At 42.5% G+C, this 71646-nt stretch overlaps 2 protein-coding genes and 1 long non-coding RNA gene across 5 annotated transcripts; 1 reads left to right on the top strand and 2 right to left on the bottom strand.

The window, feature by feature from the left end:
* The first annotated feature begins 18532 nt into the window (after nt 1-18532).
* Nucleotides 18533-40005, top strand: LOC114227565 (uncharacterized). Its single transcript, XR_003613626.2, has 5 exons — nt 18533-18618; nt 25453-25563; nt 27168-27243; nt 39330-39453; nt 39919-40005. It is a non-coding gene; the product is annotated as an uncharacterized LOC114227565 (long non-coding RNA).
* ECI2 (enoyl-CoA delta isomerase 2) lies at nt 20514-52156 on the bottom strand. Of its 3 annotated transcripts, XM_054721528.1 has the most exons (11): nt 52060-52155; nt 51749-51963; nt 46114-46276; nt 40218-40316; nt 39806-39994; nt 38055-38124; nt 28603-28705; nt 27741-27861; nt 22925-23014; nt 21365-21508; nt 20514-20771 (listed from the first exon to the last, which is right to left on the bottom strand). In XM_054721528.1, exons 3-11 carry the CDS (start codon nt 46219-46221, stop codon nt 20616-20618), a joined length of 1080 nt encoding a protein of 359 aa, XP_054577503.1. In that variant the 5' UTR covers nt 46222-46276; nt 51749-51963; nt 52060-52155; the 3' UTR covers nt 20514-20615. The 3 variants fall into 3 exon arrangements, with proteins under 3 accessions (XP_054577503.1, XP_054577501.1, XP_054577502.1); XM_054721526.1 differs by lacking the exon at nt 51749-51963 and having other exon boundaries at nt 52060-52156; XM_054721527.1 differs by lacking the exons at nt 46114-46276; nt 52060-52155 and having other exon boundaries at nt 51749-51813.
* Nucleotides 52157-58561: 6405 nt separating this feature from the next.
* Nucleotides 58562-60985, bottom strand: LOC129150329 (endogenous retrovirus group K member 19 Env polyprotein-like). The gene is made up of 2 exons (XM_054721335.1): nt 59534-60985; nt 58562-58576 (listed from the first exon to the last, which is right to left on the bottom strand). Exons 1-2 carry the CDS (start codon nt 60983-60985, stop codon nt 58562-58564), a joined length of 1467 nt encoding a protein of 488 aa, XP_054577310.1.
* Between the last annotated feature and the right edge of the window lie 10661 nt (nt 60986-71646).

The following is a 71646-nucleotide window of genomic DNA, read 5'->3' as shown; positions in this document are numbered from 1 at the left end:
GGTCGTGAGAACCTCTAGCAGGGTCGCCTAAGACCATTGGAAAACACAGATATTTACAGTTATGAAGTATTAGAAAGGTTAAGAACCACTGCTCTAGTTCTTTCATTTGGGGGTTGTTTCTTTGTCTTCTCATTTTGGCTTTCTGTTTGGGGTTGTGACTATGTATTACGTAGATCTTCTACACCTCTCAATCTCTAGTGCAGGATGGTGTTTCTGACTAATTATATCAGGCAAAGACTTGAAGCCTCCAGAGACCACCTCTGCCTACAGACTGATAGGATTCCAACTTGAATTGCCCCTTCAGGCAATCATCCTTAGGTGTGACGAGTTTTTCTCAACAGTGTGGGGCAGTTGCTACTGCTTGGAGGCTAATTGTTATTTTTAATCTCTTAAATGGCCTCAGGGCAAGGTGTTTTCCAATAGGGTGTGTCAACTGTCTTCCCCCCAGGCAAGGTAGATGTCTATGTGGAAAACATGTCCTCCTCTACCTGAGGGAATAACTCAGCCCAGGAAACTTGGGGTGTCTGCCTTCTGAGCTCTATCCCCTGAATCCCCAGTCCTGGCTTCTGCCCTCACAGCTCCAGTTCACTTCAACCTTCCTCTGCCAGAGCACAAGGTGGGTGGCTCCACAGTCAACTTTGTGCATTGGCCCTTTAAGAGAGTGCCTGAATTTTCATCTGTTACTCTCTGGCTGTCAAAAGTGCCCCATTGCTTTTCACAGCCAGATGTTATGTGAGTACCTTCCTCAGTTTTGGTGCTCTCTACTGGGGGGCCCAGTTTGGGGATTAGATCCCAGAGTTCTCAGTGGCAACCCCCCATAGCTGAGATATCTCTCAGGGATTTCAGTTGCTGCCTGTGGGCGCTGGGCTAGTCCTTTTGCACCTCCACCCCTCCTACCAGTCTCTATGTGGTCTCCATTTTCGGTCCTCAGATGTCAGGTTACTCTCCTGTGAGTTTTCCATTGATTATTCAGGAAGTTTTTCTATATTTTAGTTGTAATACCAGTTTGTTACTGGGAGCATGTCTGTGCAGCTTTAATTTTATTTCTTAAGAAGGTCTGGAAGCTTTTTCTTGACTGAAATATCAGGTTGTCATATGTGCTCTCTGGGCTTTCAAAATCTGACCTTTTCTTTCCTGGTATTTGTGTGGGTTCTTTGGCGATTTCCCATTGCTGGAGGTCTCATTTGACAGCCTTCTGTTGACTTATTCCCCGATTCACCTCCAGCCCTCCGATCTTTGGTATGGTACACTTCCTTTCTATTTCAGCTGAGACAAAGCCCTCTTAGATGCTATATAAGGTAACTCAAAACCAGTTACTTTCCAGGGGAATTCATGTATAGTTCATAGAAAATTTGCAGCCCTGTCCTCCACATCTTTACCCAGTTGGTGAAAGTACACTGACTGATTTTCTCCATGGTCACAGACAGATGTGGTCCTGGCCATATACCAAGAGACTTTTCTAGGTGGTATTAGAGGTTGAGTAGAAGTCCTAATGCCCAGCTCTTCAGAATGTGACCTTATTTAAATAGGGTCTTTATAGAGTTGCAGATGTAATTAAGATGAGGTCATTCTGGAATAGGGTGAGTTCTTCATCCAAAATGAGTGGTCCTTACAAGGAGATAGAGACACACAGGGAGAAGCTGGCCATGTGATAGCAGAAGCAAAGATTGGAGTGATGTATCTGTCAGCAGAGGAACACAGAAGCTGGCCATGTCACAGCAGAGGCAGAGATTGGAGTTTGTGTCTGCCAGAAAACACTAGACACTAGGAGAGACAAGGGCAAATCTCTCCTGGAGTTTTCAGAGGGAACATATGCCTGATGACAACTTGGCTTTCTTGTACTTTAGCCTCCATAACTGTGAGTCAATAAATTTGTTGTTTTAAGCCATCTAGTTGGTGATACTATGTTATGGCAACTCTAGAAACTAATAAATTAGGTGTTAGAGGACACAGCCTAGTATCTTCATTCACCAGGGGAAGGGGAGATGCCACAGCACTATAGTTACTTTGCCTAAATAAATATTCACGTGCCTTAAAGAAGGCTTAGCCTTTTCTGATATATATGGGAATATTGTGAATAGGTAGGTATTGGCACCTACTGGATTTTTCTTAGACAGTGTGGCCTTAGGATAAAATAGAGATAAAAGAAAAACTAATAATTTATTATCTAATAGAGGCCCAGTGCACAAAATTCGTGCATGGGGGGTTGGGGTTTGTCACTCAGCCCAGCCTGCACCCTCTCCAATCTGGGACCCCTTGAGGGATGTCTGATTGCCTGTTTAGGCCCGATCTCACAATCCAGGACTGCTGGCTCTAAACCGCTTGCCCACCTGCCTGCCTGATTGCCCCTAACTGCTTCTGCCTGCCAGCCTGATCACCCCCTAATCACTCCCCTGCCAGCCTGATTGACACCTAACTGCCCTCCCCTGCTGGCCTGCTCACCCCTAACTGTCCTGGTCACCCATAACTGCTCTTCCCTGCTGGCCTGATTGCCCCAAACTGCCCTCCCCTGCTGGCCTGGTTGCCCCTAACTGCTCTCACCTTCAGACTTGGTTGCCCCCAACTGCCCTCCCCTACAGGCCTTGTTGCCCCCAACTGCCCTCCTTGCAGGCCTTGTCCCCTCAACTGCCCTCCTCTGCAGGCCTGGTCCCTCCCAACTGCTCTCCCCTGCTGGCCATCTTGTGGTGGCCATCTTTTGTTCACATGGGGGCAGCCATCTTTGATCACATGGGGTCGGTCATCTTGTGTGTTGGAGTGATGGTCAGTTTGCATATTACCTCTTTATTATATAGGATATATATATTAAAAGGCAGTGACTGTGATGACCGAAACGACCGTTCGACCAGTCACCATGTGGTGCTAGCATAGATGCATAGACACAGGTAAAGTCTATGAGTGAACTAAGAATGAACACGACAAATGCTTGCCTTCACGGAGCTCGCACTATAAGAAGGTTAGGTCAGGGATTAGAATTCAAAATTGCCACCAGCACAGACCTGAGGTGCTGCTTCTCAGAGCGATCAGAGATACACCCAGTAGCGGACTGGGGTGTGACTGAAGAGCTGGTGCCGATGTGAAGGCAGGGCCATTCTGGATTTCCCAGAGGAGCCAATGGCTGCCTAGGAGGTGAAGCTTTTGACACTTACTGGCATAGAAATTGGCCAATTAGAACCAATTCTGGGTGAACTGTGAGGAGCCAATGGCTGCCTAGGAGGTGGAGCTTTTGATGCTGACTGGCATAGAAACTGACCAATCAGAACCTAATCTGTGTGAACTGCGAAGGCAGAACCTAAGGTGGGGGCTGAGGAGGGGTTTTAAGAGCAACAGCTCTTTGGTGTAAGGTGTAAGAAAGCAGTTCAATTTTTTAATAACTGGTTTGGCAGTATAGTGCATATGGCTGACTATCAGTCCAGATATAGGGGTTATGTATTTTTTGTCTGCCAAGAGCATCTCCTGCTGAATCCCTCCATTTAAGTAATCCTATCCTATATAATATATCTATACTAATAAAAGGATAATATGCTAATTAGACCGGGTTGACCAGCCATCTTCTGGATGTCCGACTTCCTTCTGGACAAAGCCATGGAGGTGAGTGCAGAGGCAGAGACAGTTAGGGGTGATCAGGCCAGCAGGGGAGAGCAGTTAGGGAGGAGATCAGGCTGTCAGGGGGTTAGAGGCAGTCAGGCTGGCAGGAGAGGGCAGTTGGAAGTGAGCAGGTTGGCAGGGGAGGGCAATTGGGGGTGACCAGATTGGCAGGGGAGGGATATTGGGGGCATTAGGCAGGCAGGCAGGTGAGTAGTTAGGAGCCAGAGGTCCTAGATTGTGAGAGGGATGTCCGACTGCCAGTATAGGCACAATCCCAATAACTTGGCAGTCGGACATCCCCCAAGGGGTCCCGGATTAGAGAGAGTGCAGGCTAGGCTGAGGAACTACCCTCCCCTGCTGGCCTGATTGCCCCTAACTGCCTCTGCCTCGGCCCCCACCACCATGGCTTTGTCCAGAAGGAAGTTGGACATCCAGAAGATGGCTGGTCGACCCAGTCTAATTAGCATAGTACCCTTTTTTATTGCAAAAATACATGGAGAGATTTCCACTAAAGTAAATAAAATCAAACAACTTAAAGACATATACATAGTCAAAGGGAAAGTCCCCTTCCTCCAATCTCTATCCTTTGTCCAGAAAAAGCCACCAACCTAACGTGGATGTGTTTCTTCAGAACTCTTTTCTCTGCCTTGACACACACATTTGTATATATAGATATACCTTCTTCTTTTGGCATGAATGGAATCCTTGTTTGTTTTTATGCAGCTTATTAAAACTCTACAGTGTGTTTTTTTATCCTCACCTGAGGATATGTTTCTTTTATTGATTTAAAAGAGAGAAAGAGAGAGAGAAGAGAGAGTGAGAGAGAGAGAGAGAGAAAGGGAAATAAACATTTATGTGAGAGGGAAAAGATCAATCTGTTGCCTTCCACACTCACCCTGACTGGGGATCCAATCTAAGACCTAGGTATGTGCCCTGACTGGAATCAAACCCATCACCTTTCCTTTGGTGTACAGGATGGCAGTCCAACCAACTGAGCCACTTGACCCAGGGCTGTTTTATAGATTTTAAAAAATATATATTTTTATTGATTTCAGAGAGGAAGGGAGAGGAAGAGATAGAAATATCAATGATGAGAGAGAATCGTCTATCAGCTGCCTCCTGCACGCCCCTCACTGGGGATAGAGCCCACAACTCAGGCACATGTGCTGACGGGGGATCAGTGACCTCCTGGTTCATGGGTTTACATTCAACCACTGAGCCACGTGACTGGCTATTTGTAGATATTTTGATGTTAACTTTCTTTTTCATAGATTCCATAGTTAGAATGTATCAGAGTACTTACCCTTCCATTGAGTGATATTGGGCTGTTTATAGTTTTCAGCATTATAAACTGCTTTCACACACACCCTGGTCATGCATCTGTGTGCACAGGTGTATTTCTCTAGGAAACTAACTAGAAGTGGAATTGCTAAGTTGAAGGATATGCTTATATAAGGCTATGAATTCAATAATGGATACCAATGCCTCACAGTCTCTGTGCCCAAAGCCTTTCTACTAGTAGAAATTTCATCTGACCTTGAAAATCAGTTTTATCCCTCCCTGGCCACCTGCTTCTTCATCTGCAGGGAAGTGTTGCCTGTATTAGCCTGTATTTGTTACCCTGGGCCATCACAAAAAGAAAGAAAAAAAAAAAACACTAAAGATTTATTGCTAAAAACCCAGGTTTTTCTCCTATATTTTAAATAATAGTGAAGTTAAGTAAATAAGAACAACATGAAACTGAGAAATGAAGATCCATTACACTATATGGATTTAGATACACTGCTGTCCAGGTAATTGTCTCCAAACATCATAACACTCCTTCCCCTCAGTCCCAGTACCACAATGTGAGGGGTTATGTTGAGATTTTGTTAGCACTGGTTTTATGATGTTTAGGACATTTTCCATACCAGTTTCCTAAATGGCTGACTGGTACCAAACCAAAAAGTAGGAAGTGGGAGGAAATTTAAAAAGCTTTTGTGTATTGTTTTTAATGTTTAAGAAAGTAAGTCTCTTGGTTAATTCACTGCTTCCCGCCCCCAAAAATACTTTGGGAGGTTGCTTAACTGGCCTGTGGGATATGCAAGGAGAGGCAGGGCAGGCAGGAAGAATGGTTCCACAAAGTGAGTGGCTTGGAGAAGAAACCAATGGGGCAACTTTAGAAGTAGTGTGTGCTGCCTGCCTACCAAATCCATGACTTCTGTTCCCACATTGGAGATAATTAGGAGGTGCAAAAATAACAGATCACCTTAAAACCCGAAGTTTTAAGTTAACTATTTTTATTGTCTCAGGTAAATACACACGCTCATGCATGCACTCACACATGCATGCAGGCACGCTTGCAAGGGTGTGTGTACTGGTTTATAGACCTTATCTATGATGATTTGTATTGTGATTACTAATTCATCCATTCATTTGTTCATCCATCCATCAACCATGCATTATATGCCACACATTAAAATAAGAACTTTTAAAAAATCAAGTAGCTTATGGTTCAATATCTCCAAAACTTCATCTAAAATTGATATCATTTTACTTCTAAAGATACTAATTTTCTTGAGGCATTCGTATGCTTATCATACTTTCTTTCAAAACCAGGAAACTTGCTTATAATTTCAATTAAGTGGGCTGTAAGATCCAATTAAATATTCAAAATGAGTTCTGAATTTTTATCTAATTTTGGTATGTGTGCAGTACTAAATATGACTACTAAATAGAGAATATGAGAATTTGTAAATGTTATATTCTCTTTCTAATTTACCCCTAGTTGCTTACAAAGAGAATTAGAGGCAGTATACAATATTATATATTTTATTTCAGAGAGGAAGGGAGAGGGAGAGAGAAACATCAATAATCAGAGAGAATCATTGATTGGCTGCCTCCTACACACCTCCTACTGGGAATCCAATCTGCAACCTGGGCATGTGCCCTTGACCGGAATCAAACCTGGAACGCTTCTGTCCTCTATCCACTGAGCCAAACTGGCTAGGGTGAGGCAGTATACAATATTTAAATATGTCTATACAACAAAACAATAAAATAATTAGAGGCAAAAAAATATGTTAACTGGATGTCACCAAATGTCTGAATTTGGTTAATTTAGTTGAATATTAAATTTAGCTATGAAATTCTGACAACCAAAGCAAATCATATGCTCTGCCTATTGTTCAAGTGTGCTTGTGAGAGCTTCCAGGTGCCCCAGCTGTGTGATCACTAAGCTAATAAACTGCTAAGAGTAGTATGTGGGAGCTGTCTGGGCCAGGCCTTGAACACTAGGTAGGAGCCTCAGATTACAGACCTGTTCTTAACTCACTTAGCGTGATTTTTGGGCCTTTAAGGATCAAGCTATCTATCAAGTCAATATATTATTTAGTCAGATTGCCAAGTTATGTCCTTTGAACCAGTTCTGGTTCTTTGGGATCTCTTCCTATTGCCCTGCCTGGGAGGGATCATCAATGTATTAGAAAATAAAAGAGCTATCATAAACTTAATGCAGGAACAGAAACTGAGCCTTGGAGAGATTCAAGGTAACCCTGCATAGGAATTAGATCAGAACTCATCCAGCCCCTGTTATTTCTAAATAAATTTCTGAGCTACTCATAGTATAACCTGCAAACTGGCTTTGTTTCTCTAATTATTAACAGCAAAGAGATAAGAAGCTTGCACTCCAATACAAGTCAACTATATCACTAAACACATGATGCAGTTCCACTAACCCTGTTCTTTCCTGTTTCTCTCCCTCCTTGCTCGCCTCTCTCCGTCCCTCCCTCCCTCTCTTCCTCCTTCCTTTCTTTCTTTCTTTCTTCCTTTATTTATTTATTTATTTTTTTTAATAGCAAGGCTGTTCTGCCTAAGAAAGCAGTGTATTGAATTACATTCTGGCAAACTCTTTGTCCCATTGTAGATGAGAAATTTGGTTCGGGGTCAATTGAAGTCAATGTGAACCACTGGGTATTGTGTAAATGCAGAACGCTATTAATACGAATGGGCAGGAGCCCTTGATTCCAGTCTTGTTCTTAACTAACTTGGAGTGAGTCAAAATAATTGTGCAGTAACTTGCTATTAGTTTGATGATCATGCACAAGTTGTACAAATAACCTTTTGTATTTGTGGTGGTATAGAACATCTGTTAATTCATTCATTTGCTGTGTATTTATTAGATGTCTAAGAATAGGCTAATGTATAGATGTTACTCAATAATATTTTTGCAGTGATGGAGTGGAAGAACTAAATAGCAATTATTAAATGGCATAAATATTCTTTCTCAAATTAATGTTACGTTATTCTTGCTATGCAAAAATGGAGAGGAACACTGAATTGCAGTAATGCTTTTTCTATTACTAGGTGAGAATCTTGAACTCTCTGGCTTAGAAAGGATCTTAGCAAGACATCACTTTCCAAAAGAGATTCATATGACTCCAAAGCCAAGCAATGTACCCCTGTGGAAAAGGAAAATCATCAATAATGAAAATCATGGATGGAAAAAGTGCCACTTGTTGAACAAAAGCATAAAGGATCCCCCAATGTCAACTATAGTTGTCAGGTAGGTGTCTAACTTTGGTCATATGCAGATACATTTCGAAATATATGGGGTGATAACAAACTCTTTACATCTTAACTAAAAAATGACTTACTGTGGTCTTTGAGATATATGGTAAGGATAAAAACAAGCATTGCTCTGTATGAAATTGCGTGAGCCCCATTTTCAAACACCCTCATTGAAAAGCACACTCCTGGAGATAGGGACAGGTTTGGGGGTCCCCTGTGGGTCACTGCATTCTTGGTTATTGAGTGGAGACCTAGCAGGCCTAGGGTGGGATTCTTGGATGGGGATCCAACCCCTGAACTGTGGGGGCTTTTATGCTATTGAGTCAGGAAGCACCGACCTATCCCTAGCATGACCAGGGGCCCAGGATACAATACTATGAATGGTAGACCTTGACTTTATCCCTAGTCTGCCACATTTTACACTAACAGAAATGGGAGCCTATTGTAGGATCTTAAAAAGAGGCTGACACAATCTGTCTCGAACCCTCCCTGGCCTCTGGGGAAGCAAGAGTAGAGGCAGGAGAGGGACGGTGGGCCTTGGACCAGGTGGTAACAGTGGGGATGTGGAATGGTTGGAATTTAGCAATCAAAGTTAAACTTTGGTTTCTTGGCAGATTATCTTTGTTGGTAACATTCTTCTATGATTATGCCAGACAGATGGTGTTTCTATATTTCTTTAGTATTGCTGCACAGTGCATAATAAATGATTCCTATATTTTGACATAGTAAGTATTCAAAAAATGTTGTTGCCTGACAGAGAATTGCATAATTTGCTATAAAGACAGAGTCCTCTTTGCTTTGAAGGTAAGAGAGACAGAGAAAGAATTCCAGTTCATGAATTTGCCTGTACTGGGTGCTCTCGTTGTGATCACTGTCCTAATAAAATAATTTATCTACTTTTTTCAGTATTCTCAGTGGCTTAACTTGACAATTTGATTTAAAAATTCATATTCAAAGAAGGCTAATTAATACATGTTATAAAAGAGTTAGAACCATGGTATTTTCTTCTTGAACAATGCAAGGTATTGAATTTTTGTCCACATTAAGACTAGAAGTTAAGTAATGATCCTGACTACTTAAGATTATTTGATCATACTTTGCAGGCCTATAAAAAAAAAAAAAGGAGACATAGTTAAGGTTTCACAACCATAGGAAGTTTATACACCTCAATTTCAGGTGAATTAATATCTTACTTTATATCCTAGTTCAGCTTCTGAAAATACTGTTAAATTGTTAGAACCTAAGAAGTGACGCACTTATTCATATTTCCTTCTACAAACGTTTCTTTGCTTTCCTTAAAAACTGAAGTGATAAAAGCAGGCATCCGTGACTTATTCTCACTTTCAGGGAGTAGTAATTCAGTGCTATGTTGGTTGTAGGTTTTTGTGGATTGCTTTTGTATATTTGAAGAAATTCACTATTGCTGTTAGTTTGCTTCATTTTTTATCATGAATGGACACTAAATTTTTTCAAATGCTTTCTCTATGTTCATTGAGTTGATCATATTTAATTTTTACTATTGATATGGTGAATTGATTGCTTTTTAAAAATAGTTTTATTATGGTAAAATGTACATAACATAAAATTTTCCATTTTATCCATTTTTAAGTGTACAGTTCAGTGGCATTAAATACATTCACAATGTTGTGCTATCCATCACTACCATCCATCTCCAGAGCCTTTTCCTCGTCCCAAACTGAAACTCTACCTATTATACAAGAACACCCATTCCCTCATTTACCAGCACTTGGCAACTGCTATTCTACTTTCTGTCTCATAAGTTTGCCTATTCTAGGCACCTCAAATAAGTGAAATAACATAATATTTGTCCTTATGTGTCTGCCTTATTTCCCCTAACATACTGTCTTTAAGGTATATCCATTTGTAGCCTGTATACTTTCTAAGGCTGAATAATATTCCTTTGCATGTATATACCATATTTTATTTTGGTATATACATGCAAAGGAATATTGGATATTTGAGTTGCTTCCACTTTTGGTAATTGTGAATAATGCTGATATGAACATGGGTACACAAATATCTGTTTGAGTTTTTACTTAAAAAACCCCAACTAGCCGAAACCGGTTTGACTCAGTGGGTAGAGCGTCAGCCTGTGGACTGGAGGGTCCCGGGTTCGATTCCGGTCAAGGGCATGTGCCTTGGTTGTGGGCACATCCTCGGTGGGGGGTGTGCAGGAGGCGGCTGGTTGATGTTTCTCTCTCATCAATGTTTCTGGCTCTCTATCCCTCTCCCTTCCTCTCTGTGAAAAATCAATAAAATATATTTAAAAAAAATCCCAACTAATTTTAGAGATAGGAAGGGAGGGAGAGAAACATCAATATGAGAGAGAAACATAGATCAGTTGGTTCCCAAGTGCGCCCCGACCAGGGATCGAACCCACAACCTATGTATGTGCCCTCACCAGGGATCAAACACACAACCTATTGGTGTACAGGACAGTACTCCAATCAACTGAGCCACAATGGCGAGGGCCAAGTTTTTACTTTCAATTCTTTTGGGTATATACCCAGAAGAGGAATTGCTGGATCATAAGGTAATTCTATGTTTAATTTTTTGGGGGGTAACTGCCATACTGGTTATTTACAGTGGCTGCACTTTTACATCCCTACTATTATTGTATTACTGTTAATTTCCCCTTTATGTCTTTTAATTATTGCTGTATATATATTTTGAGTGGGTGCATACATTATTAACCTTTGTGTTTTATTGATGTATTTTCCCCTTTATCATAAAAAGTGTCCATCATTGTCTTTTGTTGTGTTTTTTTGTTGTCTTGAAATCGATTTTGTCTGATATAGTATGGCAACACCCACTTTTCTTCAGATACCATTTACCTGCAGTATAATCTTCCATCTCATTCACTGAGCCTATGTTTGGAGCTAAGATGTCTCTTGAAGGCAATGTCTAGTTGGGTCTTGTTTTTCAATCCAGCTATTTACTCTGTGCTTTTCGGTTGGTGAATTTAGTTTATTTTCATTTAGGGTGACTATTGATATCGGAGGATTTTCTACAACCATTTTATCTTTTGTTTCTGGTTGCTCTGTATCTCCACTGTTTCTTTCCATTATGTTTCTGCCTGACATTTTAATTTGTTGGTTTTCTATGTTGTTTTATCCATTTCTTCCTTATGTTTTGTGTCTCAACTCTGGATTTTTGTTTCATGGTTATCATGTAATTTATATAAAATGTCTCAGAGATAAAATATGAGAAAACTTACTCAAAATTTTATATACTTTTTTCTTTCTGGTTCAGGTAGAAGAGCTCCTTTCAACATTTCTTGTAATGCAGGTATTGTGGTGGTTAAGTTCCCTCAGCTTTTGTTTGTCTGGCAAAGCCTTTATTTCTCCTTCATATCTAAAGGATAGTTTGCTGGATATACTATTCTTGGTAGTGGTTTCACTCTTTCAATATTTTGAATATATCATTCCACCCTCTCTTGTCCTGTAGGATTTCTACTGATAAATCTGATGGTATTTGCTTTGCAGGATACTGTCTTTCTCTCCCCCCCCCCCCCCCCCCCCCGCCCCCCGGCTGCCTTGAGAATTCTTTCTTTACCATTAACTTTGGATTGTTTTAATATAATGTGTTTTTGCATTGAGAAGGTATTTTTGCATAGAGATAATTAGGTGGTCTGTTAGCTTCTTGCACTTAAATGACCAGCTCTTTCCCTAGGTTTGGGAAGTTCTCATCAATTATTTCTTCCAATATGCTCTCTGTTCCCATTTCCCTCTCTTCTTCTTGAGGATCTTATTATCCTTATGTTATTCTTTCTAACAGAGTCAGATAGAGTTCTTTCATTTTTTAAAAAAGATTAGTTCTCTCCTTTTACCTGAGTTAGTCCTAGATTTCTGCCTTCAAGGTTGTTAATTCTCTCTTCCATCTGGTCTTCTCTATTTCCAAAGTTTTTAATGCACTCTTCATCTAATTTATTGCATTTTTCAACTCAGAATTTGTTTCTTCTTTTTTGAAATCTTTATTATTGTATTACAGATATTCCTCCCCACCCCTTTGCTCCCCTCCACCTGGTTCCTGCCCCTCCCCCAGGCCTTCACCACTCTAATGTCTGTGTACATAGGTAATACATATATTCATATAAGATCTTTGGTTAATCTCTTCCTGCTCCCCATTCCCTCTGAGATTCCTCAGTCTGTTCCATGTTTCCATGCCTCTGATTCTATTTTATTCACCAGTTTATTTTATTCATTAGATATCTTGTTCATTTATTTTAATTTTTATTCAATTGTTAATAGATATGTATTTATTGCCTTTTTATTGTTCATATTTTTTATCTTTTTCTTTTTTTCTTCCTCTTCTTAAAGAATACCCTTCAACATTTCATATAATACTGGTTTGGTGAGGATGAACTCCTTTCGCTTTTTCTTGTCTGTGAAGCTCTTTTGTTTGACCTTTAATTCTAAATGATAGCTTTGCTGGGTAGAGTAATCTTGGTTGTAGGTCCTTGTTTTTTTTGTGTTTTTTTTTTTTTTTTTTTATCACTTTGAATATTTCTTGCCACTCCCTTCTGGCCTGCAAAATTTCTGTTGGAAAATCAGCTGACGGTCATATGGGTACTCTCTTGTAGGTAACTAACTGCTTTTCTCTTGCTGCTTCTAAGATTCTTTCTTTGTCTTTAACTCTTGGCATTTTTAAAAAATATATATATATTTTATTGATTTTTTACAGAGAGGAAAGGAGAAGGATAGAGCATCAGAAGCATAGATGAGAGAGAAACATTGATTCAGCTGCCTCTTGCACACTCCCTACTGGGGATGTGCCCGCAACCAAGGTACATGCCCTTGACCAGAATCGAACTTGGGACTCTTGAGTCCGCAGGCCGACGCTCCATCCACTGAGCCAAACCAGTTAGGGCTAACTCTTGGCATTTTAATTATGATGTGTCTTGGTGTGGGCCTCTTTGGGTTCCTCTTGTTTGGGACTCTCTGTGCTTGCTGGACTTGTAAGTCTATTTCTTTTCCCAGGTAGGGGAAATTTTCTGTCATTATTTCTTCAAATAGGTTTTCAATATCTTGCTCTCTCTCTTCTCCTTCTGGCACCCTCATGGTGTGAATATTGGTAAACTTGAAGTTGTCCCAGAGGCTTATTACACTATCTTCATATTTTTGGATTCTTTTCCCTTTTTGCACTTCTGATTGGGAGTTTTGCTTCCTCATATTTCATATCATTGATTTGATTCTTGGAATCCTTTACTCTACTGTTGAATCCCTATAAATTATTCTTTATTTCAGTTAGCATATGACTAAATTGAATCCCTATAAATTATTCTTTATTTCAGTTAGCATAGTTAATTTCTGACTGGTCCTTTTTCATGTCTTTGACACTCTCACTAAGACCCTTGAACGTCTCACTAAGTCCCTTGAAGCTCTTATGAAAATTCTTGAGTAACCTTATAACTGTGGTTTTGAACTCTGTATCCAATAGTTTGCTTTCTTCCATTTCTTTCATTTGTGACATGTTTTTTTTGTCTCTGCATTTTGGCTGCTTCCCTGTGTTTGTTTCTATGTATTAGGTAAAGCTACTATGTCTCCTGGAGTTGGTAGAGTGGCTTTGTATAGTAGGTGTCCTGTAGGGCCCAGTGCCTCAACCTCCGCAGTAACCTGAGCTGGGCACTCTAGGTGCACCCCTGTATCAGCTGTGTGCGCAGTCTTGTTGTAGTTGAGCCTTGATTGCTGTTGGTGTCACTGGGAGGAACTGACCTCCAGGCCAATTGGCTGTGAGGACCAGCTGCAACCACAGTGGGAGAACTGTGCAGGAAGCAATGCTATGGAGCAGAACTTGCCTCAGTGGGGCTTTGGTGCCCACTGAGTCTGCCCCTTGAGTGTGTCGCTAGAGTTGTAGTCTGAAGCTGTGGTCTGAAACTGTTCACTGGGTGCACTGGCTCTAGGGTCTCCAGGAAGGTGCAAAGTCAGCCATTGCCTGGGGCCACCCAGTAGGAGCTACAAAGAAATCTGCAGATGCCTTCTATTTGTATTGGGTTTGTAAGTGCTCAAGTGAGGCCCAGCTGGGAAGAGAGGCAGGCTTGTGCTAGTGCCAGGTCTTGGGCCTTTTATTAATAGTTTTGGGGCATGCTGACACCAGCTGCAGTTTGTTTGAGAGATTTTTAGCAAAGTCTGAGGCCTGAGCCTGAACAGACCATTCATATGAAAAAATTGCTGCAAACAGCTTGGGTGGGGATGCTAATTGGATGGTGCAGGGTCTCAAGGAATCATCAGGGTGGAGCAAACAGTTTGAGCCAGGATGATGGAGACTCAGATATAGCTGCCAGTCAGCCCTGTGACAGGGTAGTTCCCAGCACAGGAACAATAACCCCTGCGAGCACTCCAGTCTGGGAAAAAGCTTCCCCTGAGTTCCTGCGCTGATGCCAGACAATATAGTTCCTCCCTATGTGTCCGGGTCTCCCAATGCCTCCTGGTGCTGGAGCTCAGAGGAGTTGAGTCCTAGTAAGTTTGTGTGCTATCCCTTTAAGAGGGACACCTGGGTCTCCAGCAGCCTCAATCCCTGCTGGTTTTTACAGCTTGAAGTTACAGGGACTTCTCTTCTTGGCTCTGGGACCCTGGGTTGGTGAGGGTCTAGTGTGGGACTGGGACCCCTTGTTCCTCACGGGAAGTCTCCACAGGGGCCATCTCTCTTCTGATTAAAAAACAGCACACATGGGTGTCAGACCAGCCTATTCTGTGCCTCTGCCCCTCTCATCAGTCTCAATGTGCTTTCTTCTTTATTTCTCTAGTTGTAGGACTTCCATTCAGCCAGCTTTCAGGTGGTTCTGAATGATGATGGTTCTGTATTTTAGTTGTAATTTTGATGTGGTTGTGGGAGGTGGCAAGTACTGGCACTTACTTACACCACCCTCTTGGTTCTATTGTTTGGTTCTTTTTTATAGTTTCAATCTCTTTAGTAAAGTATTTCTTTTGTTCATTACTTTTCTTCCTGAGTTCATTGAATTGCCTTTCTGAGTTTATTTTGTATCTCATTGAGTTTCCTCAAACTGCCATCTTGAATTCTCTGTCATTTAAGTCACACTCTTTCATGACTTTGAGTTTGGTTTCTGGAGACTTGTCATTTCTTTTTGAGTTACCATGTTACTTGATGTATTATTCCTCTGCTGGCACATTTGAAGTACTAGGCTTTTGATCAGTTACTGTTTTTATCTTAACAATTCAGCAGGTTAATAACCATAGGTTTTTCTTTTGTTTTCCAATAGATAACACTATAGTGCAAATTTTTGTTTCCTCTTACCTCTGTTACTTGTGCTACCAGGGTGGAGATGAGAGGGGTGTTTCCATGGAAACTGACTACTGTGTGATGGAGTAGTGTTAGCTCACCTTGGTCTTATGGCACCACCTCCATGGTGGGGGGATGTGTAGCATAGGGAGAGCCAGGCTTAGGAGCCTGTAGCACTGTTGCTAATGGCTTATAGCACCTTTGTGCTGTTTAGTACCTCTCACGTGCTGCTCCTCAGTTTCCTCACAATGGAGGGGGGAGTGGCTTCTTGGGCACCAATGTTGGCCCTGCCCCTCTTACCCTCCACTGGGCCATAGTCTGTGGGCTGCAGTGTGGTCAAACCCTGATTCCTGCAGCAGCTGCCGAACTGCCCCTGCAGACACTATCTATCCCTGTCCTGCCTCCCATCTTGCCTCCCCTACACATTCCAATACACCCACCTGCAGATGTACTCATGTGTGGCTCTCTCAGGCATGCTTGTGTATTGAGCAAATGAGCCTTTGTTGGATTGTAGACGTCCTACTTGTAAATTTAGGGGAAGATAAAAAGGAGTCTTCTCACTCCACAGTGATGCTTACACCACTTTTCTCAAGTGTGTGCTGCTTTTTGTGAAGCAGTTATAAGGATTGCTTTAAAGCCTCATGTGACAATTCCATGAGGTCTTCTCAGGCTTGTATTATCTTTTGCCACCTGAGAGTATTAGGGTCTTTTGTATGTCAAATAACTCTGTGTGTGTCATGGACATTGTAAATTTTGTGTTGCATGGCTCTGGCTCCTGTTGAAATTATCTGGAGAACGTTGGTCTTTTTGTTTTCAACCTGGTTAGGGTCAGACTGCATGCTTTCTCTTGATCTTGTGTGGGTGGTGGTTAAATTCTCAAAACCTCTAATAGGCTGGTTTGAGTCTGTCCCACTCACAAAACTTGTGTGGGTTCCTACACAGAATTAGGGGAAGGGCTCTTCTCTTTCTGCTCTGGGATTCTCCTCTCACTCCCACTTTAGCCCCCAGGGAATACTTTTCTTAGTTAGAAAGATGTTTCTCTTTACCTCAGATTTTATTTAGCCGGCCACATCATGGCCACTACTGCACTGCTCCACAGGGGGGTTGCCTTTGAAGCATAAGTCACATGCTCAGGAGAGAGGTCCTATTCCCCGCAGCCTGATGCTTCCCTGTGCAGATGATTCTCCATACCGACACAATCCACCTGCTCTCAATTTCAGCATCCTCAAGTAATTTTTTCATGTTTTTGCCAAGAGATTTTAGTCGAAATCAGTGGGATAGGCAGTCACTGGCTCAAGGTGGCAGGATGGAACTGGAACTCTGCAACACTTAATAGAAGTTTGAGCCTGGAAAAGCTACTACATCTGTATGCCTCTGGATCCCTACTTGTGCAATGGTGGTAGCAACATTACCTACCTCATTGTTCATTTTTGGCACTATGTCATGGAAATAAAATGTGACTATGGGCATTAAGCACTAGTAACAGACAATAAGTGCTCAATAAACATTAAGGCATTATTCATGTATGTCCTATAAGAGTGAACATTTTGGATTAGAATTACTGGAAAAAAAATAGCAAGAACTAAAAAGTTAGAAGTTGTTGGTTTGCCTACCTGTATGCTGATGCTTGAAGGTTAAAGAGAAAGGACATTTAGAAGAGCAAAATATTTTATGCCAATTTTGTAGCCACTGAAATTATATGCTTATCCTTTTCCATTGATACATATGGCAGTAATCAATACAGGATTTAAAGGACAGTTAAAGCAGCTTGCAGGTATGCCTTTTATAAAATACAAAGTTAAATAAGAATGAAGGCTATTCAGGGAGGGGGAAAAGTAGGTTTACACTTGTAGGTGAAACAATTTCTTCTTGTGTTATTATTTACTAGAGGTGCGGTGCACGATATTCATGTACTTGGGGGGTGAGGAGGAAACTGGTCTTGCAAGGCGTGTCAGGCCATAAAAACTGTGAACAATGCACTGCCCTGGGGGGTGAGGGGGAAGGGTCGTTATCGCTGCCCCCAGGACAGATCATCGGATATGGCCTGGGGACCCCAACACCTGGGGGCCTTCCTGTAAGCCCACAAAAGGGGGCGGAACCATATCTGCAAGACAAAGACCCCAGAAGGTTATAAAAGTGAAGCCCTCTGTGTGTTTCTTCACTCTGATTTGGAAATTATTCCCGGAATCCACTAGTGTTAATAAACGGGGTCCCTCCCTTTCTCTAGGAAGCGTGCTTGGTATTTCTTTGGTCTTCTGTAACAGGGGGAGGGGTCCCTCTTGCAGTCCAGGAGCCCTTGGGGGATGTCCAACTGACAGCTTAGGCCCACTCCCCATGGGAGCGTACTGGCTCAGGGCTTCTGGCTGAGTGGTGCTCCCCCTGTGGGAGCATACTGTCCACCAGGGGGCAGCTCCTGCATCTGGCATTGGTATCTGCCCCCTTGTGGTCAGTGGGCATCATAGTGATTGGTTGTTCCACCGTTTGGTCGATTTGCATATTATCCTTTTATTATATAGGATTAACTAGAGGCCTGGTGGAGATTCATGCACCGGTGGGGTCCCTTGGCCTTGCCTGCGGGGATCGGGCCAAAACTGGCTCTCCAACATCTCCCAAGGGGTCCCGGGTTACGAAAGGTCAGTTCTTGGGTGACACACTCTGGAATCGGGCTCCCTCCTCTGGTTCTGGGTGCATCACCTGAGAACCGCAGCTGCCAAGTCACTGGTGCATTGAGCATCTGCCCCTGGTGGTCAGTGCACGTCATAGCTACCAGAGTGTCTGCCACCTGGTGGTCATTGTGCATCATAGCTACTGGTTGGACGGTCGGTTGCTTAGGCTTTTACATATATAGATTACTGTATTATTTTCCATATGAACAACTGTAAATTTACTTTTCCCCCAGCAGTATAATAAATGCAAACTAAGGTTTTTGTTTACTTTCTGGATAATACTACTGCTTCCATTTGCTCCCTTGCTAGATGGCTGAAAAGGAACATGAAGCCCACTGAAGATCTTCAGTCAGTAATCCAGAAGCTGTCTGTGTTTGGGCCAATTAAGTCAGTCAGCCTTTGTGGACGGCAGAGTGCTATCGTGGTGTTTGAGAACATGACTTCAGCGTGCCAGGCTGTGAGTGCTTTGAAGAGCAGGACCCCCGGCACCATGGTGCATTGTTCCTGGCAACACCAATTCATGTCGAAAGATGTAAGGGTCTCTTTACCAAAAACCTATGTAAGTTCTTTTTTTTTTTCTTTTTTATTGCCAAAATGTTTATTGTGAAATGGTCTTAAGACAAAGGAAAGCAAAGCTCACATACAAATGAAATGTATGATACCAATTTGGATTTTTGAATACACTGTGGACTTTGTGCCAGAATGCCAAATTCCAACTATGAAGGCAGTAACTGAATAGTCTTACCACACAAAAGTAAAATTTAACCTGCCAAGCAACCATTATGCAAGATTCTGGCATAGGATTTGCTCAGAGTAACATTGCAACAGAACAATTGAGAAAAAAAAAATTGTTATAAAACAAAGTGATAAGGCCATCTATTTAAGTCTCATACTCAAGGAATATATTTTCTATTTAGTACAAAAACTTTAAAATAGTGCAAAAGCAGTATGTGTGGTGTGTTATAGCTGACATTAAAAACTTATTCTGCACAAGATGTAAAATAATTAATGTGCGTGCTTGAAACTTTAGTTCGAAGTAAATAATCACATGCCAGAGAGCTCCTCAAACATAGCTCTAGTCCTCGGATTTCCAGGCAGACACGCATTTTTCCTCATAGAAATGCTACATCAAGAGCTATTAGGCTACACTACAGTCAAGGGAACAGAATAGGTTCTTCTTTTTGGCAATGCTTAAAATCTAAACAGGAAAAGTCTTACTCAAAAGCAGCAAAAGGTGCCTGGTTATAGAAAAAGTATGCTCTATTACATATGTGATATGGTGAGACTGCTAATTTTAAAAGGCTGCAATAAATCTAGTGTATTATTTTTTTTAAAGTTATCAAGGCTTAACTCGGAGTTAGTTTTAAAGTGATCTTTCATGAAATGCTTACCACTCTAATGAAAACTCTGACAATAAAGTTATCTACATCGTGGGACTATAGAAGTCATTTTGGATCTCTCCCAATGCCCCCCCCGCCCCACCACCACCTCCCATTCCTTGATTTTTATGGGGTCAAGTTTGAATCCCTCAGCTGGTGTTGAAGTGTAACAAATCCGCTGCATACTAAAAACCACTGTCTACAAAACAGTTCTCAACAGTTCTAGAGCATCCAAAACAGGCATGCTATGTGCCTCCCAACTCTCCCCATGGGTTGTTTATGTAAAATATCAAATTGTAAGTTTGCTAAAAGAAAAAAAAAGATTGTTAGGAAAAGGGCACCTTTTAAATTAACTTGGCTATTTTGCAGAATTGTAGATACCTCAATGATTAAGAAAAAACAAAACTTCTTGTGGCATCAAGGTAGCCGGAGAGTACGTTTAGCTGCTTCACAGTTTCCACCAGCATTCTTCTGGGGAAAGACACCATTTCCACAAGTGGGGATTTAAAATAAATGCCACAAACCTATAAAATTCAGACTGTGTAGTAGTTGTAATTCTGAAAATGCACCTTTTGACTTGGTGATTCTATTTTGGGAACAAAAATTTTAGATGTGGAACTCTAAAACTGCCAGCTTTAACAAGTTTCCTAAGGATGGGTGTTTTGGATGAAATTCTTTAATAGGTGTGACTATCCTGGCATGCTGGATATTACAGAGTCTTGGTATTGGGTACTCAATACATCTTCAGTCACCATGACAACCAAAAAGATGCCCCAGCACTCCCAAATACCGTTAGGTGACAGCACTAGCCCGGAAGAGAACACTAATATGTGGTCATCAAATTCTAAATGATCAACTGGCTCCAGAGCAACGTGGGATCAGCAGCTGAGGTTGCCAAGGCCCAGCACATGGAGGGGGCACCTGGGGTTGAGAGGACTGCGGCCCCACCAGGCTCGCATGCTTCCACCAGAGTCAGAAGTTGAACATCAAAACTATGTAAATTCTTAAAGCTTGTGTTATATAATTTTTAAAATCAGGGCTCTAGTAAATATAATAATCATAAATATTTCATCACTGAAAATAAAAGGCACAGTGAAGTTTATTTAGTTGAAGTATTGGAAATTAGAAATCGTAGCACATCCCCTCCTTTGAAATGCCTAACTTTGCTTATTAGTCATCACAGTTTTGATCTTCTGGATAAGAAGTTCATGGTTGCATTTATGCATTCGTCTGATAGCCATCTTTCCTGGAGGACACTACTTTCTTCAGCATTAACAGCATGTAGCTTTTCTTTCTCCATATTCCTGATGACCTGTTTTGAAATTCTCATGGACTGAAAAAAGAAAAAACAACAATAAGGTTAAGAGGTATTCTAATAGCGTGGGATCATTCTACAATTCTGATTCTTGTTTCTCCACTGTTCATTCAATCCGATTAGACATTAAAATATTTGTGTAATATAAGACAGTGCTTCTCAAATGTGCGTACAAACCACCTTAGGTACCAAAGCTTCCGATTCCAGGACGGCATTTTGAGCAGCAAACATATGGATCAGTCACTACCTATCACATATGAAAATGCAAGTGCTACATTAAGAATCACCTAGAAGTTAAGCTATCTTACCTAGTTTCTCACCTAGATTCAAGACTGAAAGTGTTTGGCAAATACTGCCTATCATTCTCCTCAGTTACCCCCAGAAAGGACTGGCCCCTCAGCCTTCATGTCACAGAAATGGAATGCCTATTTGATCATTTTTCTAAAAATCAGTATTGCTCACATTATGACGATAAATTTTAATCTCAAATTTAGGTCTACTTAAAGCCAACCAAGGTATGTCTTGTATGTTTTTTTAATTGCTTATTTTTTTAAGGTAAATAAATTATTTCCATGGTTCATACAAGTAAAAAAAAAAAAAAGAATACTAACATTTGGGGGGAGCTTTGAATATGCTTTCAGCCTAGTCCAAACTTCTTTCTGAAAAGTACTATCAGGAAAAACTTCAGTAACAAGTCCTTGAGCACATGCTTCTCTTGCTGTTAACTTCTTTCCAAAAATAAGCATCTCTGTTGCCTGAAATGAAAAGGAAGACTAAGAAAATAACTTAATGAAACGAGGTTCAGTTAACTTCAGAATTAATTGCTTTTTATAGACATAGGGAGATTTACTTGTGGTCTTTTGAAGTTGCTAGTATTTCTCAAAGGAAGACACTGAGGACATTATTAATAGGCAATAGTTTGCAAACTGAGCATTGAGGCTCTCTAGAAGGTTTGTAGGGTTGTTGCTTCTGTGTGTGTCTTTGTTGGAGAGGAAGCTGGGGCAGAAATGACCTGAAGCAGATGCTGACTTTAGAACCCACAGAAGATATGATTTTCTGTTTTTATACACTATAAACAATTATTTTTTTTTGAAAGAAAAAAAATCATGGTCATAGGAAATGCCAACCAACCTTGAGAATCCCTAACTTTCAAAATTCCCTTCCCTGAAAATTCTACCCAGTGGCCCAGCTCTGATGGTTTTCTTTTACCTGCACAGGTACTCAAATTAGTTCTCTTTGACTGAAGGAAAGTGGTAAGACTAATATTCAGTTTCAAAAAACCCTGATATCACTAAGTATATATATATATATATATATATATATATATATACACTTGCAATTTCTCTTCCAGGAAAGTAAGCCTATTGCTTCTAAATAGTCAAATGCTTCTAAACCTTAGGGTTATTTCTAGCCAACGTTTCAAAGTTAAAATCTCAATAACAATTCAGGGTATATGACAGAATAGACTTAAAAAATATGTAACAAAACCCTAACAGCAATGAAAATAGTCTCAATTCCTATTCCCCCTTTCAGGCCTTGAAGAATGTTGGCTAAGCCTTTCCCTATCCCCATCTCTCTGGTCTTGTCATGAACCCTTTGGAGCCATGTACACAGAGCATGACAATTATAATGTCACAGACCCAGTGACAGACCTGAGCGGCCACCCAGCCACTCCCGGGACCTTCACACCCTGCTGAAACCAGCTGATGAAAAGGCTCCGTGACAAAGTGGGAAACCCCACGGGGCCTCACATCGGCTGGTACTCCCCGTGATTCTGGAGGTAAAGGTGTCACTCTATCACTTTCAGTGGATGTTGCTCATACAGGAAGAAATTAGGGGAGGAATCAGCATCGCAGACCAAGGGAGGCGGGCACAGCCCCGGTCCGTCCCCTGAAGAATGCCACGCAGCTGTGCCACCTGTGGTGCAGCTGGCACTCGACAGCCAGTGGAAAGACCCGTTCCACAGATTTGGGGTGCTGCAGATAGAGTTTCTATTTTCCCCCCATAGCAGACATTTCCCACATCCTGGTTCTTCATTCTAAAACTCTTTAAGAGTTGATGAGCAGAAAATTTCCTTTTCTGTTATTATTGAGGGAAAGAAGAGGGAGTATAGGATTACTTTTGGAAAAGAGATGTCATTAAAATTTATCTTTAAGGTTTTCAAAGGTTACCTTGGCTGGGCCCATTATCTTCGGAAAAGTGTAAGAGGCGCATCCTTCTGGACTTAGGCCTAGGTAACTAAAAGGAGTATGAAACGTTGCCTATTTGGAGAAAAAATTTAAAAATAAATAATTATTGTATGTGATTAAAAAAATAATTATTTATCTATATCCTCACATTACTTAGTTGAAAAACTTGTTAAAAATTAGTATTGTGGTATTACACACACACACACACACACACACACACACACACACACAAATTCATTCTTTTTTTTTTTTTAATATATTTTATTGATTTTTTACAGAGAGGAAGGGAGAGGGATAGAGAGCTAGAAACATCGATGAGAGAGAATCATCGACCAGCTGCCTCCTGCACACCCCCTACCGGGGATGTGCCCGCAGCCAAGGTACATGCCCTTGACCGGAATCGAACCTGGGACCTTTAAGTCCGCAGACCGACGCTCTATCCATTGAGCCAAACCGGTTTCGGCCACAAATTCATTCTTTTAATGTATGCAGTTTGATAAGTTTTTTAAAAATATATTTTATTGATTTTTTCAGAGAGAAAGAGAGAGGGATAGAGAGTTAGAAAAATCGATGAGACAGAAACATCGATCAGCTGCCTCTTGCACACCCCCTACTGGGGATGTGCCCGCAACCAAGGTACATGCCCTTGACCGGAATCGAACCTGGGACCCTTGAGTCTGCAGGCCGATGCTCTATCCACTGAGCCAACCCGGTTTCGGCCAGTTTGATAAGTTTTAACAAATGGATAGCTATGTAACCACCACCCTAATAAGATACAGAATATTTCCATCACCCCCAATAATTCTCTGTGTCCCTCACAGCCGCCCATTCCTCTCATCTCCAAAAAACTGCTGATCTGCTTTTTGGCCCTAAAATCTTGACTTTTCTAGAAATTTATATATAAACTAGTGGCCTGGTGCACAGATTCGTGCACATTGAAAATAAATTAATTAGAAGAAATACTTAATCGGGTCCCTCCTCTCTGGTTCCGCAGTGCATCACCTGAGAACCTCCACTGCCAAGTCACGGCAGCTTGGCCGCTCCTGCATTGAGCGTCTGCCACCTGGTGGTCAGTGCACATCCTACCTACTGGATGGTCAGACAGTCACTTAGCTTTTTATATATATATGAAATAATATACTGTGTAGCCTTTTGTCCTTTTGTAAGCTTCTGTCCTTAGCATGTGGCTTTTGAGAGTCACATGTTGTTGTATATATTACTAGTGTGCCCACTGCATGGATGTGTCATAATTTGTTTATCCTTCCATCAGTTCAAGCCATCGGTGTTATTTACAGTATTTTGGCTATTATAAATAAGGTTGTTATGAACACTTGTGTACAAGTCTCTGTAGGAACATGTTTTCAATTCTCATGGAGTGGAATTGCTGGGTTGTGTGGTAAATGTATGGTTTAACTTTATCAGAAGCTGCTAAATTATTTTTCAAAGTGGTGTACCACTTAACATTCCCTCCAGCAGTGTATAAGTACTAATTGCTCCATATCCTTGCAAAACCTTGTTATTGTTAGTCTTTTTAACTTTAACCATTCTAGTAGGTATGTAGTGGCATCTTGCTGTGGTTTCAACTTACATTTCCCTAATGATTAATAATATTATGCACTTTTCATGTACTTACTAGTCATTTTTATATCTTCCCGGTGAAGCAGCTATTACAAGTACTTTCCCCACTATTTTTAAATTAGATTATTATTTTTTGATTAAGAGTTCTTTATATACTCTGGTCACAAGTCATTTTTGTAATGGTGTCTTTCTCATATATTATTAAGAGCCATTTATACTTTATATCCTGTGGGCTATTTATGCCTTAATCACCCATTTTTATATTAAGTTGGTGACCTATCACTCTTTAGATGTATTTTTAAAATATGTTAGAGAGATTAGCCTTTATTATGTGAGTAGAAAAACTATTTTCTTAATCTGTCATTTGTCTCAATTTTGCCCCAGAGGTTTTTTGATTTGCTTTAAACACTAGGAACAATTTCAAAGTTGGTTATTTAAAATAAGTCATTTTTACCTTTTTTTATATTTCAGAAATATTTATGTGTTTTCTTGATGAATACTGACAATATGCAAACAGAATATTTAGGCTTCATTTCCTATTATCAGATACTAGTAGCCCTGTGTACGAATCTGTGCGTCAGTAGGTCACTGCCTCCCTCCTGTAGCTCCCCACCTGCGGCCCCGCCCTCCTGTAGCTCCCCCTGCCCCTCCCATAGCTTGCTGCCCTGCCCCATCCTGTAGCTCTCCGCCACCCACTTGTAGTTTACTGCCCCACCCTCCTGCAGATCCATGATCTGGTCGTTACACGGTCGGTCATTACACCTAACGGCATAATGGATAATTAGCATATTCCTCTCTTATTATATAGAATGGTGTTTTTATTTTAAGGAATATTGTTAGAAGGTGTAAATGTATAATGTATGCAGCATATCGGTCAAAATAATAAAAATATATAAAGTTATTAATGTCTTCTCTCCTTCCTCTCCCAAAAGAAAGCTTATTCAAGAAAATATACTGAGAAGTCACAGCCTAAGGAACAGATCTAAAAACTGAAAAAATGAAAACTAAAAGGCCGACAACCATAGCTAAGGGGCCACAAACAGGTACATACAAAGCTGACGATGAGCAGCATTTAACTTATAAGCATTATTATAAGTATGCATCTAGTTTATCTGTAGAAATGGAGCAATAGATGTAGTTAGGGTTTAGTCTGATGCTCTGGCGTTAGACTGCTGTGACTCTGGGAGTTTCTTAACCACTTTGTGCCACAGGTTCCTCATCTGTAAAATGTGGATGAGGACCTATCTCATAGGACTGTTGTCATTCCCTAATTTAAAATTAAGACTTGTTTTAATTCAGTTGGATGAACTCTTAGCAGTAGTCATTATTTGTTAAATATTTTACTTTGGGCCAAATCTCTTAGCATTAAAAAAACATATGTTTAGCCCTACCCTGTTTGGCTCTGGATAGAGTGCTGGCCCAAGGACTGAAGGGTCTTGGGTTCAATCCCAGTCAAGGGCACATACCTGCAGGCTCCATACCTGGCCCCAGTGTATGTGTGTGTAGGAGGCAACCAATCGAAATGTCTCTCTCACATTGATATTTCTCTCTCTCTGTCTCTCCCCTTCCTTCCACTCTCTAAAAATCAGTGGAAAAATATCGAGTGAGGATTAAAAAAAAAAGATAAAAAAATGTTATATATATATATATATATATATATATATATATATTATCACACACACACACACACACACACATACACTGTCCCCTCAAAATGTATACACACTTTAACAACCCATAGCTCAATTTTGAAAATGAAATGTATTTTCATAAACACTGCCTTTATCGTTATTCAAAGTGTGTGTATACATTTTTTGGGGACACTAATTTCAATTTTAATTCCAATTTATAACATAAGATGAAAGTTCCAGAAATCTTTAAAAGGATAATGTATATGATAGTCATTTTGAATACAGTGGGAGAATCAGGACAAGATTCAAATATGATATTTGCCCTTTAAGTAGTGAAGAGTGAGACCCCCAAATTCAGGCCAGGTACCCTTCATGCCACCCCTGTAGAAAGCAGATCAATTAATTGGTCATTTAACACAAAGAATGTAACCAAAGACTACTGACTTCTGCCTTTGGTCAGAAACTTCTACATATAAAGGTTAGGCAGAGTAGCTCCTAGAATATCATTTGCTCCCATTATGGGAAAATTATTAATAAGAATTCGATCTGCCAACATGCCCAATCTGGTTAAATGGAATCCAGTAAAAGATAAACCAAAGAGTTAAGGACCCTATTATAGGAGCCTGGCTACCAGTGGGGAAGACACCTCCAAACACAAGTAGGACCCTCATCAGTGGTAAAAATCACGTTTCCCACCAGGTGGTTGAACGGCAAATTTTACCCTGACATAAGCCAGCGCCACTCTAATAACCAGATAGCCCTAAAGTGGTTACTAATTCTACAGTGAAAAGCTCTATGGTAAAGGCTCTAAGGTAAATGTTCATCACGTCTTTGCTTGTAATGACAGAAACTGGAAGCAGCCAAGGCTCCCAGCAGTCAGAGACTGGTTAACTAGTAAGTTAAATAGCTCAAATGTTAGCACTAGTTATCTCTTGAGTGGTAAGCTAACTGATTTCTAACTTTTTTCTTTCTACTTTTCCATATTTTTTAAAATTTTGTTTTCTTCTGTGACATAGATTGCTACTGAAGTAAGAATAGAAATTAAAAATCGATATCATTCAATGGTGAACACAAGACTGAATTGTGTTTTGGGTAAGTAAGTCCTCTGAGCTTCAGTTTTCTTATCTGCAAAGGAGGGAGTGAAAGTAGATCATGCTCGAAAATTACCTTCATATTCTAAAATTCTAAATTGTAGCATTCATTTATTAGGAAAAAAAGTATCAAATAATCCACTTGTATAACCTGCAAAGATGCTACTCCCTTACTCCTTCTCCCAACAAGCTTTTAAGGTCTCCAAAATATTTTAAAGTAACATGAAAATTGAATCACTGTTATGTAATTTGATTAAAATACAGAATCAAAAGAGTTGAGAAAATGTTCACAACAATATTGGTATTTAGAAAATTTTAACTTAAAAATTCAAAATAAAATGAATCAAATTAGTTAGACTAATTCTTTGGGAAAAATTTAAATTTAGTCCATTCAACAACAAACAATATGTAATCTGTTTACTACTAGCAACAACAATGGAGAGTCAAGGATCTCATTTTCACTGGCATTACTTGCTAAGTTTCTGGGCGCTCACCTACCCTGTCGGAGGCATAGACAGCGTCGAATAGCCCGAGGATGGTGACGGAGATCCCCACAGCTGGACCGTTCACCACTGCAATCAGAGGCTTAGGAAAATCTATAAAAGTGTCTACAAAATCCCTACAGAAATAGAAATACAAAAGCATGTTTAAATGTTCTAAAGCAGCATTATGGAAGCATAGGCAAGACAGCAGGACTCTGAAGTAATAAACTCTTCTGGCCAGACTGGGTGTTCCCATCTCACACAGCTGGGCCTCCCTGTCTTGCCACACCCATGCATCCAGGACAGCCATCTGAATGGCACTTGACAGAGTGAGTCCTAGATTCGACCTTGGTTCAAATCTTGTATTGTGGGCAGTTAGGTCAGGACTATAAAGCTGCTGTGGACTTAAGAGATGAAGATGGCTGACTGAGCATATGCTGCATATGACAGCTCAGAGGGAATCGGAGATCCTGCAGGGATAAACAAGACAGGAAGACAGGAGCCTCACATCCTATTTTTTGAGACCACTTCCAAGTCTCCTATTACCAGCAATCACGGAAGTCACAAATTCCTTTGGCTGCATGATAATTTGCTAAATTCCTCTGTCTCAATATGAGAGAATTTTATTTCCTTTATTTACTAGTTTACTTTTATGCTTTCCAATCACATCTCATGTAGAGCAGAGGATGAATAGGTAACAGAAGTTAAAGTGATTGAATGTCTACCTGTTGATAAAGGCAGTTTGGAGAAATATGCCTGTTCAAAGCCACAATTAATGACATGGACACAAGAAGTATTTATTTTACTTTTGCTCAACTAAATACCACTTTGATCGAATATGGATGAGCCCTCTGGGACCAGAGAAATGGCATTCTTACCTCAGTATAAGAGCACTTTGTTTGGCTTTCTCCTCTACTCCACCAGGGGGAATATCGGTGAAGTTGGCCAGATCATTCCCACTACAGTAATAGTCACCATTTCCTGTAAATAAAATCAACAAGCTCACCATTCATTCATTCTATAATTGTTAAGAATCTATGTCCCAGGCTCGACGCCAAGCACTGGAAAACACTGGTGAACGGGCTCTGGTTCTTGCCCCAATTTACAGATTTGTGAGTAAAATAGACATTGATTTTAAAACAGACAGATAAGTGTAAGCAATGCAACTATGACAAAGGAGCGGTACATGACAAGAATAAGAGTATCCTACCTAATAAAAAAAGTAATATGCAAATTGACTGTACCTTCAACATGCCCACAAGCCAATCAGAGCAAGTATGCAAATGAACCCAACCAAGATGGCTACAGCCACAGAGAGCAAGGTTTCCCAGGTAACAGAGGAAGCCAAGCTTTCTGCCTGCCCTTGCCAGGCCTAAGCCTCCACTCAAGCTACAAAGTTTCAATTATAGAAGGTAAAAAAATTCAAACAGAATGGCGACAGAACGGCGCTTGAGAGAGCAGGCCAGGGTTGCCCCCGGCAACAGGGGAAGCAAAGCTTTCTGCACACCCTGTCCGGGCCCACCCGCTTAAGGCTACAAAGTTTTAATTATAGAAGGTGAATTAACTGCAACAGAAATGGCTGCCAGCCACTGAGGGAGCAGCAGGCTTGGCTCCACTCCAGGCTACAAAGTTTCAATTGTAGAAGGAAAATAAATTCCAGATACCAGGGCTTCCGCTTGGGTTGCCAGGGGGCGTGGCCGGCCTGCAAACCACCACAGGCCCCTCGCTCAGGCCACCCCACGCCCCAAGGGAACCCCCACCTGATCCAGGACACCCTTCAGGGCAAACCAGCTGGCCCCCACTCCTGCACCAGGTCTCTATACTATCTAATAAAAGAGTAATATGCAGATTGACCATCACTCCAGCACAAAATATAGCTGCCCCCATGTGGTCAAAGATCCTGCCCCCATGTAGACACAAGATGGCCACCAAAGATGGCCAGCAGGGGAGGACAGTTGGGAGGGACCCGGCTTGCAAGGGAGGGCAGTTGGGAGGGACCAGGCCTGCAAGGGAGGGCAGTTGGAGGTGATCAACTCTGCAGGAGAGGGCAGTTAGGGGTGACCAGGCCGGCAGAGGAGGGAAGTTGGGGGCAAACAGGCTGGCAGGGGAGCAGTTAAGCATCAACCAGGCTGGCAGCAGAGTGGTTAGGGGGTGATCAGGCAGGCAGGCAGAAGTGGTTAGGGGCAATCAGGAAGGCAGGCAGGCAAGCAGTTGGGAGACAGCAGTCCTGGATTGTGAGAGAGATGTCCGACTGCCCGTTTAGGCCCGGGATCGGGCCTAAACGGGCAGTCGGACATCCCTCCAGGAGTCCTAGATTGGAGAGGGTACAGGCTGGGCTGAGGACCAACCCCCCTCTGTGCATGAATTTCGTGCACCGGGCTCCTAGTATATAATAGGAGGTTTGGTTTAATCAGGGAGGTTTGGGAGGGAATTTTCTAAGGAAGGAACAACTGAACTGAGATCTGAAGGAGAGGCAAGGTTAACTAGAAAAAAGGTGTGAGAAGAATATTCATGCAGAGGAAATAGCATGTGCAAAGGTTCTGTGGAGGGGTTAACCCTGGTGTTTATAATGGGTTCAAATAAGTACCATTGTGCCAGGGCAGAGAAAGCGGGGGGCCGGGGGAAGCAGCTGGAGTAGGAGTAGGATGAGGATAGGTAGGATAAAGCATGCAAGGCTTTGGAGATCCTTTGTTTGAAGAGCCATTGAAAGTCTTTTCTTTTTTTTTAAAGTTTAATTTACATACAATAAAATGACCAGTTTTAAAGACTCAGTTCCATGATTTAAAAAGAAATGTTTTTATTGATTTCAGAGAGGAAGGGACAGGGAGAGATAGAAACATCAATGATGAGAGAGAATCATCAATTGGCTGCCTCCTGCATGCCCCCTACTGGGGATCCAGCCTGAAACCTATGCAGGTGCCCTAACTGGGAATTGAACAGTGACCTCTTGGTTTATGGGTCAATGCTCAACCACTGAGTCACACTGGCTGGGCCAGGTCAGTGATTTTTGAGAACTGTAAATATCTGTGTGATCACAATTCAAAACATCCATTATCCCAGAAAAAGTTCCCTTAAACTTCTACCCAACCCTGTCCTGAGGCTCTCTGGCTTCAATTACCATAGTTTTGCCTATGTTAGAAGTTCATTTAGATGGAATCATACAATATGTACTTTTTTGGGTGTCTTCTTTCTTTTGCTCAACCATGTTTTAAAGATTCACCATGTTCTTATGTGTGTTAGTTATTTATTCCCTTTTATTGATGAATAGCATTTCACTGTATAGTCAACTAGAGGCCCGGTGCACGAATTCGTGTACAGGTGGGGTCCCTAGACGTGGCCTGTGGGGATTGGGCAGAAACTGACAGTCCAATGCCACCTGCTGCTCTTGCTCATCCTGGCCCCGCTCCATCTGCCGTGAGCTTACGCCCAGTCAGTCCTGATTTGGAAAGGCTTGTGCCGCTGCAGCAGCACTTGCCAGTGTGAGCCCTGCATCTTGATGCCCATCCCGAGGGGGGCAAGGGAGGGCTGGGATGTGATTGGCCTTCTGGGCAGGTGATGGGATGCCCTTGATGGCTCAGGATCTGGATCCCTCCCGTTGACATTTATGCCAGTTGTTGGGAGCCACCTGGTGGCCACTTTTATATTGTTTCTTCCTTGTGGAGCATCTAGGGAGGGGAAGCGGCCATGTTGCCCAAGGCTGACTTCCAGGAGACCGGTGGCGTGGTCCATTGGTGCCTGGCCCATCGGTGCCTGGCCCGTTCTCCAGAGATTAGACCTCCAGGGCTACTGAGGGAGTGGCTGCCACTGGGCTGGTGGGCCACTGGTACGGGCGGTCAGCTGAGTGGTACTCCCACTGTGGGAGTGCACTGACCACCAGGGGGAAGCTCCTACATTGAGCGTCTGCCTCTTGGTGGTCAGTGTGTGTCATAGTGACCGGTTGACCAGTTGTTCATCGCTTGGGATTTTATATATATAGTAACTTGTTCATTTATTCACTTATTGTTGGACATTTTAAAGAAATATATTCTTATTAATTTCAGAGAAGAAGGGAGAGGGAGAGAGAGATAGAAACATCAATGATGAGAGAGAATCACTGATTGGCTGCATCCTGCATGCCCCCTACTGGGGATCGAGCCCACATCCTGGGAATGTGCCCCAACTGGGAATGGAACTGGGACTTCCTGGTTTATAGGTTGATACTCTACCACTGAGTCACATCAGCTGGGCTGGATGGACATTTTGTTTTCAGTTTTTGGCTACTGTGAAGTAGGCTACCATGATTGTTCTTTGTACAAGTTGTTGTTGTTTTTTATAGACATATCCTTAATTTATCTTGAATTTTTGAATTGGTATGTCACTGAACTGATGCGTCACTCTATAACAAGTTGCCAACTAATAACTACAAATTATTCTTGTATCAGAAATGTCTAAGGGTTCCAGTTGTTCCACATCATCACCAATATTTGGTCTTGTCTGTTTTTGGATTTTAGCCAGTCTAGTGGGTGACATATCTCATGGTGGTTTTAATTTGCATTTCTTTGATTAATGATATCGAGAACCTTTTCACTTCTTTTATGAAGTGTCAAGTCTTTATCCAGTTTTTAAATCTGATGGTTCAGCCCTATCTGGCTTTGCTCAGTGGATAGAGTGTCGGCCTATGGACGGACGGGTCCTGGGTTTGATTCTGGTCAAGGGCACATGCCCAGGTTGCTGGCTCCCTGAGTAGGGGGTGTGCAGGAGACAGCCAATCAATGATCCTCTCTCATTGTTGTTTCTCTCTCTCTTTCTGAAATAAAAAAAAATATATATATATATATATTAAAAATCTGACAGTTCATCTTATTAATTAGTAGGAGTTCTTTATATATTCTGAATATTAGTGCTTAATCAGATTTTTATATGGCAAATATTTTTTCTCCAACCTGTAACTTTATATTAATTTTAAAATTTGATAGTCTAATTTGCAAATTGTTTCTTTAATGTCTAATGCTGTTTTATTGTTGTCATGTCGAAGATATCTCTGCCTTCCCCAAAGTCACAAAGATACTGTTTTGTTCTAGAAGCTTTATGTTTCTGGGTTTTATGCTTAGATTAATTAATTTTGGTGTAAGGTTTAAGATGGAATTGAAGTTTATTTTTCCCCATATGGAAATTTAGTTGCTCTGGCACCATTTGTTAAAATATTTTCCTTGCTCCACTGAATTGCCATAGTGCCACTAAAGAATTTTAAATAGAGAAGGAATAGCTTTTTATTTAGAAAATATTATTTTGAATGTAGTGAGGAGACTGGGCATGGGAAAGAAGGCAAAAGGGAGTCAGAGAGACTAGATATGGGCTTACTTCAGTTCAGACTGAGTCCATGGTGGCTTGGACCAGTGCAGAGAAGACAGAAAGAAAAAAACCGATTGATTCTTACAGAGATATTGGTAAAGTGAAATGAGATTAGACTGGACACGGAAGTTGAGGAAGGGACAAATATCAATAATGAATGCTAGGGGCCTGGCCGGCATGGCTCAGTGGTTGAGCATTGACCTATGAACCAGGAGGTCACCATTCGATTCCTGGTCAGGGCAAATGCCTGAGTTGCCGGCTTGGCCCCCAGTTGGGGGTGTGCAGGAGGCAGCTGATCAATGATTCTCTCTCATCACTGATGTTTCTATCTCTCTCTACCTCTCCCTTCCTCTCTAAAATCAATAAAAAATATATTTTAAAAATGACTGCTAGGATTCTGATCTACATAATGGTACACATGGAACCACCACTGTAATTTGGAACACTGAAAAAGACCCAGGTAGAGAGATGTGGGAAGTGACACCCACACCAGTCTGGAGCCCCGAAGAGGATCCTGGACTAAAGATACAGACATGGGAATAACAGGCTATAGGCTTTTGTTGAAGTGTAGGCATGGATGAGAGGGTCTAGGGAGAACACCGATCAAGAAGGGAAGAGTGTCTAGGGCTAAACCTTCAGGAATACTCCATTTGATGGCCACATAGATGATGAATTTGCAAAGGTGATCAGAGAGAGCAACCAGGGACAGGAGGAAACCTAGGGAAAGGCTGGGCCCCTAGAGCCTAGAGAAGACAGAGCTTTAAGAAGGAGGGAAAGTCAAATAAAGCCTGAAAATGTGGATTTAATTATACAATGGTTAGTGGAGACCTAAGCAAAAATGGAGATCACATGGGCTCGAGGGCCAGTTTCAAAGCAAAGATTCAAAGAACATGTTTGTTTTGTAAGCAGGGCTTCACACAGTTATATGTGGGGTACTGAGAAGCAAAGAGCTGTATTAATCTCAGCAGTATTACTATATAATAAGTTTGTCTTCCTTGTTTCCACTAGGAGGAAATAGTGTCATAAATAGTATTTCTAACTATTTTCCAAGTAATAAATCTTTTCCAAAAAAATGCTTATGGTGATCCTCTATCTATCTATCCATCCATCCACCCACCCACCCACGCACCCACCCACCCACCAATCCATCCATCCATCCATCCATTCACCTACCTAAAACATTAAGAGCTGAGCTGTCCTATGGACTCAAAATAGAAGTGATGGACAATAGAAAGAAATGAAAAGGTGCCCAAGAGAATCCAGGAAAAAATGAAAGAGAAAACCATAACCATTAAAGAAATGATGCCATTAGAAGCAGTAAAAGGAGAAGAGACATTGTTAAAAATGTAATCAAGGCACTGAAATACAGAATTGAGACAACTGAGCAAAACAAATGGAAGACAACAGAGTTAAGAATTCAGAGAAAATAATAGATAACAGACCCAGCAGACCAAACATTACTTTTCTATAACTAGAATTTCTTTCAAAGAGAGCTGATCAATTGAAACAAAAATATTCAGAGATATTATCAAAGAAAATTTAAAATAAGACCTTAATAATCTGTTTTAAAAGGATGTGCATTACCTAGGAAAAAGTAGAAAAAAAATGGGAAAGTATCCCATGGTCATCTAGAGAAAAAAAAAAATATCTTAAAGGACTAAAACTAAAATTAACGGTAGCCTCAAACTTCTCCCCAGCAACATTTGATGCTAGAATATAATGGAGCTCTATTTAACAGATTATACACCTGGAGAGAGGTTTAGGGATATCAGGGGATTCGTGCTCACTTCCTTGCCTTTCATGGAGGCAACCAACAGATACTGCCCGAAGGGAGTAATACAAGATAGAGATGTCTATGTGTACCACATAAAGCTGTAAAAGCAGTAAAAAGCTTCCTCTATGAGGAATAAAAAACACACTAAGCAAAACGAGGAACACAGACTATCAAGTAAAAAAAATAGCAATTAAAGGAAGCATTATAAATGAAAGCATGTAAGATGCCAGAACTAAAACCCAACATATCTGACATATACACAAACCTTTACAACAAAAACACATACGATCAGAGGAGGAAAACCAAAAAAATGTGCTATATGAAACAGCCAATAAAAAATAATTCAGAGAAGTGTCAAGTAAAAGATCAATAAAGGTTTACAGATAAGTGAAAACAGTACTGAAGCAGGTGTTATGGCATTAATATTTGACAGAGTTGATTTCACGGCAAAAAGCATTAAATGAGCTACAGGGCCATTTGGCAATAAAGGATAAATTCCATATTGAAGAGACTAACCATAAATCTTTTAGTATCATCAAGATAAAAACATTCTTTAGAACAAAGGCCTATTTTTTTTTTTTACACAAAGGAGAAAGTGACAGAAACACAATAGTGACAGATGCCTTTAATTCATTTTTTTCCATCCAAGACAGTCATTAGAAGAAAAAACAGAATTTGAGGAATCAAAATAACATAAACTGACATTTTAAATTCTACACCTTAAAAATGATAATAACCCTTGCTGGGTGGCTAGTTAGTTGGAGCACGGTCCTGTACACCAAAGAGGTTGCGAGTTTGATTCCTGGTCAGGGCACATACCTAGGCTCTGGGTTCTATCCCTGGTCGAGGTGCATTTGGGAGGCAACCAACTGATGTTTCCTCTGACATTGATGTTTCTCTCTCTCTCTTTCCCTCTCTCTAAAAAATGAAAATCAATAAACATATCCTTGGGTAAGGATTAAAAATAATTTAAAAAAAGAATAAATGTATTACTTAAAATTATTTTTCATATATTATATTGTACATTATCACATATATAAAATAGCACAGGACTTTTGAAGTGCTCCTGGTGTATATAAAAATTGGTCATTTTCTACTTCTTTATCTTCAAGATAGAATTTTCAATAGATAGTAATATACACCAAATTTTAACAGATTCTAAAAAAGTAAAATTAGTAAAACTGATCATCTCTGATTATAATATATAAAGTTAGGAATTAACAGAAATGGAAACCCCCAAACAAACTTTCTGGAAATTAAAGAAACTATTATCATGTAATGATTAGATCAAAGAGGAATTAGAAACCAAAAGTGGAAATATATAGAAAATAACGAGTGAAAGCACTATTTATCAAAACTTAATCTTTGAATTTTTTTTTACCTATTAATTAGTGTAATAATAGGGCTTAGTCACATAGGTTTGTTATGAGAGAGCTTAGAAAAAGAAATTAAAAGAAAACTTTACAAATAATTAAAGTGCTTAGAGTGCCTGGAAAACAGAAATTATTATATAAATATTAACCATTATTATCATTGTTATTAAACTCAGAAATTTTACTTTTAGGAATACAGCTTATATTTTGCATGTTAGTTCTAAGACATACATCCAAGGATATTTACTACAACACCATTTCAATAGCAAAAGACCAAGTACAATCTACATGTTCATCAATAGTGGAAAGATGAATCATGAAATTCAAAAAATTTAATACTTTGTAGTCCTGAAGAGAAAAACTTAGAAGTGTATGTACTGGCAGAACAATTTTTCAGGAAATGTTAAGAAAAGAAGGTGGGTATAATATGTGTGTATTATATGTCTCCTTTTCTGTTGTTTTTTTTAAGTGGAGGGAAACACACACACACACGCTTGTATATACATAGACAACTTTCTGAAAGGCATCAAGGAAAACTGAGTCTTTCTAGGAAGCAGGATTGTGGTTCCAAGGAGAGTGAGATTTAGTTTTGTTATGTAACTTTCATGTTGTTTTTTTTTAAAAAACCATGTACCTATATTTTACTTTAAGAATAATTCATTTAAAAAATATACAACTTTCTTCTCCTGTATCAAACCAATGCTATTTCTAGACTCTTTTTCTTATATTTATTCTCCTAAATTATCTGGGCATACACATGAAATACGAGGCCATTTTCAACTCTTCCCTTTTATTCATCCTTCGAATCAGCTATTAGAGTTCTCTCTCTCCCCCTCTATTGTTGACTAAGACGTATCTGATATCTCTAGATAATTATGTATTTTACAAATTGTAATGAAAATTTAAAAATAAAATCACTCTTGCTTCTGCCATGCCTACAAACAGTAACAGCTACTTCTAACAGGTGTCTGCTGTGTGCCATGCCCCTTTCCTGCATTATCCCATGTCATCATCTCAACCATTCAATGGGGTTAGTAAAACACTGTCTTCTCCATTCAGAAGCAGAGGTCACCCACAGGAATAAGGAGTGAATCCAGGATTTACCTTAAGTTGATGTGAGTCCCCACCATGCATATGCCCCTTCCAAATCCAACGACTTTCATTTTCCATGTTTTCATCAGCCCAGGTCCATGGGCATCCATCTTATTTTCCAGTATAATCACAATACTGATATAACTTTATTTTTTTTAAATATCTTAAACATTTTCTATACTGTTGATCTTTAGAATTATACTTTTGAATGCTTGTGCAATATACAGTCTAGTGGATGTTCTATAATTTGCTTCATTATTCTATTATGGCAACATATTTAAAATATTTTCACAAAGTAATGCTGCAAAGATTACCTTTCTCTTATTATTGACAAGTACCCAATTTTAGTACCAATACTTTTCTTACCTATTTGTATCTGCTTTTTATAAATATAAATTTGTGCCTATTAAATTTTTCATATATTTAAGAATTAGATTATCTTAGTATTGGACAAGATCTTAGAGCTTATGTACTCAGTTTCCTATCTAGTAGGAAATCCCCCAAAATAGAAATTTAATTAAGAAATCTAAGAAAAGTTTTGCTTTTCCTCAACTACTTGTAAATCTCCCAGTTTCACTGCTGAACTCTAATACCCAGTTACCCCCCGTTTTCCCTTTGCCAAAGTATCTTATATATCCAATGTTGCCTCACTGTCTTTGGAATTTTCATTGATTTATATCTATGTGAATTCCCCATGCATGTATTATACTTTGATTTTCTCGTTACAAACAAACAAAAGGAATCTAAGAAAATGTCTTACCTGTTACAACAGTTATGGTCGAGTCATCCTTGCTTGCAGCTTTAAGTGCAAACATGATTTCTTGATACATCTATGAAAAGGGAAGATGAAGACAAAGAACCCTGAAGATGATAACCATTATGGGATGGATTCCCTAAATGTCAATCTGCAAGCCTACTCTCTGCAAAGTGCCAAACATTTATGTTGGTTGTATTTAAATAATCAAAAAGCCAGCCCAATACACTTGAAGGGATTTTTATTCCTTTTACGATTGCTTGTATTATGTACCAAGTGCTATAGTGGATGCTTTTTCCAAAAGTGAACAAATAAGACACAATCCTTGAGCCTGTGGAATAGAGGGGTTTGCTCTAAAATGGGTGGAAAGTACAAAGTAGCAGGAAACTCAGAGAAGGTGTGATACTTATCTAGGGTGGATATGATGGGAAGTGGCCAGAGAAAGATTTCCTTAGGGCAATTTTTCAATTACAACCTCAAGAAAGAGCATGAGTAGCCCAGGCAGCCAGTCTGGGAAGTGTTAATGATGCTAAAAGACTGGGATTTCCAAGACACTGTAAGGATAGTGAAGGACAGACAATAGGCCCAATATTTTAAATCAGCGACATCGCTGAACATACTGGATGTGTAGTTATCACTTTTAATGCATTTAAAGCAGGCGCAGTTTCTACCTTAGATGAGACTTCAAGGTGGGAGAAGATGATGAAGAAGGCTGATATTTACAGATACACAAACACTGAGAAAAATATGTATGAATTTTTCAAAATATATGAATAAAGGTAAAATCTTTGCACTGAGGGGGGAATGAGGAAGTCATTCCATTATTACTATGGTTATGATGACACAGTAGGACAGGGTTACTGGCAAGAGCCAGGATTAGGAGATGGATATATCAGGGTTTTGGGTTAGGATTTCCGCCGTATTAGTTATGTGAATTTGAACAACTAGGCTCCTTGTGGGAATGTGGAAATGGCCGACACATACTAGGCTCTGTAAAGAGTGGCTAGTCTTATTATTAACAAGATAATGTAGAAACGAGTCAGGATAAAAGGAAAAACAGCTTTGAGAACCAAATGTTTTACTAATTGGTTGGATAATTAATATCCAACTTCATGAAATTCTTATTTAAGATGTAAATGATAAACTCAATGAAAGGGGTCATGGCCCCCTCAAATGTCACTCCTAGTGCAGCACCGAGCAGCCGATTAACGCCCTATCAGTTTTTTTCAAGGTGAAAGGGCTAACATGCTTATTTTTATTGTCATTCTAATTCAATGACAGATTCAAAGATTGAAGTTGCTCTTGGGAAGTAGCACATTTCAAGCAGAGATGGGTTATAATTGATTTCAGATGAAGTCCTGCTCTCCTTTCTCCCTCTACTCATACAAAATAAAGCTGCATGCAGGTAAGCAGTGCTCACTCTCAAGCCGAAGTGACATGAAAATACTTCTGGGGACGGTCTATGCCAACCTCAGAGGACCTCTACACACAAGCTCTCACGTTAATGTATGTTTCATTTATATTGACTTATCTGTGCTCCCATCACTGGGAAAGTTGTAGTTCCCTTTGGGGAACTACCTGAGGCTCACAAATTCTAAATAACGAGGGCCTACCTCTTTTGTGTGAAGAAGTAGCCACCATTAGTAACCTTTCTGCAAAAATCAAATGATACAAAAACGGGAATGATGCTGAAACACTATAGTTTTTGAGTATAATAGCCGGGGTCGGGGGAAGAACTCTAGGGAAGGTAATGTCACCTGGGTGCTGATTGCATTCTTTTTGGCGGGCCGGTTGAACATGATCTTTGTGATGCCGTCTTCTGAGGTCACCACCAGGTTTTCAGATCCCTGTTGTTCCCTGTCCGCTCCAGGCTTCCCTTCGCTAGAGGACTCAGATGAAGAACTCAAACTGGATACCAAATCTATATAGTTCTGCCTGGCCGTTTCCTGAAGAAAAGATGACCAATAAGTTAAGTCCGTGATCAACAAATAAGCATTTGGAGAAACTTACTATGCTAATAATAGCACCCTGCAATGTAGAAAGAGGTTCTGAGTCAATAGAATTATATTAAGACCGCAAGGGCTCCATCTATAATGGATTGATAATGAGAAACACCCAACTTCCTTTAGGAGTACAGCAAGTAAAATAAAAGCAAAGTAACAAATTTACCTTGTGCAGAATGCCTAGAGCATTCCATGCATCCCATTTGGCCTTACTAATAAAGTCAAAAACACCTGGTTTGGGCATATTGCAAGGTCCTTCAGTGGCCTGTGAAAAGAAGAGGGGCAATTTTTTAGCCAAATGTCCAAGTAAACTGGAGACTTAAAGTTTAAGATCCATAAAATGCACAACGAGGATAAATGTGCCTTTCCGCCCAACTACCTTCACAAGGTACATGAACTTCCCCCTTGTCTTCTCTTTGGTGCTGTTGCTAAAAATGCACAAGTAACAGAAAAAAGACTGGAGAGACAAAGTGAGCTATTGGCTATGAATCCCTAAAATAAGTTATAACGGCCTACATATGAAAATACTGCAAGATAAAGGTTGTAGGAAAGCACTTTTCAAAAATTCTAATAGTTCATTCGTTTTAAATTGACAATCACATTTTTCACATACAACTGAAATATTCAAGCAAACAATCTTTAAAGGTAATTAGCCAAAAAACATTTAGAAACTCACAGTATATTCTAAAAGCCCATTCAAAGGTACAAAAAAACTACCACTAATTCAGTGGTGGATTTCTGGTGACTAAGCAAGAGAGTTGTAGCTGAGGGAGCAAGATGGGGCTGTCAGAGCCACTGGCCCTTAGGAAACTGAACCAAAGGACATGTGAGTAGAAAGCAAAAAGCAACTAGACTTTTTACTTGTTTGAGGGTAGGTGGAGTGAGTGTTTTGAGATGAATAAAATATCCTACCTCATCAACTACTTTTCAGAAATGGCAATTTAAGACTCCACTTAATAACTACATTTAAAAATGTTAAATTACATAATATAATTAGCTAAAAGAGGAAAGAAGAGCTTTGAAAAACAAAGGCAGTAAATAAAACTAAGACAAAGCAACAAAAGTGACTGCAAGAGTTAACCACCTCGGAAATTAGAGGCAACAAAGTCTACAAAACTTCCCCTATTTCTAATGCCAAGTTCAAGGTTGGAGGACTCCTATTTCCACTCTCGGGTACAGAAATATGCTGGAATGACCCACAGAACTCACTGAAAGCTGCTATAGTCACGATTACAATTTACTGCCAGGAAAGAATACAGACTAACATCAGCAAGGGAGGAGATGCATAAGGTGAAGTCTGGGGAAGTATACCCCTCCCACCCGCTGTGGAGCCAGGACGGTGTACCCCTCCCAGAACTGATGTGTGACAACACACATGGATATCTATCACCTACCCGGGAAGCTCCCCCAAGTCTCAGTGTTCAGAGTTTTCATCGTGAGCTCCATCAGCATTGAATACGTAACTGAAGTCCCACTCTAAATCTCATTGTTACTATTTTGTGGCCAGTCCCACTCTAAATCACACTGTTAGATTCTGCAGGCAAAGACACTCCTATCCGGCATCGCATTTCAAGGGTTTAGATATTAGGTAATCTAAGGTAATCTTGCCCAGAAGCCAAGAACAAAATGTACAAGCAATTTAATCTTTTTGGTAGGAGAGGCTCATGCCAATCACAGGAAGAGAATAACAGATAACACACAGGAGCCCTAGTCTTTGGACATTGCAACTTAAAAATTTACATTTTAAAATTTTGTTATAAAAATTTTCAAGATACACAAAAATAAAATATTATAATGAATTCCCAATACTCATCACCCAATCAACAACTATCATTTTTGCCATACTTGCTTCCTCCATCTTTTTTCTTTTTTGCTTTATTCTAGTGAACCCCCAAATACCATTCAATTTCATTCCTACATTCTTTTTTTTTTTTTTTTAAATCCTCAACTGAGGATATTTTTTTCCCATTGATTTTAGAGAGACAGAGGGAGAGAGACATCAATGTTAGAGAGAGACATCTATTGGTTGCACCCTGCATGAGGCCTGACAGCGGAGCTGGGGCTCCTGCAACCCAGGAAGGCACCCTTGACTGGGAATCGAACCTGTGACCCTTTGATGTGTGTGAAGATGCTCTAACCACTGAGAAACATCAGCTAGGGCACATCCTACATTATTATTTTTTAAAAATATATATATGTACTTATTTTTTTTATAGAGAGGAAGGGAGAGGGATAGAGTTAGAAACATCGATGAGAGAGAAACATTGATCAGCTGCCTCCTGTACACCTCCCACTGAGGATGTGCCCACAACTAAGGTACATGCATGCCCTTGACCGGAATCAAACCTGTGACCCTTCAGTCTGCAGGCTGAGGCTCTATCCACTGAGCCAAACCAGCCAGGGCCCTACATTATTTTTTTAAAAAGCCTCACCTGAGGATATTTTTCCATTGATTCTTTAGAGAGAGTAGAAGGGAGGGGGAGAGACAGAGAAAGAAACATCAATGCCAGAGAGACACATAGATTAGCTGCCTCCTGCACACACCTGGAAACACCCTGACCAGGACTGGGGATCAAGCCTACATACATGCCCTTGACCGGAATTGAACGAGGGACCCTTCAGTCTGAGGACCAACATTTTATCTGAGCCAAACTGGTTAGGGCACACCCTACATTCTTAATATGCATTCGGGGCGGGGTGTGTGTGTGTGTGTGTGTGTGTGTGTGTGTGTGTAAATCAGCATTTTCTTAAATAACCACCATACTATTAAGTTTCTCTTCAGTCCATATTCAAATTTTCTTTAAAAAAAAAAAAAAATCTTTGTTCAGATTATTCCAATTGTTCCTCTTTTATCCCCCCCATAGCTACCCTCCACCCGGTTCCCACCCCACTCTCTTCCCTTACCCCCCCCCACCCCCCACAGTCCTCATCCATAGGTGTACAATTTTTGTCCAGTCTCTTCCCGCATCCCCCACACACTTTTCCACCCAAGAATTGTCAGTCCACTCCCTTTCTATGCCTGATTCTATTCTATTCACCAGTTTATTTTGTTTATCAGATTTTTTATTCACTTGATTTTTAGATTCACTTGTTGATATGCATTTGTTCTTCAAAATTTTTATCTTTATCTTTTTCTTCTTCCTCCACTTCTTAAAGAATACCTTTCAGCATTTCATATAATACTGATTTGGTGGTGATGAACTCCTTTAGCTTTCTCTTATCTGTGAAGCTCTTTATCTGACCTTCAATTCTGAATGACAGCTTTGCTGGGTAGAGTAATCTTGGTTGTAGGCTCTTGCTATTCATCACTTTGAATATTTCTTGCCACTCTAGTCTGGCCTGTATAGTTTCTGTTGAGAAATCAGTTGACAGTAGTATGGGTACTCCCTTGTAAGTAACTAACTGTTTTTCTCTTGCTGCTTTTAATATTCTCTCTTTGTCTTTTGCTCTTGGCATTTTAATTATGATGTGTCTTTGTGTGGTCCTCTTTGGATTCCTCTTGTTTGGGATTCTCTGCGCTTTCTGGACTTGTAAGTCTATTTCTTTCACAAGGTGGGGAAAGTTTTCTGACATTATTTCTTCAAATAGGTTTTCAGTATCTTGCTCTCTCTCTTCTTCTGACACCCCCAAAATTGGATGTTGGTAACTTGAAGTTGTCCCAGAGGCTCCTTACACTATCTTCATATTTTTGGATTCTTTTTTCTTTTTTCTCTTCCGGTTGGGTGTTTTTTGTTTCTTTGTGTTTCAAATCTTTGACTTGATTCCTGCAATCCTCTAGTCTGCAGTTGGATCTCTGTATATTATTTTATTTCAGTCAGTGCATGCTTAATTTCTAGTTGGTCCTTTTTCATATCCTCGAGGGTCTCACTAAATTTATCGGCAGTTTCTAGAAAATTCTTGAAAAACCTTATAACTGTAGTTTTGAACTCTATATCCAGTAGTTTGCTTTCCTCCATTTCTGTCATTTGTGACCTGTTTCTTTGTCTCAGCATTTTGGCTGCTTCCCTGAGTTGATAGAGTGGCTTTGTGTGCTAGGTGTCCTATAGGGCCCAGTGGCTCAGCCTCCCCAGTTACCTGAGGTGGACAGTCTTGGTGCACCCCTTTGTGGGCTGTGTGCACAGTCTTGTTGTAGTTAAGCCTTGATTATTGTTGGTATCACTGGGAGGAATTGAATTCCAGGTCAGTTGGCTGTGAGGATCAGCTGTGTCTACAATGGGAGAACTGTGCTGGAGACACACTTATGGGGTAAGACTTGTTTCAGTGGGGCTTTGGTGCTCACTGAGTCTGGCCCCTGAGTGTGTCCCTTATGGATCTGAGGAGTTGTAATCTGGATGGTCCCATTCTGACCCCTGGGTACACTGGCTCTTGGATCTCCAAGGAGGTGCTAATTTAGCCTCTGCTGAGGCCACCCAGCAGGAGCTATGGAGAGATCTGCAGATTCCTCTTCTTTGTTTGGGTTTTGGAAGTGCCCAGAATAGGCCCAGCTGTGAAGCAATGCAAGCTGCTGTGAGGCCTTGGGCCTTCTTTTGGATGTTCTGGGTCTCTCTGACTCAGCTGCAGTTTGTTAGGTAAGTTTAGATTTCAAAGGACCAGGCCATTCATATGCAAAAGCCTCTGCTCACAGCTTGGATGGGGCGGAGTTTCAGGGTGGGGCAAACAGCAATGGCTTCCCATCAGCCCTGCCCTAAGAGGCCCCCGGGTCTCAGTGTCCCTTGGAAATCGCTGCAAGCACCTCTGATAGAAAGTCGCGCCCGAGATCCACCCGAAGCCAGACAGTCCAGTTTCAGTCTGTATGAGTCTGGGTCCCCAGAGTCTCGTCCGGAACTGGAGTTCAGAGCAGTCGGGAGCTTGTGTCTCCCTGCGGTTTGAAAAAGCCAGCTGCGTCCTCAGTTGCCAGCCCTCTCCGCACCCGCACCTCCGTACCTCTGCACTTTACTTCCACAGCTCCTCTGAGTCTCAGTGTGCTTTTCTCTTTCCTTTTGGTTGTAGAATTTCCACTTAGCCAGCCTTCCTGTGGTTCTGGATGATGTCCATTTTGTCTTCTGGTTGTAGTTTTGAAGTTGTTGTGTGAGGCAGCAAGTTCAGGTGTTTACCTATGCCACCATCTTGGTTTCTCTCCATATTCAAATTTTCTCAAAACAACTTTTTCAGTTGATTTATTCTAATCGGCATCCAAATAAGGTCTACACCAGGGGTCCTCAAACTTTTTAAACGGGGGGCCAGTTCACTGTCCCTCAGACCGTTGGAGGGCCGGACTATAGTTTAAAAAAAAACTATGAACAAATTCCTATGCACACCGCACATATCTTATTCTGAAGTAAAAAAACCAAACGGCAAAAACACCCGCATGGGGCCCGCGGGCCGTAGTTTGAGGACGCCTGGTCTACCCATTTGGTTGTTACATCCTTCAAGTCTCTTTTCCTCTGGAGTGGTCCTGGGGGTTACTTTTTGCCTTAACAGGGTTTTAAAGTATGATATACAAACACATGTAGACTCCTGTGAGACGTTCACACAAGGGGAATGGTTTTAAAATAGAGCCAAAGCAGCCGTTGCAGGAAAACTGCTTGTACACTTTGTTCCTGGAACCTCTGAAGTGTTTGTGAACCGGCAAAATGACTTTTGGATTGGGCCAAAGCAATCACTTGTAAAACTACAGGAAAGCGGACACCTGGGCCATAAGGAAAGATTCTCTTTCTGAAGATAGAATCAGTAACCCAATTGAAGACAGAATCGGTGTCAACACCGATAGAAATTTATTTCCTTTTTCATGTAATCATTTCCCTTCATTTTCTTATAAAAAAAACCTTGCCTTCACCCTGTAATTGGGATGCAATTTGTGTTTCTGCCTGAATCTGTACCCTGAATTGCCATTCTGTGACCTCAAATAAATACTTGTTGCCTTTCACTTTGACATTTTATTTTTACGTTAATACACTCTTTAAAGGCAGCAAAACAAACCCTAAAAATAGTAAAGCTGAATTTTAGTAAAACACACAGCATATCAATTTGAGGAGCCTTCTGCTCAAAACAACTCTAAATTATATCAGATCATAGATATTTACCTGCTTATAAAGTGCATAGAGTTTTAGCTTCACTTCATTTCCTGGATCCTTCTTCAACAGTTTTACCTGATTCATTGCATTTTCAAAGTCGTCCTGACTGGCTCTCATTGCTGTTCCACTTAAGTGCAACTGAAGTGATGGGAAACTAATGACCTGCAGAGGACTGCAAACAGGCAGACTGATTTCTAATTATCCCCAACCCTTACATACTAAAATGCTATGTTTCTCTATAAATATTTTCCCTATACTTGCCCCAGCAAGCTGGGTGCAAAGGTCAGTGGTTTCCAAAATGATCCCTAGATAAGAAATCAATACAGAAGCTAACTGTAGTAATTTTAAAATAACAGTAAAAGAAGCTACTATCCAGCACATTATTTGTAGCAATTCAAATTAAATACCGCACAGCTACTGCAGATTTGGCTCCAGACCACCACAATAAAGTGAGTTTTGCAATAGAGCAAGTTCTAATCTTTTTGGCTGGGGGAGGGTCTTGCCTTCAGTTTGTAAAAAGAATGCAACACCTGTTAAGTGCAACAAAATGCAATAAAATGAGATTTTGCCACAGGCAAGAAGTAAATGAAAGGCATACCAGGTAGAAGAAAGCAGGAGCCTAAGACCAAGGGGGAAAGTGCACTGAAAGAATTTAGTCGAGAAACAGCCTCTGCACTCACTGCCTTAACAATGAGTGGACACAGCCTCACTCCTAACCCCACTATGTTTTAACGGCACAGCCAGGAGCAGAACAGCAAGCACTGCAGGTAAGTTCTTAAGCTCACACAGTTAGAGAGGGAAGAGGAAAATTCAGTGCACAATATTGAGGCCACAAGCCTCAATAAATGGATGTTAACAATGATGATCTCGAGTAATAAAGTTAATTGCATCAAATATGACAAAATAATAGTTACAAATAAAGCCCAAACATAGCAAATGTATCACCTCCTCTGCAATAATGTAACCTTCAAAGAGTAGGATGAAGTCTAGGATCAAGCACTGCGATATTAGTCTGTAACGCAATAAAACTGGTCTTTGTTAGGTCGAGGCATGGGGGGAAAGACCACAGCCATGCAAGCACCCGCAAGGTAGATGGTGACGAAGATAACTGGCGCCTTCCCAGACCCTTGCTAGCCTTCCCAGACCCCTGCCCGAGGCAGGAATTCCACATCTCTCATGCCCTCCACCCTCCCCTCACCAAACGGCTGTATAAAGGAAGTACCTAAGCCCCCGTTTTGGCGCGAACTCCCCTGGCCCACTCTCGGACCGGTGAGTTTCGCCCGGGAGCGCAAGATTAAAACCTCCCCACTTTTCCATGGCCTGGACTCTGTGTCTTGTTTCCTGCATCGCAAACCTTTCATCTGGTGCCGAAACCCGGGTGGGGATTGAGTGTGTATCCCATTTGGGGTACCCCTCCCCACTTGTCTCCCCGGAACCCTCAGGCTTCTTTCCAGCTCGGCAGCGTCAGTGGGTGAGTCCCAGTCCCTATTGACTCCTAGGGTCCTCCGTCGGCGTCTCTGTCCGTAAATCGCGGTCCGCGTCAGAGACTGCTTTCCGGGCATAGCCCTCCGGACCTTTCCAGGAAAGGTTCTGACCCTGGGGTGTAGTGAAGACGTTCCTACTCCACCTTGGTCTCCGGCCTTTTGGCCTCACTCTGATCCCAGGGGTCGGCGAGAGACATCTCCCACCATCCCTCGGATTCCGTCCGTAGCCTTGGCTCAATGATTGGGACGCTGATCCTTGGGCCTCGCTACTGACCCTAGGCTTCAAAATGGGCAACCAGAAACCCAAAACTGACCCGCAGGCGCCGCTGGGTGCCTGCTCACCAATCTGGCTGAGCTGGGCCTGTCTCAGGATCTGCGTCCTAAACGCCTCATTTACTTCTGTACCGTGGCACGGCCTCAGTATGAATTGGACAACAGGTCACAGTGGCCTGAACATGGGACTTTCGATTTTAACATCCTGACCGACCTTAACAATTCCTGCCAAAGAGCTGGGAAGGGGCTGGAGGTTCCATGTGTCCAGGCCTTTTTCAATCTGCGCTCCCCTCCCTCCCTCTGCTCCCTCTGTTCTCTCTGACTCTGTCCTCTGCTCCTTCTATTCTCTGACTCTTTGGATCCAGCTGCTCTCTCACTTCCACCCCTCTTCCTCCCGCCGAACGCTTTCAGCCCCCTCCTCCTCCTCCTCCTTCACCACGGCTCCCTTTCTTCCCGTGGCAGGTGCTTTCTCGGCAGCACCTCACCTGCCCACCCGCGGCTTCCGCGGCCGTGGGCAACACCACCGCGACCGCGCCGCTCCCTCCCGCGGCCGCCGCTGCGCTTTCTTCCCCGCGGCTGCAACCATCGCCGCCGCACAGCACGAGAGCCACCCGCCCGCCATCCCGCAAGCCGCTCCGAACAGCTGGCTCCCGCGCTCCGGGGTGGGGGAGCGGAGGCGGCCAGGGAGCAGGCGTGGGGAGGGCGGGCAGCGCCGCTGGCTCAGGCACAGAACGCCCCGGACAGCGACCGGGCTCGGACCCCCGAGCCCATGGGTCCGCGGCCCCGCCTCCTCCTCCTCCTCCCCTCCGACTCCCCGGCCTCCCTGCTAAAGGGCTCCTTCCGCCCTGCCTCCTTCTGCCCTGCCGTCCGCTCCCGCCCTTCCCCCATCCTCCCTCCCCGACCTCCCCAGGCCGTTCCTCGTCAGGAACCAGGCTGGGTGTACCAACTAGATACCCCGGAAGGGCGAGAGGGGCGCCGACATCGCGACCAGATGCTCCAATGCCTGATAGCCGGCCTACAGGCCGTCTCCCACAAGGTAGTTAACTTTGACAAGCTGAGGGAAGTTACTCAGGGACCAGCTGAGAACCCCACAGTCTTCCTTAACAGGCTGACTGAGGCTCTGACCTTATAGACTCGCCTAGACCCTGGGTCCCCGGCCGGAGCAACAGTTCTAGCCGCTCACTTCATTTCGCAGTCAGCCCCAGATATCCGAAAAAAGTTAAAAAAAGGCAGATGGCCCTCAGACCCCTGTCCGGGATCTGGTGAATATGGCATTTAAGGTTTTCAATGCCCGTGAGGAGCAGGCAGAGTACGCCCGCCTTCGACAGGAGATGAGTCTGCAAACCCAAACCTTGCTACCTTTGGGGCCAGCGGCAGCCACACGTGGTCCAAGAGGGACTGTGCGTGGTGGGGGTGCAACGAGAGAATGCTTCCAGTGCAGAAACGAAGGCCACAGTGCCCCCAACCCCGGGCTCCAGCCCAGCCTTGCCCGGCATGCAGTCAAAGCGGCCACTGGAAAAGTGACTGCCCCTGGAAAAGTGACGGGCCCTGCCTCCGGGCTCAGGCTGCAGCTGCTGCTCTCACCAAGGAGGCCCAGAAGATTTGCCTCCAGCAACCCTTACAGGTCTTCTCCAAGATCTCCTGTCACACCGGTCCTTATCTCTCCTTGCCCCCTCTCCCATGCAGGAACTCCCATCTCCTGCTCCTGGAGAGTCCTGACATCTCCCTAACTCAGTCCCCAGCCCTGAACCCAGCCACACTCCTTCCTGCTGCCTCCACCCAACCTGCAGCAAAGTACTCCTGCCCCGAGGTCGTGGGAGGCCCTCACTCAACCTCGGGCAGGACTCTCAGATCTTCCTCTCTCTAATCCTGACTTAACTCTGTTTGTGGATGGAAGCTCTTGTCTAGACCCCCAGGGACGTCAGAAAGCCTCCTACGCGATAGTAACTCAAGCGGACCCTGGATACGGCCTTCATCCCTCTTCACCTCGCCCACACTGCCAGAGGCAGCCACAAGTGCCTGCTCCTCCTGCTCACCCCAGGGAGGAATGCGCCCCAACTTTCCTACTTATCAAATGAGGGGACACCTCCCAGGGCAGGACTGGCAGGCAGCTGCTCCGGGAACAGGCTGACAGGTGGACGGGACTGCACACAGGAATCCTCACAACCCCCACTGCGGCCAAACTACTTGATGATCCATCAGGGCACCACCTCTCCAGACTCAAGAGGACCCCGGAGCAGCATGACTTCTATAAATGTGAGGTGTTGGGCCCCACTAAGGTCCACCTTAGCCGCCCTCCCCCTCCTTTTTCTCCTCCCAGCCCTGGGCAACCTACACCCTCCTACACCCGCTTATGTGTGGAGGTTCAAGGTCCGTGAAACCTACGACCAGGACAGCACACAAGTCACCCGGCAGCGGAACCCAGACAGGTGTAATCGAGACGTCAACACCTGTGGGGGTTGCCGCTGGTCAGGCTGTGTCATCCATGATGCCTACAATGAGGTCAGGTCTGGTCCCTTTTTCTGGAAGGACGGGACCTTCAACATCAGGGTCCGGGACCCCTGGGACCAGCGATGGGTTGCAGGCGTTATGGGAAAACTATATGGGGATGGTTGGAGCTTAACCCCTTCAGGGACCATCTACATCTCCCGGGAATATGTCATGGCCCAGGAGGCCCAAATCCAGGTCTCCAAAAGCATCCTACAGGCCGAAAATTCCCTTAAAGGGAAGCTGCCTGATTCCCCCCGGGTAGAAGTCCTGTCTTCTTGGCTCCAATTTATCCAACACACTCTACTATTCCTTAACGAGACCCGCACCCTGCCCAATGTCTCGCACTGCTTTTTATGTGTCTCTCTCCAAAGACCTTTGCTGGCTGCCGTCCCACTCACGACTCCTCCAGGAACTCAAGGACATGGTGAATGTCAGCCTCCCCTGGCTGGCATTCCCCTCTGGGAACCCGAAACTCCAGAGCCCACCTTGCCCCCACGGATATGCTACCAGACCAGCAACCCGCTCCCTGCCTCCTCAAATTCATCCGCTCCCGGATTGCAGAAATGTCTCCGGTGACTGTAAACCAGCTCCTGCTCCATCCCTACACTCGGCTGCCCCTCAACCCGCCTCTGCCTGACCCTGGCCTTTAACATCCCCCACCCTCTTCGCCCCTGGTCAGCAGGAAGTAGCCAGGACGATTTCGGCGCCCCCTATCACCAAAAAGGCCGGGATGTTAGGTCGAGGCATGGGGGGAAAGACCACAGCCATGCAAGCACCCGCAAGGTAGATGGTGACGAAGATAACTGGCGCCTTCCCAGACCCTTGCCTGAGGCAGGAATTCCACACCTCTCATGCCCTCCACCCTCCCCTGTTTCGCCCGGGAGCGCAAGATTAAAACCTCCCCCCCTTTTCCATGGCCTGGACTCTGTGTCTTGTTTCCTGCGTCGCAAACCTTTCAGTCTTCAATAAGCTTTATACTAAATATTTGGCGTAGTGTTGGTTTTCTTCCCCCTGGGAAAACTCCGTATCCTATAGGAATTTGGCACCTGGCAGATTCCAAGTAGAAAACGAAAGGGAAGTAAAAAAAAAGAAAAAAAAGTCCAAATAAGGCCTCAATGTGCAAGTTCTCACAAACTATAGTGCACACTTACTTATTTTAAAACCAAGTGAGTTTTAAAAAATTACAAAGCACCACCATTTAAATATAGAAAATCGAAAAAATAACTCAAAACTCCATCCCCACAAGGCCACCACCACGTTCCAGGGTTTTTTGTTTCCTACGGATAGATTGGTTGGGGTTTTCACAGGGTTTTTGCACCCCGCCATCCAGCATCACAGAAGTATTCTCCAAAAGGCAAACAGTTCACACTGGAAATGAGACCTGCGTTCCTACAGACCTGCGTTCAGCAGACAGCGCAGCGGGCTCCCTGTTCGCGGTCAGGAGACAACCCGGAGCGGCGGGGCGGGGCGGCGCGGAGAGGAACAGCGGTCCGGCTTCCCGACGCTTCCGGCCGAGGAGCGGGGTGCGCCTTTCCGAAGGGCACTGGGTGACACTCTCCCCGCCCCCGCCCCCGCCCCCGCCCCGGAAGACCCGACAAGCAGAGCCCTGGTTCTGCCGAGACAAGATACGGACAGGGAGCTCCCGCGGCCGCGACGCCCGCAAGGACAGCGGCGTCCCACGGCGACCCGGCCCGGGCCCAGCACCTACCTCGGGACGATCCTCCGACCCCAGCGCCGAGCCAGCCTCCCCGCCACTCCCGCCATCGCGCTCCCGGGGGCGCGGAGGACTTCGGTGGGTGGGGCCGGGCTGGGCGGGGCCGGCGCGGGGCGAGGGCGGGGAGGGCCGATGGCGAGGAGGGGCCGGGCCACACAGGGGCGGGGCCGGCGCGCGGGGGCGGGGCTGCGGGGAGCCGGGGGGGGGGGGGGGGGGGGGCCGGGGGCGCGCTAGGTCGTGGCCTCGTTCTGTTGGTGTGGGAATTGAGGTCCAGAGAACATTAATGAGGTGACTTTCCCCGAAGTGGTCAAAGTTCTGATTCAACCCCCTGCTCGGAGTCCAAGTCCCAAGTAATTTTATTATTCCGCGCAGGTGGCCCTTCGTCAGGCAGATCTGGGTAACAGTGTGGGGGCAAGACTGAAGGCCGAGTAGAACAGTTTGGACTTACTCTAAATATTTTTTCAGATATTACAAGATGATGGTTGGTAGGCTGAGCTGAGTCTCTCAAAGACCCTGAGCCACTCACTCCCAGGCTGAGTTAGGTGACCCTTGGAGGTAATGGATACACTGCAGAAACTGCAGATTCTGGGAGATCCAGTGGGCTCCAGAAGATGAAACTCCTCTCATAGAAACACTATGCATATTTTTAAAAGTCCTTTACTGGGAAGTAGGTTTGGATTGCGAACCCTTTTATAATACAAGTGAACTCTTCTGGGCTTATGCCTCTTATATTTCACACAGAAAAGTGGGGTGTGGGAGATTAGTTCTTTATCAAAAGTGTAATTTAACAAATATAGAAGGAACATGTGTCAAAGATTGACCTAACTTACTAATTAGGGAATCAGTAGAGTAAAAACAAAATTTGAAAGACTAGCTTATATAGTTAGTGTAAAAATGCTGGAATAGATTGCCAAGTTAGATACAAAAATGATTCGTGTCCTACAGAGCAATAAAACCATAACCTTTGAGGTACCCCTTACCCCCCTTGGACAAATTATTTGCATCTCTACCAGCTGTCGTTTACTAAAGACTCATCAGATGGCAGTGTTTGAGTGAGGGGAGAGGGTTGGGAAGACATTACTGGCAGAGAATGTCCACCTTGGTGTATTAAACTGCTATCGGGAGTTCAGGCCACGCCATTTAAGCATGGTGACTATGGCCTTATGGTGAAGAGACAAGTTCTCAGAAAAGGGAACCATTGTGAGTGGGTTAGATGCTCCACCTGAGCCTGAAGATCGTTGTATCCATGCTAAGGATTTTGGATTTTGTGTTGAGAGCAATGGGGAGCCACTGAAGGTATAAGTAGTATGTCTGGTTATCCATTTCCTAGTGTAATCATATGCTCCTACTATAAACTTAGAGTGAAATGCTTTCATATAAGAGTAAGACATGCAGAAGCCCAGTCATAATCTCATCCAAAAGTCTGAACGTGTCCACCCTGGCATTAATATCCTATTCAGTTAGATCTTATTATAGAGTACTAGAGGCCCGGTGCACAGATTCGTGCACTGGTGGGGCCCCTTGGCCTGGTCTGCGGGGATTGGGCCAAAACCAGCTCTTGGACATCCCCCGAGGGGTCCTGGAAAGCCAGAGGATGCAGGCCAGGCCGAGGGACTTCACTGGTGCACGATAGGGCCAGGGAGGAACTATGGGAGGGCTCCAGGGCGTGTCCAGGCCTGCTCACCCAGTCTGGATCGGCGGGAACCCAGCAGCACGCTAACCTACCAGTTGGAGCGTCTTACCCCTGGTGGTCAGTGCATGTCATAGCGACTGGTTAAACTGTTGAACCAACGGTCGGACACTTGTCATTTTATTACATAGGATTGATTGTCAGAAGGGTCTGCCTAGAATAGGATTGATGCTGTTGTCTGTACAGATAATCTCAGACCCCCTGAATGGTCACAGGGCTGTAATGACTCTTAGGGGCCAAGCTATCCACACCACAGTGTTGTGCTCAGTTCTGGGGCTAAATGTTTATTTTTTTTAAGATCACAGAGTAGAATTTACCATTTGTGACACTTCCATCAGTCACAATGATTATTTTTATTTCCGATATTTAAATATCATCAATCCCGGGTCTGGGTGAGGCCATGCGCCCCTGGATCCGGGTGAGGCCGGGTGCCCCTGCGTCCGGGTGAGGCCACGCGCCCCTGGGTCCGGATGAGGCTGGATCCCGGGACTGGGTGAGGCCGCACACACCTGGGTCCGGGTGAGGCCACGCGCCCCGGGGCCTGGGTGATGCTGGGTCCCAGGTCCGGGTGAAGCTGCGCCCCTGCGTCCGGGTGAGACCAAACCAGAGGGAGTCGGACCTGCATTACCACCATTTGCCCACCATCCAGAGCTGAAAAGTCAGCGGTGACATGTACACATAAGGAACTGGTGGACATTGAAATTGGGTCTCAAAAGAACTGTTGGTCCAGAAAGAAACTTACTACAGACTGATTCATTTGCCTGTCAGCATAACTATTATTGCTTGTCTCACATTCAGTTCTTATAAGTATATTTCTAGTGACACATGATCTCGCTCATGTCGGGCCTCAGAGGGAGGGTAGGAGAAGGTGGGGGTCAGGGGGAGAGATCAACCAAGGGACTTGTGTGTATGCATACGAGCCTAACCAATGGTTAAGGACAACAGGGGTGTGGGGGCATCCGTGGGGAAGGGTGGGGGATGGGAATGGGGGGATGAGGACAAATATGTGACACCTTAATCAATAAAGAAATTTAAAAAAAATTAAAAAAATAAATTGGTTTCTCACTTCAATAAATATATGCACAAAATCCCCAAAATTATACAAAATAAAAGTAAGACCCCCAAAAAGCAAATAAATAAATAAATAAATATCATCAGATGCTGTTACTGTAACATAAAAAAGCCTGTCACATTCAGTCATGAGGAACTATGTGGCTCCCTTGTTCAATTAGCAGAGCAGTCTAGGAAGCAGCCTGGACTCCTTTAGTTTCACTGACACCTCACTTCTATCAGTCTCCACGTCCTTGGGATTCTGTCTCCTAAATATTTCTTCATTTTTTTTCTCTTTTCCCTCTACCACTGTCCTAATTCAGGCCCTCATCATGTTTGGGTAACTGTTACTTGAATTATCATTACTTCAGTTGCAAAACAGCCACTTAGCAGTTTTTTTCCGACTTCAGCCCCACATGTGCAGTCCATTCTCACCCTGCTTCCTGGCTGATCTTCCTAAATTGTAAACCTGACACTACACTCATAATTCTTCCCCCATGATTGAAAATCCTGTGGTTTGCCCCTTTGCCTTCTAAACAAATCCAAACTTCTTAGCCTGACCAATAAAGCCCTCAAGATTTTGCCCTTGCCTACCTGCCCAGTTCATCTCTCACCAAGGTTCACATTTGAACCTTTCACTTCGTATAAACTTGAGGTTCTCTAAATCTCTGTATTTCAGTGTTCAGGCATGACCTTACCCAGGATGTCCCCTCTGACCTTCTGCTGGGTGTGTTCTCTCCTTCTGAGCTCCTGTAATCTCCCCAGGCTTCTCTTTCTCATAGCACCCGTGTCACTGTGTATGCACCTGGTGAGTAATATCTCTCCTTAGTCACCCAAGGGCGCACCCTGGGAGGAATTCTACCCTTTCCAGCAAACCCCATTTCCCATCTCCTGGCACGCTTCTTGACATAAAATATTCTGTGTGTGGAATGGTGAATAAGCTGTTGAAAGTTTCTATCTAGATCATGTTTTTCCACATTTGAGGCTAAGTTGTAAGTAAATTGTCATCTTTTTATTACGTTGTCAGAAGGGATAAATCAGTATTTTTGTGCTTTGAAATATTTCTTTTTCAATGAGGATAGCTCAAGGAGAAGGAATTTGACTACTGCCAGTTTCCTGTACTAAAACAAACTAGAAAAAGTGGTACTAAAGTAGCTAGGTATTATTTAACTCTAAATTTCTGAGGAAAAATATATGATGTGTTTGTTCTGTTAGTCATGAAAGGTATTAGTCTATGTTTTGTGTTCTGTGTTATAACTGTTTCAGGCCTTAGTTATATGCCACTGTTGGAGATCAATTACATTTATACTGTATTCTGCTTTCTTTACCAAATTATTGTAACGCCCGGAACGCTGGCCGCACTCACAAAGCACCAAGAGACGCCTCTCATGCAAAAAGCAAAGGGTTTATTGGTACAGGCATGCCCGGTCCCACAACATACTCTGAACACAGAGCAGAGGTTGTGGGCCCCGGAGCAGGGTTTGAGCACAGGTTAAAAACATTTTAGGGGGCAGGGTCTTTCCATTTTACAATGGAACTTTCCACAGCTGTTTTCTGCTTCCTGGAATAGTTAAGACAATTAAGTCTGTTGACATATAAACATTTTTCTTTATCTATGCGCAAGCTCTTGGTATTGGTCCCCCCCCCAGCTATAGATGGCTATCTGGTTTCTATCTCAACATTCTTGGCTGATTTGTTCTAATTGTCTTCAACTGACCTTGTCTTCAACTGACCTCAGGCCCTTACTGAAATGCTAGCTTTTATGATTTTACAACTCTTCATTATCTCCTCCACTACCCCCAGCCCCAGGTGAGCTTTGCGTCATCTTCCTATTTAGTCTTATATGTTCATGTCGGTGAAATTTAAAATAATATTTGGAATCTTATGTTTTATTTTTCTTATTCCTAATTGTTATAATTTAGAGAAGAAAGACATTTCAGAAATAAACATTTGACTCACTGTATCACCTCAGCTTTAATTTCCTATAGCCGGATAATTTGTTCATTCACCCAAGGCTATTTTATGCACATTTTTTTTGTTTTGTTATACAAACATTAATTCCACCTTGTTCTCAAGGATTATTTTTCAACTATTCTTCTCTAGCAAAGAGATATCTCTCAGGCATCCCGCTCTGAGAATGATTGAAAGTGATACATATCATTCTACAAGAAATGCCTCTTTTTTTCCAGAGTCATTCCACTTTTTCTTGTTACCAAAGCTTAACTTATACCCTGTCTAAAGTGCTTAGAAAAGAACAAGAACAATGGCTACAGTGAAATTGAACTGAGGAGAGCCACAAAAGAATCCTAAGCTTTGTGGTCAGCACAATGTTTTAGAACGCACTTTGATGCCAGGCTGAGAAAGAAGTCAGAGGATGGCATCCAGGGTGGTGGAGCAGATGGCACCCTTGTTGACCAGCAAAAGCGCCCTGGCTTCTCCTTTCCATATAGGAAAGGAGCAAGTTAAAGGTTCTACCCATAAATCTCCAAATTAAGATCGTAAAGAGACATAGATAATACTCATTATTCTCAGATACTGTATCTGAGAATTCACCTTCTTGCTAAAACGTGTTTGTAACCTCAAAATCGATGCTTCCTGGCCTTCAGCAGTAATTTGCAGATGTGCACAGAGAACGGAAAAATTTGAGATTCTCCACATGCGTGCTCCCAGCTGAGGTCAACAAAGTGACGCTCTGCCTTCTTGTTCTGGCTCATACTGTAAACAAGTGTCCTTTTCATGGTCTCTTTAGTGTCAGGTTTTCTACATTTTTGTGTTTTTGGTGATTTCACTGCCTCCAAGTGTAGCTAGCACTGAAGTGCTGCCTAGCATACCTAGGTGCAAAAAGGCTGTGATGTGCCATATGGAGAAAAAACAAGTGCGTGATAAGCTTCTTTCAGGCTGAGTTGTAGTGCTGTTGGCCATGAGTTCAATCTTATTGTATTGATATATTGATTCATTATATATTAAATTGATGTATTTGAAAAGAAACACACATAGTAAAGAAAGGTTATATAGTGATCAGTTCATGAAAATGTTGTGACTAGAGGCTCGTAGGAACCTAACCCTGTATTATCCCTAGGAGCAATGGTTCTGGATTCATTAACTTAGTGTTCCCTGTAACTTTGAGGATCTAAATTCCACCAATAATGAGAATTAACTGTATATGCAGCTGACTAATCAGTTTAGATGGAAAATATAAAGTATGATTCACTGTTTCCAGACTGCAGTTGTCTTCTGCTCCATCTCACCCTTCTCCTATAAATCCTGTTTTACTTTTATCCCTTGACCACAGTCCCTGTGTATGTGACTGTATCTCCCTCATATGAACTATATGTCCCCCAAAGCCTGCAAATATGTTACCTATATGGCAGGAGGGATTCTAATTTAGGGATCTTGAAATGGGAGATTATCCTTGTTTATCTGAGTGGACATATGTAATACCTTAATCAATAAAGAAATTTTAAAATAAATAAATAAATAAATAAATAAATAAATAATAAACTAAACACTGTTCTGATCACCCCTTATTTATTTATTTATTTTAAAATTTCTTTATTGATTAAGGTATTACATATGTGTCCTCATCCCTCCATTAACCTCTCCCCCCCCACCCCGCCCCACCCCGCCACTCACTCATGTCTTTGTTTTATTCCCCCTGGTGTCTCTGCCCATTGGTTAGGCTTATATGCATGCATACAAGTCCTTTGGTTGATCTCTCCCCCTTTCCCCTACCTTCCCTGCTGGAGCCTGCTGGCATCAGTCGAACAGTACCTGCAAGTGGGGAAGAGGATGAGAAAAGACAGACAGAAAACAGAATGGGATCGGGAGGACAGTAGCACTTCCCGCTTACTGTCCCGAGTTTATTTTTCTCCACACTTTTATACAGGGTCAGTTACATTCCATACAATACATCATTCCTATAATGTGGTAAGCATAATTATACCCCTTTGTTTCAGGTTTCCTACTGACCTTTACACAAAGCTCCTTATCTTGGCTAAGATCCCAACGGCTATACCTATACATACACCTCTGACGCCACCTAAATTCCTTTCCATCAGATAATCTAGCCATGCTTCTTGCTGTAGGATAATTATGCTTATGCATGAACTGTGCTTCAAGGTTAACTAAGCTCTAGGGGGCAGAATGTGTGATTACTAAACTATTGTGCTTAGGGGTCTCTAAGCCTAAGTGGGGCAAGATGAACGACTAACCTTGGGAACAGGCAGGTCACTTTGTGAAACCCTCCCTCTCAGGACTTTGTCAACTGAGGTCGCCCCCGACAATTCCCCCCTCCTTAAAAATTAAGCAGGTTGGACTTTTAATTTTAGTTCATGCAGTGCGCAGTGTAAGAATGCCTTTACCTACTCTACGCATTAAGATAGGAAATAAGCAAAACAGTGTCAGAACTAAACCTCCTAATCCAGAAATTCCTATAGCTAAATGCTGAAAATCTCCTACAGAGGGAACAGTCTTAAGAAACTGATCAAGAAAATTTCGAGCGGTATCACTGGCATCAAAACGCAAGGGTCCTGCTTCTTGTAAATCTTGAATCTCTTTATGCAAAGCTAATAAGTCTAAAGAATCACTCGCACTATGCCATATGCCTTCTAAGTGGTTCTTCACTCTATTCCAGGTATGCACACTCTCATTATATTTCTTAGATGTAACACAGATCCAACTATAATCTGCGTGACACTCCAATCTAGATCTTATTTGGAGACTCTGTACCTTTCCTCCTAGGTACAGTACCATGTCATGTAAAGCATTCAGTTTCTCCTCTATTTTCCTATCAATATTTTCCTGAGTACCCAATGCCTGGGAAATATTTTTAGACAAGTTATTAACAAAATGCGCTGTTTGCACTTGCTGAGTTAACGCCACCGCTGCTGCAGTAGCAGAGGCAATCAAGGTGATGAGGGCTGTGATACCTGCTACCAGCAAGCCAGTGAATCTCCTTGGCCTGGATAGTGCCCCTGTGATCTCATGCCAAACCTGTAAGGCCTTGTCTGAATACCAGGGGCCAGTGAGATTGACAGGCACCATTACAAAGGATGGCTGGTGCACCACAGCAACTTGTTTTCCTTTTTCTAAATTCTTGACACAGTTGGTCAAATTGCATTGGACACACTGTAACTGGTATCTATTTCCAGAAAATGTGATATTAATCCTTCCTACTAATAGAGCATAAGGTTCAGGCACACAGGCAATGACAGGTCTTTCTTCAGGCAGATTAGTATAAAGTAATGACTCTGGTCCAAGGCGAGAGATGTCCTTATTATCTTTCTGAACCAGAGGAGTATCCATACTTGCTCCTAACTTCCATAACCCATATTGGAATTTCCTATTACTTAATCCCCATATTCCCTTATACATTCCCAGTTCTAAGGAGTCTGTCCTATTGGGTTGAGACCAGTCATAAATGGAAAAATTAGTTCCTGGGAGTACATACTGTACTGCCTGAGTACCATGACAGCTTTTCCATGGCACAGCGTACTTGGCAGTCAGGGATTCTTTTTCACAAGGGGGCAAGTCCTGGGGTGGAGTGATGTTGATTACCTTTCCCTTCTTTCCGCTCAGTCCTTTAAGAAACACCATCCAGCCGGGAGATGCCATTACTACAGAGTCCATTTGTAGACATCCCGTTACATCACCCTCTAATGACAAACAAATAGGCATTCCATTCCCTTGTCCAAAATAGTTAAAACCCACATGTAATTCTGGTCGTATATGTCCAATAGAAGGCATCCCCAGGGTGTGAGTGTCATTCACATATACCGGAACTGACGGTCCGCCCCATTCAGCTGGATGAAGTAAAGGAGGGTCAGGAACGTAGGCCCAGTGGATGTCTCCTCGGACGCTCGGTACTTGGCAGCTTAGGATAGCCATCATCGCCAGGAACACTGAGACTCCTGTCTTTGGAGTAGAAGTCTGTATCAGCGTCTGTTCTGCTTCAACCGCCAACTTCTTCACCTGTCCCCAGGTGGGCACCGCCGCTGTCCGCGTCGTCTGAGCCAGGTTGTAGGGTCGCTCTTGGAGAGTCAGTTGTCGAACTCCCTTGACCAGCTCGCCCATCTCCTGCGAAGCGCACAAGCCTCTCCGGAAGCCACCTCGCACTTTCGGCATCCTGGGGGAAAACACAAACATGCCCTCGTCCCCAAAGGAGCACGGGGTCTGGTCCATGCCATTGTCCAGTTAAAGGGTCCTTCCACCTGACCTGAGCATAGGTGGATGCAGTTCCTGTGTTCCAGAAACCCTGTGCAGCTGATCGCCCATGCACATCCAAAATTAAAAAATTAAGAATAAATAGAGTGTGATGTAATAAGTTCTGTGGTGTCAGGGGATATAACTCCCCCCTTTTTATTTTTTGTAATTGTAGCTTTAGAGTGTTATGAGCTCTTTCTACTATCCGCTGTCCTTGGGGATTGTATGGAATTCCTGTTTTATGGGTAATACCCAGCTTCTGGCAAAACTGTTGAAAACTTTTTCCAGTATAGCCTGTGCCATTGTCAGTTTTAATACATTTGGGCTGTCCCATAACTGCAAAACACTTTAAACAGCGGGCTATACAGTGCTTACTTGCTTCACCAGTATGAGCTGTGGCCATAATAAAGCTACAGTGACATGTACATACTTGACCTGCCCAAAACTGGAGATATGAGTCACATCCATTTGCCACAAATGATTAGCTTTTAGTTTCCTTGGGTTAACCCCATAATCAGGCACTGATTGAGTAGTAGGACAATTTGTACACTGTTTTACTATTTGTCTGGCAGCTTCCCTGGTAATTTTAAATTGCTGCCTGAGACTATTACTATTTTGATGATGCAGCACGTGAGATTGCTCAGCCAATTGTTCCTGGGTATATAATATTATTCTAGTCGCAATGTCTACCTGTTCATTCCCTTTTTATAACGGTCCAGGCAGTCCAGTATGAGCTCTGAGATGACCAAAGAAACATGGCTGGATGCGCTGCTGTAGGGCGCGCTGTATGTCTCTAAACATGCTTTGTACTATGGAATTAGTTGTCCTAATAAAGGGAACAGTTTTGATTACTTCCATTGCTCTTACTACTTACTGACTGTCTGAATACAGGTTAAATGCTTGATTTGGAACACATTGGAACACTGCTAAGATGGCACACAGTTCTACTACCTGCGCAGGTGTATAGGTAGTTTGAAAAGTTGTAACTTCACCCTGAATACTGTAGGCTGCATTACCATTAGATGAACCATCAGTAAAAATCAACAAAGCCTCTGTAATAGGTTCTTTTTGTACTATTTTAGGAAATACAAAAGCATGCTGGCTTGCAAACTGCAAAAGTTTATTGTGAGGGTAATGATTATCTGTTTGCCCAGGGTAATTAGCCATAGCCGCTCCCCAGTTGTCACTATGTTGTAACAACCAATATATTTGCTGTTTGGAGTAAGGAAGACAGATATAAGGCGGCTCACGTCCAATTAATTTGCAAGCTTCAGTCCTTACCATGTGGATAAGAGTAGCTGTCAGGAGCCAAGAGTTGGTCAAAGGATTAACTCTGACCTTACTTCAGTAAGTTACTGAAACTAGGCCCAGTTCCTCTTGCCTGAGGACAAAGCATTCTTTCCATAGTTGCCCTTCAACCGCCATATTCTCTATCTATAGTCAGCACCCTTTACGACCTTAGTCAATTATCTAAGTCCACATGACCCGTTCAGCCCCCACCCCTCCTAGGCATCTCCCCTTCTAGAAACCACATATAGGTAACACTGTAAAAAATAAAATTTCGAGGCTTGATCAGAAACCCCTTTGTCTTGCCTCCATTCTTTGTGTCCCTTGTCTGTCTCTCATTCTCTTAGGTGCGCCGCCTCGGTACCCCTGTTAGAAGACCCCGCTGGCCGGGGCAAGTAGCTACTTGATCATAATAAGGTGTAAGTAGTTTTGCAGGCGATACAGGCAGGTGAATCCATAATAAAGGACCTTCCTGCCATAATACTGCTGTGGGGGTGTGTTGAGTAGCAAGAATGTAAGCTCCCCATGGCTGAGAATAGTTTAAATATGAAACCTGCTGTTGACCAATAGCTGTTTCTACTATCTGTAAAGCCTGGCTGGCTTCTTCTGATAGCTCTCTGCGAGAGTTAGGATTAGAATCTCCCTTGAGGACTTTTAAAAGAGGCTTAAGCTGTCCTGTGGTGATTTTAAGATAAGGTCTTAGCCAATTAATGTCTCCTAGCAGTTTCTGAAAATCATTAAGTGTTTTTAACCCATCCTTTCTTAGCTGTATTTTCTGAGGGGTAATACAATTCTGATGTAAAGTATATCCCAAGTAAGAGAAAGGAGACTGTCTCTGTACTTTCTCAGGGGCAATGACCAGTCCCTTTTCTTCAAGCCCTTTTTGTAGTTGAGCATATGCAGCTAGCAATATGCCTTCATTCTGATAAGCTAACAGAATATCATCCATATAATGTATAATATAAATCTGAGGAAATTTCTTTCTAGTACTAATAAGAGCTTGAGCAACAAACTTTTGACATAACATAGGACTATTGGCCATCCCTTGGGGGAGAACTAGCCAATGATATCTCCTCATAGGTTCCTGAAAGTTAGTGGATGGTATACTAAAAGCAAATCTTTTACAATCTTGAGGTGCTAGGGGAATAGTATAAAAACAGTCCTTCAGATCAAGAATTATTTTGTAAGTACCTGCTGGAATGGCAGAAGGTGAGGGAAGTCCTGGTTGAAAGGCTTCCATAAGTTCCATCGTCCCATTAACCTTTCTTAAGTCCTGTAGTAATCTCCACTTTCCTGATTTTTTCTTGATGACAAATATAGGAGAATTCCAGGGGGAGTTAGAGGGTGCTATATGGCCTTTGTCCAGCTGTTCCTGCACCAGCTGCTCGGCGGCCTGTATCTTTTCAGATGCTAGGGGCCATTGATCAACCCACACTGGATCATCTGATTTCCATTGAATTGGATCTGCATGGGTTGCAGATAATCAAAGCCCCCCCCCCCCCCCCCTCCGCCACCTCCCCTAGAAATACCCTAACCCTGCTCTAAGAGGTCTGGGGTCTGGCATGATTGGTTCTATTCTTCCTTGGCCCTCTTTTCCTAACCCCTGGCCTGGCAGCAGTCCTTGATTAAACATTTGCTTTGTTACTGGGGCGCTGGGACTATAAATATAAACTCCCATTTCTTGCATGACATCTCTACCCCATAAGTTCACAGGGAGCTTAGGAATAATGTATGGTTGAAATATTCCCCTGTGACCTTCATTATCCTGCCAATGTAACTGATTACTACTTTGTTCAGGACTAGCAGCTTGGCCAATGCCTTGAAGCTGTGTAAGAGCAGGTTGCTTTGGCCAGGATAAAGGCCATTGTTCTTGGGTAATAAACGAAACATCTGCTCCGGTATCCAGTACCCCTGTTACTTTTCTTCCATTTACTGTAAGTGTTAACTCTGGGCGTTGAGCCTTAATAGCTTGAACCCAGTATAAGTCAGAGGACCCGAAACCCTCTGTCCCTCTCTGGGTGCTAGTGGCTGTATGACCTGCCCTGGCATAAGGCAATAGAATGAATTGAGCAATCCTTTGTCCGGATTGTATCACAGAAATAGTAGATGGTGAATGAGTCATGATTTTTATTTCTCCTGTATAGTCTTCATCTATGACTCCAGGTGCTATGAATAAACCCTTTATGGTAGAGCTACTGCGTCCCAGAATTAGTCCCATAGTACCTGGAGGCAAAGGCCCACGAACCCCTGTAGGCAGAGCCTGTACTCCCATTTCAGGTGTTAATACTGTGTAGGAGGCGGCACAGAGGTCCAGTCCTGCGCTCCCTGAGGTTGCTCTGTATAAGTCCTGAATGGATTTCCCTGTTGTTGGTTGGGTCGCTCTGCAGTGCCCCAAAGCATTGTTTAGGGGTCTGGGGCTGGACCCACCTCCCGTTTCCCTGCTGGGGAGGCAGCATGTTCCCTTGAATATCTTTCTTAGATTAGCATTCTCTGGCCCAGTGATTTCCTCTTTTACACCTGGGACACAAACCTGGCTGTCTGGAATTCCCTTGCCTCTGAGGGCACTGTTTAACTTGATGGCCCATTTGTCCACATCCAAAACAACTTCCCTTTGGACCAGGAGTATTACGACTCCCTGCCTTTCCTTGTTGGAAGAGGACATCCTTTAAAGTTTTTCCTTGGAGTGCTGCGGCTATAGTTAAGCCTTGAACATAGGATGGTCCTATGTCTGAGCACAACCGGATGTAATCCGATAAATTCCCTTTCTTCCTAAAAAGTCTTATCGCAGCCTGGCAGGCCGTGTTAGCATTTTCAAATGCCAGTTGTTTCACCAGTAACATTCCTGATTCTCTGTCACCAATGAGCCGTCCTGCTGTTTGCAGCAGGCGGGATACAAAATCCTGAAAAGGCTCATCAGGTCCTTGCCTGATTTTAGATAAATCCTCTCTTTGCCCTCCTGTAGAAGGCAGTTTTCTCCATGCCTTAGTGGCAGCTGCATTGACCTGAGCATAAGCCCCAGGAGGAAACTGAAGTTGACCGTTCAATCCTCCATAAGGTCCTTCTCCTGCTAGCATCTCAAAAGTAAAAGGAATATTTTGGCCTCTGTTTATTTCTGCTGTAGCGTGACACTGTCCTATAAATTCTGATTTCCACAACAGATAACCTCCTCCTCCCAAGCAAGCTCTTGCCATGTTCTTCCAGTCATTAGGAGGCAGAGCATCCGTAGCTAAAGTGTCCAGCAGCGCCTCAGTGAAAGGTGCTGTTGGCCCATACTGGGAACAAGCGACTTTAAGTTCCTTTAGTTGTTTAAATGGAATGGGAGAGTGATATCTCTGCATTTGCCCCCTGACCATCTGGCCGTTCCAGTATGGGAAACGCCATATGAAATCCTCCTGTGTCCTCATCCTTTTCTGCTGCTTTCTGCAACATCTGCTGCAGAGGGGAATTTAAACCTAGCTTGCTAGGTCCCCAGGATAGCTCTTTATTTTTTGACGGAGGGACCCGTATTGGGCGCGGTTCTCCTTCATCCGGTTTTTCTACTTTCAGGACGAGGGCTCCTGAGGCTTTCCTCTGCCAGAGGGAAGGCGTAGGACATCTACTTTGCAGCTTAATTGTTTTTTCCTCAGGTGGTGACATTAGCTCACAATTCTTTGGCTTGGAGGCCGGTTGTAACAGTTCCTTCTTAATTCCTCTAAGTCCCTCTTTCATTTCTACTACCTCCTCTCCCAATTTCTCTGAACAGTTTAGCCTTGTTAATTCTCTTTTTATCTCAGCTAATTCCTCCTCAATTTTCTCCCTACGACTGGGGGCTGGTTCAGTTACTGTTGCTGACACCCTCTGAAAGAAGAGCCAACCGTTATCGTTATCATTATCATTACCATACGGGTTTTCCTCTTTCTGTGCCAGCAGCACCTCCTACTCTTTATTCTCTGATTTTAAGTGAGGGTTTTCAGGCAGCGACCTTTCTGGCGGTGCTGAAGGCTCAGGAGATTTATTAAGCCCCTCAGGAAGGGATAACTTTTCTAGGCTGGGGCAAGAAAGGTTCTTGATTTTTAAAGACAGCCTCTCTAGACTAGGACATGATGGACTTCTTTGCCTCATTCCCTCATTCCACCTTTTCCCTTCATGGCAGGGGTCAAGACAATCCCAAATAAGACTCCACAAAGAAAATGTATCCACAGGCACCTTCTTCGGGCCAGGAGCAGAATAATAATCTTGTATTCTTTTTCCAATCCTATTCCAAGCCTCAAGATTTACAGTCCCTTCTTCTGGAAACCAAGGACAAACTTCTACCACAAAAGCCAGAAAGCGCTCAAGCTGTTTATGCCCTAACCTAGTTCCCTGAGCGCAAAGCATATTTTTAAGCACATGCACAAACAACTCTTTACTATTACCTTGTCCCATAATTTATCTCTCCCGACTATAAACTCACTGCTCCACTTACCTTACTCGGTGCACCTCCTTCTTAAATTGCAGTGTCCTTCACCGGTTCCCCCTATATCAGGTCCCTGTTCGGGCGCCAGAAAATGCCGGAGCCTGCCGGCATCAGTCGAACAGTACCTGCAAGGAGGCGAGAGGATGAGAAAAGACAAACAGAAAACAGAATGGGATCGGGAGGACAGTAGCACTTCCCGCTTACTGTCCCGAGTTTATTTTTCTCCACACTTTTATACAGGGTCAGTTACATTCCATACAATACATCATTCCTATAATGTGGTAAGCACAATTATACCCCTTTGTTCCAGGTTTCCTACTGACCTTTACACAAAGCTCCTTATCTTGGCTAAGATCCCAACGGCTATACCTATACATACACCTCTGACGCCACCTAAGTTCCTTTCCATCAGATAATCTAGCCATGCTTCTTGCTGAAGGATAGTTATGCTTATGCATGAACTGTGCTTCAAGGTTAACTAAGCTCTAGGGGGCAGAATGTGTGATTACTAAACTATTGTGCTTAAGGGTCTCTAAGCCTAAGGGGGGCAGGATGCATGACTAACCTTGGGAACAGGCAGGCCACTTTGTGAAACCTGCCCTCTCAGGACTTTGTCAACTGAAGTCGCTCCCGACACTTCCCTCTGAGGTTTGACAGTCTGATCGATGCTTCTCTGCCTCTGGATCTGTCCCTGTTCATCAGTTTATGTTGTTCATTATATTCCATAAATGAGTGAGATCATGTGGTATTTATCTTTCTCTGATTGGCTTATTTCACTTAGCATAATGCTCTCCAGTTCCATCCATGCTGTTACAAATGGTAAGAATTCCTTCATTTTTACCGCAACATAGTATTCCATTGTATAGATGTACCACAGTTTTTTAATCCACTCATCTGCTGATGGGCATTTAGGCTGTTTCCAAATCTGAGGTTTGGTGAATTGTGCTGATATGAACATAGGGGTGCATATATCCTTTCTGATTGGTGTGTCTAGCTTCTTGGGGTATATTCCTAGAAGTGGGATCGCAGGGTCAAATGGGAGTTCCATTTTTAGTTTTTTGAGGAAACTCCATACTGTTCTCTACAGTGGCTGCACCAGCCTGCATTCCCACCAGCAGTGCACAAGGGTTCCTTTTTCTCTGCATCCTCTCCAACACTTGTCATTTGTTGATTTGTTGATGATAGCCATTCTGACAGGTATAAGATGATAACGCATTGTCATTTTGATTTGCACCTCTTGGATAATTAGTGACTTTGAGCATGTTTTCATATGTCTCTTGGCCTTCCTTCTGTCTTCTTTTGAAAAGTATCTATTTAGGTCTGTTACCCATTTTTTTGATTGGATTGTTTATTTTCCTTTTGTTAAGTTGTATGAGTTCCCTGTAAATGTTGGAGATTAAACCCTTATCGGTGATAACATTGGCAAATATGTTCTCCCATGCAGTGGGCTTTTTTGTTGTTTTGTTGATGGTTTCTTTTGCTGTGCAAAAGATTTTTATTTTGATGTAGTCCCATTTGTTTATTTTCTCTTTAGTTTCCATTGCCCTAGGAGCAGTATCAGTGAAGAAATTGTTTCGGCATATGTCTGAGATTTCGCTGCCTGTGGATTCCTCTAGTATTTTTATGGTTTCCCATCTTACGTTTAAGTCCTTCATCCATTTTGAGTTTATTTTTGTGTATGGTATAAGTTGGTGGTCTAGTTTATTTTTTTGCATGTATCTGTCCAATTTTCCCAACACCATTTATTGAAGAGACTGTCTTGACTCCATTGTATGTTCATGCCTCCTTTGTCAAATATTAATTGGGCATAGTGGTTTGGGTCAATTTCTGGGTTCTCTATTCTATTCCATTGATCTATATGTCTGTTCTTGTGCCAGTACCAGGCTGTTTTAAGAACAGTGGCTTTGTAATACAGCTTAATATCTGGTATTGAGATCCCAACTACTTTGTTCTTTATCAGGATTGCTGCAGCTATTCGGGATCTTTGTTTTATTCCACATGAATTTTTGGAAAGTTCGTTGTAGATCTGTGAAATATGCCATTGGTATTTTAATGGGAATTGCATTGAATCTGTAGATTGCTTTGGGTAGTATGGACATTTTGATGATGTTGATTCTACCAATCCATGAACATGGTATGTTCTTCCATCTGATTATGTCTTCCTCTATCTCTTTTTTCAGTGTCCTGTAGTTTTCCGCGTATGGGTCTTTTACCTCCTTAGTTAAGTTTATTCCTAGGTATCTTAATTTTTTTGGTGTGATGGTAAATGGGATTGGTTTTTTTAGTCTCTCTTTCTGTAAGTTCACTATTGGTATAAAGAAATGCCATAGATTTCTTGGCATTAATTTTGTATCCTGCTATATTGCGGAATTCACTTATTAAGTCTAATAATTTTTTGATGGAGTCTTTAGGGTTTTCTATATACAGTGTCATGCCATCTGCAAAAAAGGACAGTTTTACTTCTTCTTTTGCAATATGGATGCCTTTTATTTTTTCTTCTTGTCTGATCGCAATGGCTAGTACTTCCAGTACTATGTTGAACAGGAGTGGTGAGAGTGGGCATCCCTGTCTTGTTCCTGTTCTTAGGGGAAATGGTTTTAGTTTTTGTCCATTGAGTATAATATTGGCTTTGGGTTTGTCATATATGGCTTTTATTATGTTGAGGTATGATCCTTCTATTCCCACCTTGCTGAGAGTTTTTATCAGGAAAGGGTGTTGGATTTTGTCAAATGCTTTTTCTGTGTAAATTGATATGACTATGTGATTTTTATCTCTCAATTTGTTTATGTGATGTATCACGTTTATTGATTTGCGAATATTGTACCATCCTTGCATCCCCAGGATAAATCCTACTTGGTCATGGTGTGTGATCTTTCTGATATACTGCTGGAGCCGATTTGCTAGAATTTTGTTGAGGATTTTGGCATCTATGTTCATGAGGAATATTGGCCTATAATTCTCTTACATTGTGTTGTCTTTATCTGGTTTTTGTATTAGGGTAATGCTGGCTTCATAGAATGAGCTTGGAAGTGTTCCTTCTTCTTGAATGTTTTTTAATAGTCTGAGGAGGATAGGTTTTAGTTCTTCCTTGAATGTTTGGTAAAACTCCCCTGTGAAGCCATCTGCCCCCGGGCTTTTGTTTGCTGGAAGCTTTTTGATGACTGCTTCCATTTCTTCCATAGTTATTGGCTTATTGAGATGTTTAGATTATTCCTGATTTAGTTTTGGAAGGTTGTATTTCTGTAGGAATATGTCCATTTCCTCCAGGTTGTCTAGTTTGTTGGAGTAAAGTTGTTCATAGTATTTTTTTTTTAATATTTCTTTATTGATTTCAGAGAGGAAGGGAGAAGGAGAGAGAGAGAGAGAGATAGAAACATCAATGATGAGAATCATTGATCAGCTGCCTCCTTCACGCCCCCCACTGGGGACCGAACCCACAACCCAGGCATGTGCCCTTGGCCGGAATCGAACCTGGGACCTTTCAGTCCGCAGGCTGACGCTCTATCCACTGAGCCAAGCCGGCTAGGGCCATAGTATTTTTTTACAATCCTTTGTATGTCTGTGGGGTCTGTTGTTATTTCTCCTCTTTCATTTCTGATTTTGTTTATTTGAGTCCTCTCTCTTTGCTTCTTGTGAGCCTGGCTAGAGGTTCATCAATCTTGTTTATCCTTTCAAAGTATCAGCTCTTGGTGTCATTGGTCTTTTGTATTTTTTTTTTAATCTCTATGTCATTTATTTCAGCTCTGATCTTTATTATCTCCTTCCTTCTGCTCACTCTAGGCTTTTCTTGTTGCTCTCTTTCTAATTCTTTGAGTTGTAGAGTTAGATAATTTACTACCATTTTTTCTTCTTATTATTTTTTTTTTAGGTAAGCCTGTAGAGCTATAAACTTCCCTCTCAGGACTGCTTTTATCGTGTCCCATAGATTTTGGATTGTTGTGTTTTTATTGTCATTAGTTTCCAGGATGTTTTTAATTTCTTCTTAGATCTCATTGGTAACCCAATCATTATTTGATAGCATGCTATTCAGCTTCCAAGTGTTTAAGTTTTTTGGATTGTTTTTATTGTAGTTTGTTTCTGATTTTATGCCATTGTGGTCTGAGAAGATGCTTGTTATGATTTCAATCTTCTTGAATTTGGGGAGACTTTGCTTGTGACCCAATATGTGATCTATTTTTGAAAATATCCTATGTGCACTTGAGAAGAACGTATATTCCGTGGCTTTGGGGTGAAATGTTCTGAAGATGTCAGCTAAGTCCATCTGATCTAGTGAGTCATTTAGAATTGCTGTTTCTTTGCTGATTTTTTTTTTTTTTGTCTAGAGGATTTATCCAGTGATGTCAGTGGTGTATTAAAGTCCCCTACTATGATTGTATTGTTGTCGATCTCTCCCTTGATATCTTCCAGGACTTTTGTTATGTATTTGGGTGCTCCTGCATTGGGTGCATATATGTTTATCAGGGTTATATCCTGTTGTTGTATTGATCCCTTTAGTATTATGAAGTGGCCTTCCTTATCTCTTGTTATGGCCTTCACTTTGAGGTCTATTTTGTCAGATATAAGTATTGCTACCCAGCTTTTTTTTCATTTCCATTTGCCTGAAAGATATTTTTCCATCCCTTCACTTTCAGTCTGTGTAAGTCCCTTGTTCTGAGGCGTGTCTCTTGTAGACAGCATACATATGGGTTGTGTTTTTTTATCCATTCAGCCACTTGATGTCTTTTGATTTATTCTGTTTATGTTTAAAGTTATTACTGAAAGGTACTTTTTTGTAGTCATTTCTATTTTTGTTCCTGTGTTCCTTCTTACCTTTTTATTTCTTCTTTATATAGCATTCCCTTTAGCATTTCTTGCATTGCTGGTTTGGTGGTGATAAACTGCCTTAGCCTTTTTTTGTCTGCAAAGCTCCTGATTTCCC

Source organism: Eptesicus fuscus, chromosome 9 (genome assembly GCF_027574615.1).
Source record: "Eptesicus fuscus isolate TK198812 chromosome 9, DD_ASM_mEF_20220401, whole genome shotgun sequence".
Lineage (NCBI taxonomy): Eukaryota > Metazoa > Chordata > Mammalia > Chiroptera > Vespertilionidae > Eptesicus > Eptesicus fuscus.
This window is presented reverse-complemented; position numbering and strand designations above follow the sequence as displayed.

Coding starts and splice junctions, on each gene's coding strand:
- ECI2 (XM_054721526.1), bottom strand. CDS start 52,115: ATGGCGGGAGTGGCGGGGAGGCTGGCTCGGCGCTGGGGTCGGAGGATC. Junction 46,277..52,059: donor GGTCGGAGGATCGTCCCGAG/GTAGGTGCTGGG, acceptor GCCTGTTTGCAG/TCCTCTGCAGGTCATTAGTT. Junction 28,706..38,054: donor GACCATAACTGTTGTAACAG/GTAAGACATTTT, acceptor TTTTATTTACAG/GAAATGGTGACTATTACTGT.
- LOC129150329 (XM_054721335.1), bottom strand. CDS start 60,985: ATGGACCAGACCCCGTGCTCCTTTGGGGACGAGGGCATGTTTGTGTTT.